The sequence below is a fragment of the Pollicipes pollicipes genome, unplaced genomic scaffold, assembly GCF_011947565.3.
Source record: "Pollicipes pollicipes isolate AB1234 unplaced genomic scaffold, Ppol_2.1 Scaffold_4740;HRSCAF=5597_pilon_pilon_pilon, whole genome shotgun sequence".
NCBI classification, from domain to species: domain Eukaryota; kingdom Metazoa; phylum Arthropoda; class Thecostraca; order Pollicipedomorpha; family Pollicipedidae; genus Pollicipes; species Pollicipes pollicipes.
Window position 1 is genome coordinate 9,140,133 of NW_023596545.1, and position 71,755 is coordinate 9,211,887.

Sequence of the window (71,755 nt, forward strand, 5' to 3'; positions counted from 1 at the left end):
TTACATATGCAATAGAAATTGTCACGATGGATCAATGCGATGAAAAGTTTATGTGAAAAGTTTTGTCGATGTCTACGAAATTTTACGATGCACTTAAGACTCTGACAAGGAAAAGGTTGTTTGCATGCAATTTCATTCGTATGCAACAGGTAAACCACATGCATTGAACTAAAAAGGAGTTTTTATATTAAACGAGACCCTTAATAGCCATGTATTCACCCCATGTCTTTAGCTCACCCAAATTCTAGGAAAATACTAGGCCTGCCAATCGGCAATGTGCATCGGTCAAGGGCGTTATGTGCTGGTTGTCCCCTCATTGCTTGGTGCTTTGTGGAGCAAGGCGAACTTTGAGGATCGCTGCATTCAACGATCGTTCAACTTGGATGATGTTATTGTATGCAAGCCCTGTAAGCTCTGCAAGCACTGTAAGGAAGCTCTGTAAGTAGTGTAAGGTCTGTAAGTTATGCATGCCTAGGGGCGGCGAAGCTACAAGGTTGTAAAAGTGATTAATAAGTTTTTGAAAGTTTCGGTAGTAAGAGATCATATCATCATATCTGTCCAGAAATGCATGATCTTGCGTACAGCCAGCTAACCAGTTTTATCAAGTTATACGTTTTTCAGACATGTTTTTAAATATCTGCGGCATCATTCCACCTGAGAATCGCTGATAAAAGGTGTGTAGTTAGAAAAGACGTTGAATAGCTCTTTTTAAAAGTTCTAGAAAGTTTTGCATCACAATCCTGCGGGAAAATGGCCGTTGCAATGCCCATTAGCGTTATGATGGAGGCTGTTACACGGCTGGGAAAAGGGGAGTTTCCAAACGATTTGAATTACGTTGCGTGTCGCCAATACGAGTATATGCGGAGTACTTCTCGGTAACGATATGCATAAATCTCCACTGCAGGCAATATTGACGAGCAATTGATTATGCGGTGACAAAGGCATGCTCAGGTTCTTCAAATGGAACGCACAGGAAATGCACCTGCCTGAAACATATGCCAACAGCATGGTATTGGAATCGATAGTGGCGAAATATATGCACATGTTAAGCTAGAGAAGGGAATAGTAAATTTTCGCACAGCTGCCCGGGACGTTCAGGGATGGGAGCAAGGAGGGCTGGTCATCTGGAACATGACGGCTTTAAAACGGTATATTTCATTCAATCTTTCACTTATATGCATCACACACGTCTAAAGGCCGTACGCTAACGGCGTGTCCAGGAATCACAAAATGGAAGACTGCAATACACGGAGACCGTGGCCTCCAACATCGGACTGACAGCTGACGAAGGCAGCAATCGACCACCCTCCAATCGCGTAACTCGACCTCCTTCGTTTGGGAAGTGGACGCGTCTATGGCACCAGACGCGTATCAATTTGTAGACAGGCGATTGCATTCAGAAACAAGCGCTAAACCTTTCACCGTTGTCTTAGTCCTGGCCATTTAGTTCCTAATGCCCATGCAATCACAGCGTTCAGCCGGAGGAACTGGAGATGGGACAGCTCTCTCCGACTCCTTAAAGTACTGACGTTCAGATCGGCACCAGGTCCCTGACTGGCCAGCTCAAAAAAAAGCGTTGTGCTTCGCAGCTGCTGGCGCGGTGCATACGGATGGGCTGGACTCTGGAGTCGTTGTAATCGTACCAGACTTCCAAAAAAGGATGCTTTCGGGAGAGAGCAGTGAAATGGCCCGAGTGCGCCACGCCAGGATGCTACGTCACGCCGTACAGCTCATTACGCCAGCCGCATGCAAAAAGTAGATTGAAAACATGCCACGTTGCTACACGGCATGCAAAAAAATCGTCCACCTGCAGACCGCACATTTTTTAGTCAAGGTTTGGACCTGCGCCCCCCCCCCCCTCGCCTCTTGTCAAATCCTGCATCCTGCCAAGTGATTGGCATATTAGCGCATTTGATTGGACGCCCGTGTGGAGCAGACCTGTGTTCGATTCATACTTTTGAGGATCGGTTCACCATTGATTCTTGGCCACTGTAGAACTGTTTTGGGAACTGATTCAAATAATAAGTTTGCCTGGCTTGGTATTAATCATATTCCCAATGTTTCATCCTCCATTGGACATTATCTGGAGCGACAGTTTTAGACAAGGACGATACAATCGTATAACTGTAAAATTCAAGGCTGTTTTCCGCAAACGTGACGTATGTGTTTTCCTGGCAAAACAGCCATCGGTTGTCAGGCAACATTTCCGTGCACAACTTTGGCTGTTTTGATAGACCATGTCGACCTCTGGAAATCAAATTCATGAAAGAAGCTTGTTTATGTACTCATTTTGTAAAAGCGAAAGTTGGAACCAATTTGTTTGTCCTTTGCGTTGGATTTTTTTTATTCAAATCGACTCTTTCCAGGAGAGGCAATGATTCGATTCATGGTTCACATTTATTTATTGTGCGGAAGAATCAATTCATCTGTGACTTTTAAAAGAATGTATGATTCATGAATCGTTAGTCGATTCATCTGAAATCGGACACAGGTCTGATTTGGGGAATATCAGATGTCACGGAACCGGTAAAATGGCCATGCACAACCATGATCATGATCACCACGCATCGTACATGGGTCTTTCGGTGCAGTCCACAGCCGTACCCTCCTTAAGACCTTAAACCCTCGAGCTTCTGGGCCACATGCCCGCGAAGGTTTGCAGGCTATTTTGTGCAGGCTATCTGAAGGCCATCTAAGCATGCCTAGCGCTAAAGCAACGCCATTCATATCGTACCACCCACAGGTCAGGTGGCGTTAAGGGCAGGAAGAATATCATCGTCCAGTCGTTTACATTTTGCGTCCGTCAACGCGATTTCCAAATATAAAGGACGCCAACTAGCTCACAAGCGATGTTGTGCGAACTTCTGTCACGAAGCATGTCCTGTCCTACATGGTATAAAAAGCTGGACCTGGTTTCTTCGCTTGCTAATTGTTACGGAAATCGGCCTTGTAATCGCATAACTTAGGAATAAAGCCATAACCGATTATATGAATGCAAGCAAATATTTCAAACTCGCATGTGGGCTCAGCGAGCACTTCCAGCCCGTGTTGCCGTCTCTCGGCAAGGCTGAAGTACTACAAGTACGTGGGAATTTCGCACGGCTACTTTGGTGGTACCTCAACGTCGTACAAACGTTCCTTGACGCAGTCAAACAATGACGTATTGGGGAGTATGTTTGCTAACTGGAGAAATCGTGATGTGAGGATCAGTCTCATCCATTTAAAAGTACACCAATAGTTATAAGTGAGATTATTTATCACACTTGATGGTTGTTCAATGTCTAAATGTGAAACATTCACTTTAAATCCTCAAAGGATGCTCGGGTATTCTTTGGTAACGGTACCGTGTCAGGCGTCTGAACGCGACATACGCAAACCAGCTCTCGAACAGAAACAGATCCGCGTGATGTCTTCGGTGGTTATCAAGTTATTCAAGACATACCTCAGGCGCTTGCCAGGCCGCTCGTCGGGGAGGCTTGGTATTTTCCTTACGATGTAGAATTAAATCACTTTATCGTGAAATTCGCTGCCAAACTTGAAGAACTTCCGACACTAATACGCTTTGCTTCCTACAAAACAGGATTTAAACATTTGGCATTCTGATGAGGTTCCACATTTTGGCTCTGGTGAGTAGCTGGGATGCATGTTCGAGGTATTTTTGAAACAGTGGTGGATACAGGATCGCGGAAATTGGGGTGAAAGCACATTTATGAGTCGGGTACTTATTGATAGCCTTGCATGTCCATTGGTTTTCCGACTATGTGGTCATAACTGCTATACACCAGCAATTACTGTGCCACATAAACACAGACCAAAATCGAATAACCGGATAGGATGAGCAGGCACATCAAGGTCAATGCATTTGTGCTATAGGCGCAGTTCGGAAGCAATGGATAGACCCCGCACAATGAACGGGGTGTTGGTGGGACAGCATGCAATGTACAGTTTCTCACCCACGGGAAAGCTGTTTTTTTCAACAGTCGAGATTGTAGCAGGAAAATAGCACTTGACCACATTACGGAATCATGTGTTTGATACCACTTAACTGGGTGGAAGACAACACATTGATAGCGATGTAGCAGATGGGTTATCGATGTGCGGAGCCTTGAAAATTCGAACATAAATGGCAACGTTTTCGCTCCCCTCATATTGTACTATCGTATCTTACTCTCGTAATACCTCCGACTAGTGGATCACTAACAGATGCAGGATATAAATATTTGGGAAATCTGTATAAATATATGTGTGGTCATAGTCACTTCATTTTAAACAGAAAGTGACGCAGACTTAACCTAATGCATCTTCCATCAATACTACTGCCTGGATCCGGCCCTACTACCTCATATAGACGACTCGGCAATATTTCAGCACTTCCATCGACATAGCGGTAGATGATGCTGGCAGGTATCTTACGAGTATACATATACTTATCACGACATATAAACGTGACTCATACATATATATATATATATATATATATATATATATATATATATATAAACGTGACTCATCGTCGTGCTGTGTTCATTGGATGCCCATTTAGCTCGCCTTTACCAATTCAGTTCTCAGTAGACGTGGTCAGTGGCTTTTTATGGCTTTAGCCTTTGGATTTTAAGATGCACTTGATGTGAAAACGTGCTTAAATCACACATCGCTTTTCTCAGCAGACTGATCTGTCATTGTTTGCCTCCGATGCCCTGTGCGACGGGATGAGCACCGGGTCCATAATTATTCGATCCATTCTGTTCAATTCCGCTTGACCATTGCATTTTGATCATTCCATCATTAATCATTCCATCCATTCATCCGAACAGTTTCACCAGTAGTTCCGCACCACTGGGTCATTGCTCATGTCGGGCGTGGACATCAACGAATCGGATAGCCGGAATCGGTGGGCAGCTAGCGTCGAGTTTTTTTAGATTTAGAAAAAACAAAGATCGAACTTTGAGAAGAAAAAAAACACAAATGTGTCATCTGCCAAGAGATGATCAGACTGAAGTGTTTGTGCACCTATGACTTCGTGGTTTGAATGCATTTTAATCAAGCAATCCCAAACATCAAACATCTGTCATAATGGTGATGATCTCCAATTGAGATGAAAATTGCAGACTGGACAATTGCAGACCAATGTTTAAGCTTTCCTCACTCGACTTGACTTTCCCACTTGCAGCTTACCTCCGACCTTACCTACTAACCCTGCTACACGCGAGCGCAAAATGGGCTCAGCAGCCGACGCGCTGCATAATACCAACCATCATCACCACAACCCTGGTACCGCTTTGGTGAAACGTGGCATACGGTTTCATTTTCAAGGCCGTCTGAATGTTTGTTTCCTGCTTGCCTTCTTCAAGCCGGATACTTACCGACTCATGGAAATGCGTGCTCGGCGAACATATCAGCGCACTTACTAACGCTAGGACACCCTATTAGTACAATTGTTTGGTCGCACCGCCAGCCAAAAAATTAAAATAAATACGACCTTGAAAAATGAGTGAAGCGATGAATTTGATACGCTACGGACGACAATGCAGGCAAAAGTTTGGCATGCTTAATTGAGGAGCTTCCGGGTGCGGAACCGACTTAGCTAGGCTATGGATAACCCTGGTCCCCGTTCCCAACAATCAGAAACGCGTGCCACCGGTGCCGGCAGACAGGCGCAGTCCTCCGCGGCCAGCTGAGCCGTGTCAGTTAATGTGGAAAGAAGCCGACGGTGGAATGTACACAGAAGCTTCAGTGATGACTACGGTCATCCAATATCTGGATAAGCCGGGTGAAACTCACCCATAATATTTGCAATGTCTACCGTATATGTTAACTATACTGGGCGCATTTGGCTGCCATGGGAGAGTAAAAATCACGCCGACGCGAAGGTTGGAAAATGGATGCTTGTGAGTTATGGCTTCATCATGCATGCATTTATGTGACCCGTCTCTAACGGTGGCCATGCATCACGCAAGCGCTCGCAGCACTCAGACCCGGTTTCAACCGTCCGTTGTCGATTCATGCAAGCTGTTGTAGAATAAGGGCTTCATTCCCACTCGACATCTACGTGCATAACACTGCAGTCATCAGGGGAAGCATGTTTTTCCCCTGGCCTTAGGTTCCCATGAAATCTGTTTTAGTTTATCCCGTACTCCTCCCCTTCACATGCATTTATTTGCCCTTGTTATCGTTTATTTACTCTCGCGTTTCCTCTCCACCTCTGCAAACTATTTCCTGTCTAGTATATTGTCACCTCTCTCCCTCCCTCTCCTCTCTCTCTCTCTCTCTCCTCTCTCTCTCTCTCTCTCTCTCTCTCTCTCTCTCTCTCTCTCTCTCTCTCTCTCTCCTCTCTCTCTCTCTCCCTCTCTCTCCTATCTCTCTCTCTCTCTCTCTCTCTCTCTCTCTCTCTCTCTCTCTCTCTCTCTCTCTCTCTCTCTCTCTCTCTCTCTCTCTCTCTCTCTCTCTCTCTCTCTCTCTCTCTCTCTCTCTCTCTCTCTCTCTCTCTCTCTCTCTCCTCTCTCTCTCCCTCTCCCTCCTCTCTCTCTTCTCTCTCTCTCTCTCTCTCTCTCTCTCTCTCTCTCTCTTCTCTCTCTTCTCTCTCTCTCTCTCTCTCTCTCTCTCTCTCTCTCTCTCTCTCTCTCTCTCTCTCTCTCTCTCTCTCTCTCTTCTCCTCTCTCTCTCTCTCTCCTCTCTCTCTCTCTCTCTCCCTCTCTCTCTTTCTCTCTCTCTCTCCTCTCTCTCTCTCTCCCTCTCTTTCTGCCCACACCACCGGCGTCTTCAGGTGTACATGACCAGAGGCAGAGCGCCGTCACCCGGCGACCAAACTGAGAGCCGGCCACGCTCACCCATTGCACGGAGCCGCCTGTGCCGCACAGCACCGCGGGACCCAGCAGCGTCGTACAGCAGTGTCGGTGCCGTGCCGTGTAGTGCAGCAGCGCCTGAACCCTGTCGTATAGCACAGCAGCGCCGGATCCAGCTGTCGCGCAGCAGCGTTGTTGGAGCCACGCCGTGCAGTGCGGCAGCGCCTGGACCTTGCCTTGTGGAACAGCAGCGCCGGGCCCAGTAGTGTTGTGCAGCAATGACCACCATCCGCCGAGGAGGAGCGTTTCGTATAGCATCCACAGGCGAGGGGGTAGCTGCTGTGCAGCAGTACTGAGGCCCGACTGTGTCGCGCAGCAGTGCTGCGGGCCGGTCGTGTTGTATCAGCGTTGGGGCTCGACCGTGTCGTACAGCAGTTTCAGGACTCAGGTGTGTTGTATAGCAGTGTCTGGTGCCGCATCGCGGCGCCGGTAGCCTGTCGACCCCACAGCGGCGCCGGCACTGCGGCGTGCCGTGCCTTCCGTCAGCGTGCGGCCCTGCGGCCTCCGATACGGCCAGCTGGGGCAGCCCGGGCCTGTCGACAGATGTCGCCGGCCTGGCTCACTCGCCCGCGCGCCGGCCGGGCGCGCGCGGGACGCGAGGAGGGCGGCCGGCCGCACCAGGCCCACCGACAATGACTCCGTAACAGCGGCAATCGAGGGCGTCCTGGTGCGGGACAAGATCCGCCACGCCGCGGCGCCGGCACGACACCGGTTCATTGGCGCTTTACGACGCACTCAGCTACTAGGGCTGTATGGCGTTGCCTGCCTCTCACCCTAATGGGAAGGGAGGGCGCCGCGGGGATGGAGACCCGCACCATTGGTTTCCGAGACGCGCAGCCGTTAATGCGTATGCGTTAACTCCTGCACTAACCCAAAAACGACTGGGGAGCTCCGGCAGAATTTCGATTTGTTAAAGCAATTCCTCCATGAGCAATCGAGGGCACAACGTTCAATTTTGATTCGGAAGTGTGTGTGTGAAGGGGGAAAGAAAGAGATTCGGAAGTGCGTGTGAAGGGGAGTGCGAAGTGAAGTGAAGTGAAGAAAGAGTGCGTGTGAAGGGGAGAGAGAGACCACCCCCCCCCCCCCCTTAAAGCTAGCGATACTGTCACGTTGGCACAGCATCGACCTGCTGGGGACGCGACACACGAGCGTGCAGCTCCTCAGCACCGTCACCAGCTGGCAGTCGGTGAGTACCGTTGACTACACATATTCAGACATTCATTTGAGTCATATGACATGTCACCAGCACTCGTTAAACGGACGATGCACTTAATTAAGCCTTTCCGGCTCCAAATACAGGAGTGCCTCCTGATCATGATGAACGGGGCCGGTCGCTAAACAATTCACATGCCAGACCTCAGTGCGAGAATGCTTACTACACAGGAGTACGGACACGAAGACACGACTTTGACCAGACAATCATCGTCCAGTTCTCACACCTCTGCTGTCATGCCCAACCAGTTTCTGAAGTCTAGAGACGCCTGCTGTCGCCCAGTATTCACATGCCGGCGCTATTTCACCGTTCGCATCTTGGTGTGTCCCCGGTGTGGTGTGGGCGAACAGGGACCCAACCCAGGCTGGCAGCCGGACGATCTTCTCATTAACGTGACACTCAAGTCCGCAGGTGTCTGACCCACCAATCAATGACGGCGTTCCCAGGCGCCACGCTTCCGTAGGGGACAGAACGCCGCACGCTCCACGTCGGCTAGACCGCCACTCGTCAGGGCCAACCTCAGCGTGCCGCCGTTCCCTGCACCGGGCCCTGCCCCGCCGCCGTCAGCGGCCGCGCCGCGACACTCGCCAGAGGCGGGCTGCTGGCGCTCGGCCCCTGACGCAACCTTCGATCGCCTCGCCAGCGGCCTCTTTCGACGGCCATCGCCAGGACCAATTTGACTTTTTGTCTCACTGGCCTGAGCGAGCACTTATTCACGCCAGGCTAATGCTCTCGCCCTCCCGAATGAGGATTGGACGGCTACGGGGGTCCGTTCGTCACGTGGACTGCCGGTGCACGGACCGTCGCAGAATGGCACGGAACGTTTGCCAGTCGCGTAGCGGCACTGGGGAGCGCCAGCGTGCTGGAGGACGGCACTCCCCGGCAGCTGTCGCCACCGCGCCGCTGCACGATTCATGACGTGCAGCGACTCGGGCCGGCAGCACTACATCACACCGACACAGCACAGGTGCGTCCCAGGCCGGCCGACTTTGCATAGATGAAAGTCAGCGGCCCAGCACACTCAAGCTCACAAACCGACGTCCGCCGCATCCGCCCGCGAACGCCAGAATTCACACGGCTCGCTTCATCACATCCTCGCTAGGGGTCATGCAGTGCGGAAGGCGCTTGTCGGTTCAGCCCGCGACTCGGTCACCGGTGCAGTCCTCTCGGGGCGATGAATGACAACCAGCTGCAGAGACAGCATTCCGCGAATCGGAGGCCGTCACCCGTGCCAGAGGCAGCGCTTGCCGGGTGCTACCAGTCGCCCTCCCGAACCGGCAGGCCGGACCGCGCCTTCCCTGGTCCGGCCGGATGTGCCGCGCTTCCGGCCGGATCGATGCGGTCGCTTCCATCCGGCCACGACACCCGCCGACGCCGCCTCAACCAAGGCCGCGCGGTCCGTTCGAAATCGAGGCCGGCCGCCGGCCGCCGATCGATGTCCGAGAAGCGCGCTGCGAGACGACTAGCCACCGAGCCGGTGTTTTGCCGGCGTCGGGAGTCACTCGGAGCCGAGGACCGCCCGGTCCCCGGGGAGCGTGCCGCCCGCCGCCGCCGTAAACACGCGTGTCGGGACCGACTGCGTCCAGCATCGGCCGCCCAGCGGCGAGGCGCGCTCCCGCCGCACCAAACGACAGAGGCGCAATCGACATGTTTATTTCACATCGCAGGCCGCTGCCGACAGTCCGCGCCGCGACCGGCGCGCTGCAGTCCGCAGGTACTCCCTCTGTTTCCGCTCGCTCGCTCGCTCGCTCGCGCGCGCTCTCCCTCTCTCTCTTTCTCAGTGCGGACGTGCTGCTCCGTCTGTGTGTCCGTGCCGCCGCCGCAGCGGGCAGCGCGGCGGCCCGAGCCGACCGCGCGCGGAATGTTCATCGCGGGGCGGCGCCGGCCCGCGAGCGGGCGACACAATGCCGCGGGCTGGGCGACGCCGGCCGCACCGCGCCCGTATCGTTCCAATCAAAAACAAGTCTGCACTATCGGCGTATCGACAATCGCGGTAAACAGTTCACAAATAAAAGCGCCCGGTGGCGGGGCGGGGCAGGGCAGGAGTGGACCGGGCGGGGCGGGCCGGGCCGCCACCGGGGCCGGCGCGAGCGCAGGCGCGCGCTCCACATGATTCAGTGCCGGCTGGCCGAGCGCCGTGACGCGCCGTGGCCGTTCGGCTCCAGCTCCGCGTCTGGCCGGCTCGCCGGCCGGCCCTGGCACATTTGATTCATCGGCTAGCTGAAACGAGACGACAGTGTCAGTCGGCACACCAGGCGAACACGGCCCGGTCGGCTTTGACGAGATAACAGCGGACGCGAAACTGGCAGCCTTCACACCAGCCGCCAACACGGCGCGGCTCCATCTCACGAAGACACAACAGTCCAACAGAGACAAGCCGGTTGGCGCAATCGCCGCGGCTGACCACTGAACCCACCGCCAGAGCCCAACCCAGCAGCGCGGGGTCAGCGGCGGTCGGCTCCGCCGCTGCGGAACGGACGCACACACGCGCACCAAACAAGGCGACGAGGCACGTGCGGAGCCGCGTCAACAACGGCGCGCCGCTCAGAATGGCCGCACTTTATCGCCGGTCGCATCGCGTCAACAGCGGCCGCCGGCTGACGGTGGCGGCGCCGTCCGCCGGCCCAGGCGTCACGCCCGTCAGGGTCGGCTCCTGCGACAGGCGGCCGGCCGGCCGGCGCGCGCTGACCGGCCCCTCTCCGCCAAACACACACATACACCCACACACACACACACACACACAAGCGGACAGCTGGAGGGAGACGGCTGGTGCAGGCCGGCTAGCATAAATCACTACGAAGCGAACCTCGCGAAACGCTGCCAAGATCATCTTGGCACCGACGCCCAGAATAATGCGCTCCGGGGGGCATTAACGGAAACAATGTTTACAGGCTTGGTTGTGCCGCCAGTGTTACGTGTGTATCTTACGGACACCGCCTACGCGCGCGATAGACGTCTGACGACAGCCAGTTCACACCAGCACCGGCATTTCAAACAATACCAAACACGCGGCCAGACGGCGGGGCCCCGACGGCTGAAGGCCGCAATACTGACGGAGGCGGCGGTGCTCTCTCGTGATAGGCCCACAACGGAACCACGGCGGAAATGCCCAGCAATCGGCGATGTAACCGCACGTACGAGAAACGCGATTTCAAACAAGGTCAGCACTAATGTTGCGTGACAGCCCGGGCAGTGGCAGCAGGCTCCTCACGGCGAACGACCATCAAAGCGGACTGGAAATGTCGCGCCTGCCGGGGAGGCGAGCCTCTGCCGGGCAGACGACGGTCCGTTGATCATGCACAACAGACGTCCGGCGGTGACGGCGCGGCTCGTGCGCCGACACGCACAACAATCGATCACGTTGTAAGCTACGTGTGGTCGGACCACACCGCCCAGCCTCCGTGAAAACGAGCCACCCCAACGCCTCCCTGCAGCGACACACGCTCCCCGCCGCAGACGCACGATAAGCCGTGTATGCAATTCCGCAGAGGATAAACCGCGTCGAGTGACATCACAGCCAGCAATGTATTAAGGCTCAAGCTCCCGTCAACAGTGAAAACCACAACAATGTGACCTGCGTGAGTGGCTTAAGCCGCCGGCCACAGGTGAGCACGCCCCCTCCCAGCCGGCCCAGAGGCGCCAGCCTACCGTCAGCGGGCTAGAAGTCCTTCTCGTGGAAGATGTAGAGCTGGTTGGTGGCCGCCACGGCGATGGTGTTCTCGTGCGGATGCCAGGCCGTGTGCAGGATCTTCTTGTTGTAGTCCAGGCAGTCGACGGCGATCTCGTCCTTTTTCCGACGCGTCTGAGAGCTCACCTGGCCGCCAGAGAGGAGCGGCTGGTCAGCAGCGGCCGGCCGGCTCGCTCGCCGGCGCGGTCACACCGCCGTCATACAGTGGCACAGCACACTCATGACACGGCCGCAACTAACCAGCGCAGCTGACCCGCCCTAAAACCACACCACACCCCGGCGGCTCCATGCGTGAAGCATGCCGGCGATGGTTAGTCCTCGCGAACTTCGCGAACATATGACTGCATTCGTCACAGGACGTTTAACACGTCTGTTTCCGTCGGCGTACTGGATGTCAAATCATCACATTTGGAGGCGGTTTCCTGCCACGAGCCGCAGGTAGCACGTGCCAGCTGGAGGGCTGATAGCCAGGCCTGCCCGGAGTCCCAGAGCGTACTGGCTATGCGCAGTCTGGGGCGGAGGTCAATTAGGGCCGTCGTCTTCTGAGCTCGCCGTTAACACGGCACTTTCGTGGAACACAGGCCAACCATACAGGAGATCATCGGACATAAGCAGTCTACCGTCACGGCCCAGGACAGAGGATACTCCGTGACGTCATGGGACACAGACGACTCTCACGTCACGTTCCGAGACACGGCGACGTCCCCGTGACGCAGGGGCGCACCAGCGGCCGAACCCCTCAGTCCCAGGCGAAGCGCGAGCGTCTGCTGGGGGCCGCCGGCGCTCCTGATCGGCCGCCGGACCAGCGGCCGAACCTCTCAGTCCCCGGCGGAGCGCGAGCGTCTGCCGGGGGGTCGCCGGCGCTCCTGATCGGCCGCCGGACCAGCGGCCGAACCTCTCAGTCCCCGGCGGAGCGCGAGCGTCTGCCGGGGGCCGCGCGTCCGGCGCACCAGCCGACCGGGCCGGGCCGGGCGGCGGACCGCAGCCTAGCACATCCGGGAGAGGCGGCCGGCCGGCTCAGGCCGCTGTCAGCGGAGTCTGCCGCCGATGGATGACGGCACGCCCGGGCCGCGCAGCTGGCCGACTCGTTCCACCGGTCCCGACCGAAACGGATGGCGGCCTCGCCCCCCCCCCCCCCCAGAACACGGAGGGCAGCCGCCCGCCCCCGGCTGCCGGGCCGCTGCTCAGCCCCCGGATCGCCTCCGCTGTGGTATGGACGTAAGGACTGGCGGGTGCCGGTGAGGATGGTAGAGTACATGAGACGGGCCTCCGTACAAACCGCTGTGTCGCGTGATACATATGAGCCTGGCCGCTCAACCGGACTGATCTTCTCCCGTGACCACTGTCCAAACAGACTGTCAAAGTGGGCCAGCTCAGGTGAGCCGAGACCAGGGTAACCACGGAAAACTGTGTTGCCGACAGTACCGGCAACCTAGCTTTCTCTTACATTTAATTTAACTTAGGAGTGAAGCAGAAACACTACCTCACATACCGTACACGATTTGACGCCTGTCTTCGGTCCCCAGCTTATTGTTAGTAATGCTCAGATTTCACGGATTCCGCCCGTCCGTACCATTTACTTCACGAACGGGCTGCGCCGATTAGTGCAGCTATGAGCTTGCATGTTAGAACTTCTCCGGTGACATGGGGCCTTCGCACGGCGCTGCGGGTTGCAAAGCGGCTCACCTATAATGATAGACTCGCAACTCCTTAATAACGAGCAAAACTATGACCCACGTTCTGAATCATACCCGCAATATTTATTGTAAGCGCATCGTAAGAACTTGGCATATCGTAGCCGATATGTTAATGCCACTCATATCCGCAACCATTCCAAAAACAAACCATTCTTTTCGTTGGTAGTTTTGCCGCATGATCGTAATGACCTGCAAGCCTTACATTTTAAATAATGTCCGATCGACTGTCTTGAGTTGCATCCGTCGCCAACCAGCGTTTTTCGCCGGATGTTGCCTCGTCCTCACTGTGACCGAGTTCATGTCTTGTCATGTCATGTCATGTCATGCGCCGCAGAATGTTTCTCAATGGAGCATGATGAAACCTTCGGGTACATGGGCGCTTCCGGCCACAGAGGTCATTTCGCCCACGACTGCCCGTGATGGCTGCATTCAGTGTGCGCTTGAGACGCACGCAGTGTGTTGTTTTATCACGAAGGTGTTCGGTTCTCCAAAGCACGGGTTACAGGTCATGAGTGTCACATGTGATAAGCCACAGTGTCACGGACCATACGACAGTGTATGCGGGATCACGAAATCAATGTCCTTCGCCACGTCTAAACCAGCCTTCATGTCAGGCAAGTCGGGTCCCCGCAAATGGGGGACCTCAGGGACAGCCCGAGCCGCCTGCGACCGCCAACGGAACCCCGACGCTCCACTGCACGGTGGTGACTCTGTACGAGCGTGTGGGCAGCTGACACGACAGCGGTCTCGACGAGCACACGTCGGCGCTCGTCCTCCGAGCACAACAAAGCCGTGTGGTGCGCACGAGACGACGGCCGACTTCTTCCGTTCCGTTGCCCCGGCGAGCGGTCGCCAACCTACCCGCCACGCCTTTGGGTCCGCAGTGAATTTCCAGTGAGGTCCCGCGGGGCGTGCCATCTACACCACAGTTAACTAGGCGTGACGTCTGATCGATCATCACGCTCCAAAGACAAATGTTTGGGATATTTATGAAAACATTCCGCAAAATGTTCGGGAGAAAGCAGCGTTTTATAAAACAAAACAAAGAAACACTATTCGCACAAAGCAACAAGGCGTGACTGACAAGACTGACATGCCTATGTATAGATTGTTGTTTGGCAACACAGTGCCATTAATAGTGCCAAAAATGCATTCACCATTCACATTATGTCAACTTTGAACGTTCCATGGGCAATTTCTCTTCGATCTGGAAAACATTGTCGTCGCTTCAAACGCTGCCCGAAACTCCGTGAATTCGACCTCATCCGCATCCAGGCGCCACGCATACGTGCTAATACATATTCTCTGAGACGTCTCTCAGGGCACAGCAGGTCCTTTCACCCTGACAGCGTTGTACGTCGCGAGTCAATGGTCGCTGCCCCCTGCCAGGCACGAGGCAGGACCTCATGCGTCACACATACCAGCTGCCGGATGCCAGTGCCGCCGGCTGCCAGCTACGAGAGCAACCATATCGGACATGCCGACGGCCGTACCCACCGCGGAAGGCGGCCACGGCTGTCCCAGCTCGAGCTGTAGCAGTGTGGCCGGTCCAGCGGCCGCCCGGCCGCGAGAGGCTCGGGGCAGGCCATCGGCCGGCGCGGCGGCGGGACAGCTGCTCCGGGTGGACCGTGCCCGCCCGGTCCGGCGGTCCACCGGTGCCCGCTGCGGCCGCGGCGCAGCCGGCATCCTGCACCGGAACTGCTCGGCCAGCCGCCCGGCAGCGGGGCTGGCCGACGGTGCACGTCACGGCGGCGTGACAGGCGTCACCGACGGCTGCCAGGGGCAGACCGGCGCGCGCTCAGCCCGGCTGATCCAGCGGATGCCGTCAGTCGGCCTCGCCTTCGTCAGACAACGGCGCGCCCAGCTACCTGGCCAGGTAAGCGAGTTAAACAGACAGCCTGTGTCGGCTCTCCCAGTAAGCAAACGATACGATCGCATTCCCGACGTCGAACAGAAGCCAGTTTCGACAGCGCGAGGCCACAGGCTGCCGTCGGCCCGCCTGGTCGTGGAACCGTCGGTCCGTCTCGACCCTGCCAGCCGACCAGAGGTCGACGTCGCACCGCTCCCGACCGACGGGCCGGCCGGCTCGGCGTCAGCTCACACAGGCGGCGCGTTGTCAGCCGCTCGGCGATGCATGCACAGCGAGAGCGAGACGGATGGTGGCTGGAGCTGGGCCGGCCGGCGGCTGTTGTCGTTGGCGGCCGGCGCGATCGTGCCGCCCTTGCGGCCCAGACCTGATCCCTGCCGGGCCTGCTCCGTCCCGCTGCGGGCGCCGGCGAAGCGGCGACTCCGCCCGTTTTGCCGCCGCACGGTCTGCGGCACCCCTGACAGCCGGGCGAGGCGGCCGTGCCGGGAGGGACGGCCGGGGCGGCCGCGGCGCCAGCGGACACCACGAGCGGTCCGGAGTGAGGCGCAGGGCCGTGCCGATGGGACAGCAGGGCCGGCGGCGCACCGCAAAGGCGGCCACTGCCGCAACGAGCAATGGGCGCGGGACGTGACTGGCGTCTGGGATCAAGAGGCTCTCAGTGGCCCGCCCACCGCCGCCGTCCGCGGGTCGGTCAGCCCTACCCGAGCCAGACGAGGCCGGCGGCGAGCGACCGGAGCCCAGACGGCGCCGGTCTGCCGGGCCGCTACTTACGGCAACACCCTCTGCCACCAGTCGACCAAAACAGGCCGCCCTGCTGAACGCCGACTTCCGACAAAAAAAAGTCGGCCGGCACGGTACAATGGCATTACCATGACGATCTTTGTCACCTCCTCGGGTGGCCGCCGGGGAGACGGGCCATGGTGTCCCGAGGGAGTCGACGAGTCGCCGTCGGCCCCCCGGCAACAAACGAGCCGCCGCCGACGTCGGGCGTGTCGACGCCCGACGCTCGGCAAACTCGCGGCCGCTGTGCAAACGCCCCGTTAAAACGGCACGCCACCGACCACTCAAAGAAAACGGAGGAAGATTTGCCAATGTCGGCGGGGACAAACTTGCGACGGGTCGGCCCGTCGCCGGCCGCAGACGGGCGGGGTCCACTCAGCGCCCCAAGTTGGAGGTGAGAGCCTGGCGCGTCTGGGCCACTGCGTGGCGGACAGGCAGCGCTGCGGCGTACCTCCGCGGCCGACCGGCCAGGCCTTGAACGGCGATCTGGAGCAGCACGGCCGAGGTCCGCGGACTACACGGCCGACACTGGCTCCCAGCTACCGATAACGGGCCGGCGACCCAGGCGACTACGAACGGCTGGCACGGCATCCACACATATGCTACCAATGACACTAGATCCCGCCGGCACAAGGGCGCGGCAGTGCCCCACGGAGGAGGGGGCGCTCCTAGGCGGCGCGGCGCGGCGCGGCGGCGGACCTCCGGACTCGACTTACCTTGCGAGGCTTGAGTATTGTCTTGGGCTTGGCGATGTCGGGCGACGCTTCCAGCGTAACGTCCTTCTTGCTTTCGCGGTCGAACACGCGGAAGAAGTTGTTGTAAGATCCCGTCATGATGTGCGTGTCGTTGCCGTTCCAGCAGCATTCGAACTTGTCGAAGATGTAGTCGTTCTCGTACAGCGAACAGAGGTTGGTGCGCAGATAGTCGTGCACCTGAAGCGGCACAAACGGCGACGATTAACGGAACCATTCCACGTTTGTTTGTGTGTGTGTGGGGAGGGGGGGGGGGGGGTTGAACTGAGATAGGCGTTTCAAAGAGCACTCCCTTGCATTCACGGCAGTGTCTTTTTATATTTGAAACCCTCTTCTTTCTGAGTTTGATGCACACGATTCATACAGCCTATTTCGCGCCGCCTACTTGGAAGTCACCCAGACTTGTATGACACTAAAGACACGTCAAGCGGATACCTTCACTTCATTGGCTGTAACATGCTCACACCCAGGAAATAGTTGGTTATTAAAATCTTCCTGTTCAATTTATTTCACGCAATGATACAGCAACCAGCGTTCCAAAGATAGAACGCAAATGGCACCTTGAGCTTCTGATGACATGCCGATCACGAACCGTGTTTTGTGATAAATAACACGGGCATTTGGGCAAACACTAGTTATGACGGATATGAGAATGAGAATTCAATCGCCTAAAAAAAGCGTCATAACCAATGCAACTGAAAGTATTAAAACATGTCATCACGGAAAGATATACGAGAAATCACGCTAAAACGTCAAAACATACGCACGACACGCTCGGAACACACATGTACCCGCATAAACCACCAGCGCCACCTTGCAGCGCGTACAAGTACAAGTGAGACACGCCGTTCGTTGGAGTGGCAACTCGGACGCTACCATGACGTAATCAAACCACGACGTATTTAACAGCGTGGCTTCCGTGATGTAATTAGACAGCTCAAGCTGGCGCACATTTTTGCCTGCTTTGACTTTACATGTCGCGTTTGAATTGGAACCCAATATCACTACTCAAATTGAGCAAATCCCACCCGTCCAATCTGGTGTGTAGTCAATTATGTTGTGGGAGTTTAATCTGTCACGTGGCTGAGACCGAGCGAACGCACCAGAGCGAACCATCCAGCCTGTCATGATACTGAGCTAAACACAATTACACATGCACCATTGGAATTACTCAACGGCACATTGCTTTTTTGAGCCAATCATCGTTTTAACGGAGATGGCTTGACGTACCTCTATCGGTAATTATGTCTGTTCTGTAGGCATTCAATAGGAAACGACATATCTGCCATTACGTAAGTATCTTTCGTGCAAACTCCAATTTCCAAGCTCTCATCGCGTCCTTCCATAAGGTCGTCTTTGTGTGAAGTAAAGATCCACACTTGCTGTGATTCCTTTCAGCTTGTTAACCAAATGACGACATCCGCAGTCAGCGTGACATTTCGTGACGTGTGATTAACGGACACGCGACACGGAACAAATAACATGCATTTTTGGCTTTCGTGTGAGCCTTTCATAATGTTGCCAAGCTGACTGGTTGCTGAGCTAGAGACTTCAGCCACTTCTGAGCTCGAATTAGCCCAGCGCAGACCGGTGCGAAGGGCGGTCGGCGCGCGCTGGCATCGCCGGCTGCGACCCGGCACGCGCGCAGTCTGACGCCACCTCCAAATGGTGCCAACTCCGCCCGCCGCCATCGACATATCAATCAAAGTCGAGTAAAAACCGGCAACGCAAACAGGACAGAGCGCATCAGATCAAACACGTCTGGGCCAACTCAAAACAGGCGCGGCAGGGTCGCGTCACCGGCCGCGTCTGCCGGTCGGTCCGTCTGCGCCCCTCATCCAGACGGTTTGGGCCGGCGACAATTGGGTAAGGTCGGCCATCTGTCACAGCCGACCGGCGGCCTGACCACCGGCCCGCAGAGCCCGGCGGGGTGGCAGTGGAGGCACCGCCACGCGCCACCCCCCAGGCGCGACTCAGCAGCCGACTGTCAGCTCGCCGGATGAGACGGGGCGGGGCGGCAGTGGAGGCACCGCCACGCGCCACCCCCCAGGCGCGACTCAGCAGCCGACTGTCAGCTCGCCGGATGAGACGGGGCGGGGTGGCAGTGGAGCCACCGCCACGCGCCACCCCCCGGCGCGACTCAGCAGCCGACCGTCAGCTCGCCGGATGAGACGGGGCGGGGTGGCAGTGGAGGCACCGCCACGCGCCACCTGTCAGGCACGGCTCAGCAGCCGACTGTCAGCTCGTGGGATGAGACGGGGCGGGGCGGCAGTGGAGGCACCGCCACGCGCCACCCCCCGGCGCGACTCAGCAGCCGACTGTCAGCTCGCCGGATGAGACGGGGCGGGGCGGCAGTGGAGCCACCGCCACGCGCCACCCCCCGGCGCGACTCAGCAGCCGACCGTCAGCTCGCCGGATGAGACGGGGCGGGGCGGCAGTGGAGGCACCGCCACGCGCCACCCCCCGGCGCGAGTCAGCAGCCGACTGTCAGCTCGCCGGATGAGACGGGGCGGGGCGGCAGTGGAGCCACCGCCACGCGCCACCCCCCGGCGCGAGTCAGCAGCCGACTGTCAGCTCGCCGGATGAGACGGGGCGGGGCGGCAGTGGAGGCACCGCCACGCGCCACCTGTCAGGCACGGCTCAGCAGCCGACTGTCAGCTCGTGGGATGAGACGGGGCGGGGCGGCAGTGGAGGCACCGCCACGCGCCACCCGTCAGGCACGGCTCAGCAGCCGACTGCTAGCTCGCCGGATGAAATGGGCACGGACGCAGCGGAACAAGTCACCGCAATGATACCGGCCTGTCCAAATCACAGGCACTGAAACCACGGGACAGTGCAGACGATACCATCGAAACGGAAGCGGCGGCAAATGGCAGGCACAGGGCGCTGAAGACTTCGTGCGTGCTTCTGTCACCGCACAGGAGCGCCAGGGTGGCAGCTGAACCAAGACCACGGCAATGAAGCCCACGATCTGCTCACACTCCCGCCAGCGGGGGCGACCTCTAACAGTCCTCCCCGACCCCTGCAAGCTGCGCTTCAGCCGCGATCAGCGACGTCCGCCGACCCGACACACCAGGTCGCAGCCGCATCTCCCACCCCCTCGAACAGACCGACCCACAGGCCGCGCGGCCGGCCACCGACCCGACACACCAGGACGCATCCCCCTCGAACAGACCCACAGACTGCCGACCCAACACACCAGGCCGCCCCCCCCCCCCCCTCTTTAACAGACCCACAGGCCGCGCGGCCGGCCGCCGACCCGTCACACCAGGCCGCCGCCGTCGCCGCCCCTCTTTAACAGGCCCACAGGCCGCGCGGCCGGCCGCCGACCAGTCACACCAGGCCGCCGCCGCCGTCGCCCCCCCCCCCCCTTTAACAGACCCACAGGCCGCGCGGCCGGCCGCCGACCCGTCACACCAGGTCGCCGCCGTCGCCGCCGTCGCCGCCCCCCTTTAACAGACCCACAGGCCGCGCGGCCGGTCACGTCCGCCGCCGTGACCCACCAAACACAGACGCCGGCAGGGCTGCATAACAATGACCACAACGTCGGCTTCATGGTTCAAAGCAGGGTTCCGCTAGATAAATAAATATGCGAACAAACGCGGCACCGCTCAGGAAACTGCCGGCGACGGCCAGTCTGAGTCGATAAGGCGACAGCCGGGGGGAGGGGGAGGGGCGGCTCGTATTCCGAGACAGGCGGCAGCTGCCGTCGGATCCGACGACGCCAGTCATGTCGCCCCACCGTCTCCCTGGCCACGAGCGTCGGCCGCGTGAACACACCGGCAGACACGTGCGCACTGGCACAGCACGACCAGGTCGCGTCTCCAGCGCTGCCATCCCACCCTGGCTCCAGTGACCGCGCCCGACAAATCTGATGACGGTCGGGGTAAGAGCCCCGCGGTGTATGACATGATATATAATATATTATAGATTAAGCAAACTGTCGGTGACAACGATAGCTATCCAGCTGCCTAAAACTACTTGCAGCGAATTTTACTTTTACCTGTTTTTACCTTAACCGGCCAACCGGCATGAATTGGAAGCCCAGAAGCCCGTTGCATGCATAGTAACGGGGCAACGGCCTTCTAGTTCAGAGAAATAATGATGTTTTCGCAACCCAGCCAAGACAAATTCCGATGCCCTAAAAATAACTTCGTACTGGTGCTGAATCTGGAAAATTGTGCTGCAAACCACCATGTTACGCCTAGCTAGTGTTTGACAAAGCATTTTGTCCATGCCGCACCGTCTCTCACCTGGTTGTAAACATAGCATTGTCAGCCACTTAATTCGCCTCGCCATTACAGTTATGGACTGCGGGTTGCATATCAAAACGAACGACTACATTGCGCTTCTGGCTGCAACACACTATTTTATGGACTAAATGGTGCACATACATGTTCTTCAATACATGTTATTCGGGGTTTTGCCAGTCGATTTTGCTAGCCGGCTTGGGTACCAGCCGATACCGATACCCACTGTTCCAGTTCGTTGCTGTCAATGGGCCGGGAATGGCTGTGCCATTCCAGCTTTGAAATTTGAAACATTATATTACGGGAACGGACGGCGAAAATATCCATCGTCTGACTCCTGTAAACAGCAGCCTACTCAATGCATTCTTGAAACATGAGTTATAATATCTTGCCATTTGTCCGCCAGCCCTGAAATCGACCACAATTTTAGCCATGCTTAACGTCGCACGCAGCGCTAACAGTGCCCAAGACGCAATTTACCACCAATTTTGCTGTTCCACTTTCCTCCACTGGCTTACATGCCCTGCATGCAATGCTCAGGTCTCTGTGCATTTCTAGCCATTGTCGCCACTAGCAGTTTCTGTTCACCAGCTTTAACCAGTAATTGAGACAACGGCTGGCCGTGGGTGTGTTGGGCTGCTGGTGCCAGCCTGCCCGAGACGCTCTCTACAGAGCGCGCCTTGGGCGACGCGAGAGCCTGGCAGCGGCCTCGCACCGACATCGCCAGTGGGAAGACGCCGCCGGCTATTGCCGCCCGCGTTGCGGCGTGGGCGGCGCATTAAAGTCTGCCAGCAGGTGGCGGCGGCTTTCTGTGGGCTTAGCGCCGCCGCCACCGGAGTGTGTGGCCGGCCGCACGGCCCGGCGCTGGTCGATAGGGCGGCGACGGGCCGACGAGCTCAGCTCGTGGTATGGCCGCTGTTGACAAGCTTTATGTTCACATACTTAACAGCGAGCACAAAAAAAAAACGTGAAAAATCTGACCAAAACATGCGTAGGATGTCGAGTTATTACATTTCAAGGCATATGGCCGCGTCTGGACACTTTTATAAACGTACTCGGCGATGAGTATGAAGGACTGGTTATCAATGAACACACCGCTAGAAAGTGCATCCAAAGCAAGCAAATCACACCATAGACAATGATTCCTTTGGATACAGTTGTAAGCACAAAAGCCTGATCGCAGCTGTTAACACATCAGTTCACTTTAGGCCTGGCGGTGGCCACACGTGAGCCGGCCGGTCGCTTTGAACGCAACAGCGAATTCGCCGCACAGCTGGCGGCGAGGCTTTGGCGCTGCTGCCGGTCCCTGACGACAACGCACCGAAGCCAAGTCCCAGACGCCGAAGCCAAGATGTTTGGCTTCCGCTGGGTTACAATGTTTTGAATACTAGCAGTGTATCGCGACCGACACAAGTCTAACATATATCGATTCGATTAATCGATAATATCGATTCCGACACAAGTCTTACAAGCAAATACTTTGACTACAGGCGGATACAAGCAACATAGGTCTCTTTCGAGAAAACTTTTACATCATTTGCCCAGGAGCGCAATGGAAGGCATCTGCGAAAATCGCTCCAAGTATTGTGTTAACGGATGTCAAGGATTAGTCGTCTTATCACTGAAGGAACCTTGCCGAAATGGGCATTCACACTCCGCAACTTGAAGCGAACCTCTCACGTGCTTACGACAGGACAATGAACAGGGGTTCTTGTGCTTTCTACAGGGCAATAAACGAAGATCCACGAGTCAACGAAGAGCTCGCCTACTAAAACACTGCAATAATCTCGATACATGCGCCAGACGTAACGGCATTAACTCAGCACCATCTCTCTTGACGCGAGGTCGCAGCCGGCCCAGCCGGTGCACAGCAGCTGCTCGGCTCGCCAGGTGGCAGTGGCGTCGCCCCGCTGGCCTCCCAGGTGCCAAAGTCGGACGGGCGCCGAGCCATGACGAGCGCTCCTCGACGCATGACCCGCGCCCGCCGCAGTCGCAGCTCGAGCAGCGTGTCTCATTAGTCCCGCGTGCTGGCAGCGCCGGCGGGCCGACCGCGCCATGGCGTCGTCTGCAGCGCCGGGGCCCCCAGCGTGCGCGGCCCATCCGCGGCCGTCGGCGAGCGTCGGCGCGGACACACACGCGTATCCGGGACGAGACCAACGGCGCCAGCGGACCAGCGAGTCGTGAGGCCGGCAGCCTGAGCAGAGCGGGCCCACTCAGCCGCCGGCGGCACCCAATCTGCCGGCGACGGCACGCCACGCCATATCGCTGGGCGTCGCACCGGCGGGACGGGCGGCGAGCGGGGGTGGTAGCCTTTGAAGCGCTCTCTGGGGAGCTGCACGGCAGCTGCCACTCGGGACGCTTCCAGTGCCTCTAATAGTTGGCAATTGGACATCCTTTTGAAGTGCTCAGATTAGGACTTGGCAAGTGCGCGGATGCCGAGAGAAATAATTGCCGGCTTTATGGCCGTCGTGGGTCTCGGTGCTTCAACAGCCCGCGCACTGTCCAGGCGGACTAGAGCGCGGCAGAGCCGGGGGCCGCGGCGCGGCCGGGCCCGGCTGACGCCCACACCGCTGTATCCAGCGGGCACGGAAAAGGCTACGACGGAGTTCATCGATGCGAGGTCCTTACCGGGATGGGGTCGCATTCAGGGGGAGATTGGGGAGGATAGCTGGCGGCAGCGGGAGCCAGAGCGACGGAGTGGCCTGGAGATGCGGTTACGGCCGCTGGGAGGGCGGGGGAGGGGGATGATGGGCTACACCGACCGTGGGGAACCGCCTAGCCGTTTGGCGCGCGCTCGCAGCACGGCATCGATGGGTAAACAAGGCTTTGTGCCGTCCGGAGCGCGGCGCGCGCGACAGGCCGGCCGCTGCGCTGATGCCGGCCGGCGTCGGTGGCCGTCAGCAGCGCCCAGCAGCGGAGAGCGCCGCCCCGGCAGCCGAGCGGTGCTGCCAGCCGGCTGATGCCGCCGACGTCCCGCTGCATTATTAACGCCGGAACGGTTGGCTTCAAACGCGCTGGCGTCGATTGCGACGTTCGACGGCAAACCGTCACCGACAGTGGCGCCGAGCGGCGACCGGGCCGGCCCACCTGTGACCAGGCCGGGCCCGCCCCGGCGGCGGCGGCGGCGGCGGCGGCGGCGGCGGCGGCGCCAGCGGGCCAGGCCGGCTCACCGATCGATCCAGCGGCGCGGCCGCCCGGCTCGGCGCCGCACGGCTGATGGCCGACTTCAGTGGCCCGCGCGCAGCCCCCTCACCCGCGCCGCCGCCCTGCAGACGAGCGGCACGCCAGATGGGACGACCGCAGACGCGTGTCAAAGGAACGCCAACTAGGTGGAAAGCCAGCCCGGGGGCAGAACCGCCGACAAAGCCAACGTGACCTGACGCCGAGAAGCGACCGACGCCGGCTGGTGCCAAGTACACAATAGTAACGAATGACCCAGTCCACCTGACACGGCAGACATGCGAGACGAGCAGCGGAACCAATGCATCACAATTCGTATCCACAGCCCAACTATGTGGCGTTTCATTTCTAAATTCTTTGAAAGTGCAAGAGATGCGCCATTTTCGCTGTCATTTAAAACCAAAATCGGAACCGGAAACCTAATGCATCTAATCACCGTTCGAATGATTTCTTTCTGCAATGCTTTACGAAGATGTGTGCGGTGTTGATATAATGACCATCAGCGTCAGCCACATTTTGGTCGCGCCTCCGGAGGCCACGGCAGTTAGTCTATATGTGGATAGATGCAATAATGACGGCCCGCTGGTACAATGCAGTGCTAATTTCGGGCGCGAGAAAAACCGTTCATGGGTCAAAGAAGACCGTCCAAACGGCTGTGCCTCAAGAACCTTCAGGAACTATTGTTGTTAAAAATAAATTTAATAGAACAAATCATTCAATACCAATACTCAGGACTTCACATACCAGCCACCATTGCTTTTGAATATGACGCCGGAGCAATAATTGTTAGCATATCATAACCAGTCAACACGTTCAGAGCGCATAATTGAGTTGATTGCATGCTGCACACTCATCACAGCCGACTACATATTAGCATTTCCTAAGCCAGCATGGTGTGACAGCACACCAATATCAGGAAAGCCTTCGCATCCGAAACGTCCTCTACTTCCCTGAAGGCATCCCATGCCCCCCCCCCCCCCCCCCCCCCACTGCACCACCGCGATTTTGGTCATAAAAACAATAGCAGCCCTCTCTTTGAAAAACGTCTTGCCTTTCAAAGTACGCATTTCATGCCTGAAGAAGGATACCATCCTATAGGCAGCATTCCATTGCCCTAAGCTGTCTTGAATTTGGTAAAATTTGAAAACTTGAAACTTGAAAATTTGAAGCTTGAAAATTTGACGTGATCACAGACATCCCTGTCGTGGGCCATACATACTCACACGTCTACTGGCATGTTTAGTGCGCCTTTTTCCTGGCAGCATTTGCCCACAAACTGCGCCTTTATCAACCGGCCATTTACCATTGGCAGTGACACATTAATGACGTCAGCCCCCCTCATCCGGGAGATAAGCCACCTTGCAACAAATTGATTAACATGTATCGCAATTTTCGGTAACCGCTGATCGATTGGAGTTGTCGCCTGCATCGTCTGAGAGCCGAGGGCTGATAGCTCTGCTGCCTGCACTGTTTGGGGCCAGCTCTGCCGTCTGCACTGCTTGGGGCCAATGGCTCATGGCTCTGCCGTCTGCATCGTCTGGGAGCCAATGGCTGATAGCTTTGCCGTCTGCATCGTCTGGGAGCCCAGGGCTGATAGCTCTGCCGTCTGCATTGCTTGGGGCCAAAGGCTGATGGCTCTGCCGTCTGCACCGTCTGGGAGCCAAAAGGCTGAAATGAGCCGTCTACTTCTAGCCGTATTACTGTCTTACTTGATCACCAAAAACAAAGAGAGCAATGAGGCATGCTGCAACAAAAAAAAAAAGAAACAGGAAACCGCCTCGACGCCCGCCACGGGACGACTCCCGAGCCACTACCTTTGGTGTTACTGCCCTGCCGTTTCGAGTACGCCGGCCGTTAAGTTGAAGGCAAACTTTCAGTCACCACGGAAACTGTAATTAGCGAGTTGTATGGCGCCGACCTAGTTCGCGCCTTGTGCAGCAGCGGCACGGACGTTACGTGTGTTTTGAGCTGTCAGGCCGTGAAGCGCGGCGCACGTTGGGCGACGATTCACATATTGTTTAATGATCCATGAAGACAAGTATTGGAGTATCTCCTCCATGTGTGATGGGAGTAAAAAAAAAACATTGCATTTGGGGCGCGACGCGCATTTGGGATTTTGAAACTTCATGCCGAGATGCTACTTCATATATTTTTGGATGTCTGGGGCCCTAGAAAGTTACCTTTTTAATGCAAGGCACTTGGTGATTACCGAAAGAATCCAAAATTTACCAAATTGCTGTTATTGCAAAATTGCTGTTTGCTGTTGTTGCCCAGAGACTTTTGGAAAACATTGACTTTGGATTGATGCACCAAACTGCCCCAATACGACAGACAACCTTCTTCCTATGTCTTGTCGAGTGGGCTCATTTTTATACCGCATGGGGTGAAAGATGATGGGCCATCCTCCCAAGGGATGGTGCGTTTGGTACGTGTGGCCAAGACGGAGCCGGCAGAGGGCAGCCCCTTCGGCACGGCGCTTCCTGCGGCCAGATGCACACTCTTTTTCTGCCGATTTAAGCTCTTTAAACCTGCTACAGTCCACTCCACCTATGTTGCCGCACCCCACGGACGTACATAGATGCCGTACACTTTAAGCCAGGCGACACTGCAAACGAAAGCTGAGATGTTGTCTTTGTCAATCATTTAGCCGCGGTGTCTGGAAAATGGTAGCCACATACATCAACATGGCTCGGTATCCCCATGATCACAAGCAGTCACCACTGGTGTCAATCGTCACCACTGGCACCAATCGTCACCGTTGGATCGTCGTCAGCTTCAGTTGCAGCCCAGGACAGACTTTCTGACAAAGCCTTCTGAAGCTGCGCTCTCAGATTTAAAGCCATCCTTTGCTTTACCGTGATCCAGAACGAGCCTCGCTATGCTGGATGGGATGACCACCTCTTCCGAGCGGAAGTCGCCTGGCTCGAACACCGCATAGGCTACCCGGGGAAGCCTATGGTTTTATCATTTCCAACATGATGCGCACGGCCAGTCGCTTGACATGCTCCGTCCAGCCAATGATCGCTGGTGATGATCCCAGACACGTACGATGCCAGAGATGCAGCGCCCTCAAAAGTTCGGAGGTCTGTTAAAAAAGCCTCACCCTGCCCGACTTGAACTCAAGCCCCCCGCCCCCCCCCCCCCCCCCCCCCCCTCCCCCTCCAATTTCTCCAACGTCGAGTAGTATTGAGCCGAATCCAGGGGAAAACCGGTTTGTTAGCGTATTTTGGGGTTGAGTTGAGTCACCATTCACTGTTCAGCTCCTCTCTCACACACATACGCATTTTGCGGAAATACGCCCCTATGCCACTCCCATAAGCGGGACGAGGTTCAGTATTGAATTCCACTCATCAATTGGAGCTGCCGCCCGCATCGCCTCGGAGCCGAGCGCTGATGAAAGCGACTGTTCGGGTCCAGCTTTTGTACTGTTTAATTTGTACAACGAAAACAAGCTCAGCGATAACGTGTTTTCCAAAACAATACAGAAAAACAAGGGACCCCAGCATGTGCGCAATGAGACGACGCAACAGCCTCTATATTCCGTGTTGTCGCCATATCCCCGCAAGATCGCCCGTTGCGCAGTTCAACGTTCATGCTTTGGCCTCGGTTTGACGAAGGCTTTTCTTTCAGCGGTTTAGCTTATCACGGCTACCACATTGAAGGAAGTGTTCCACCTTTGGAACATATTTTTAAAAGATGACCTGGTTCACTCTGAGAAACTATCATCAATACTGTCAACACCAGGGAGCGGAACTGCGTCGCAAACAAGATATTGCGTGCATTTTTTTCATTTCGTAGTCCAAATCACGCGGTTAACCTTTCAGGCCAACACTGGACTGCTTTCTTACTTGTTTATCCCTGTCATGCCGTGCATGGACGATACGTGAGCCTTGGTCCATTCTGGCGCACTCCAACATGGCGCTCGCCGATGTTGAGGTCAAGGTCCTTTTGGATGGCTGGTGGATTTTTCACACCGTATGTAAATTGCGAATGACAGCCTTCAAGACGGCAAAATAGCCCTGGTCAACATGTGACTGCTAGTTTTCCCAAAATATTGCATCTTAATTATGTGAGAACGGCATTACAGCTCGCGTCAAATCATCCGATCAAAGACAACAACTAGAAGTTGTGTTTCTTTATTAATATGTGCCATTGGTACAAACAAAATATGTCATGCCTTCTTCAACACATTTTTGTAGCCTTCAGGTTTTTTTCTCTCAAAAGCTCCAGTTTTTAGAAACCAAAACTCCCTCTCCATTTTATCAAACCGGTAAGATGAAGCCAAGGTCATGCACGGCTAAGGTCGTAAATCGTGATAAGAGGAATTAAAAAAAACATCATGTAGTTACGTGTCATTGTAGCAAACCAAAAAAGGGTTTGCTGAATTGATCATGTGCACTAAGGTTGTTAAATGATCCATTTTTTGCGAAGACGGTGAATATTGCAAGAAATGTGCTGGTTGACTACAAATGCACCTGAGGAAAAAGCTAGGACTACAATGGTGAGGGAGGTTTACCATGGCGCTCGCAGTGTTCCACCCAACATGCGATGGGTGCTTCTCAAAATATGTCATACTGCAGAACATCAGTATCGCAGGTAGAAACAGCTAATCAGACGGCAGCCGGGGAGGGGAAGGCGGGTTATTCCACGTCAACACCAACCATTGATGACCTCACAGCAATGAATAAACAATGAACACATCGAGGTGAGAAGGAAGTCCTATGAGGTTTCTCCCGTCGAAGCGGCCACTTCAAATCAAATTGCTGGGCTCTACAGAAGGATTTTCAGAAAACTGGTATTACCAATCAAATCTGACTACGTGATCTACCCCGGTACAAAAAGTACAAAAAGGTGGGATAATGCAACACCGCGAACCTTTCTGTAAGATTATCCACAAACCCTGGAATGCACCGCAAAGATGCGTATTCAGACACCAAAAGCCTTTTTTCAAAAACTTTAATGTCACTGTGCAGATGTTTATACAGTTGTTTGAACGCTCTTGACCGCAAATCTTTCATTTCAATGGGAAACGACTACGGAAACTGGCCAACAGTCTTGTATTTTCACAACCTGGGTTTTAAAAAAAACGGGAAGGTGTAATGTTCATGGACATCTGCCGCCACCGACCAGATGCGCATTTTGTGAAATGAACTATCTGTATTCAATGACACTTCCTGGAGTCCATACTTGAAACGGCTAGGGCAGAACCTAAAGCCCAAATCTGAATATTTTCCACAGCCAGATGCTATTTTACACCTCGTCTGTAATTAAGGGCATCGTTTTAATCTTAAGCGTGATGCTGTAAAAGGCTGTTCGCATTTTTCGCGGTAAAGAGAGGCACCGACACCGTACAGGCCCCTGAAAGAGCACCGAATCCACCAATGAGAAGTCAGTGGGTGGAGCTAGCTCCCTCTACCTTGCGAAGTTTGTGCGAAAATCACCGTCCATCCCTTTCACGGAGCCCAATTTACGAAGGCACCCAGTGTATAGGACGTGCTCATTCCCCAACACTTACGACGGGCGCTTTTGAAAAACTGACACTAAGCCTAAAACGCCTGTCCCAAAACAGGCAATAACATCAAGTGACCACTTCAGGCGCTGTCTCATAACAGTGAGCCGACATGCTTAAACAAAGAGAACTTGATGGCCGCCTCCCAACGCCCGACGAGCAGCTGCACTGCCATCGCCCTCAGATACGGCCCGGGCGCCGGGGACGGCCCCGCCACCAATCACCAACTCGCGCGCCAAGTTTGCCCTAGCCTCCTTTACCGACAGCAGGTCGAAACTTTCCCGGCTTGGGACGCCGCCGTGTCGACCGAGGGGCCTCCATTGTCACACTCGGCACATTTTGATTCGGCTCGGAGGCGTCATCGCCCGGCCGCCGCGCTGCCTCCGCGACGGCGGCGGCGCGGCCCGCCGTCCCGCCAAATGGCTGACGGCCTGCTGCCGGCGCCGACTTCGGAGCCGCCAATTAGTAATCGGACTGGAGCAAAAACAGGCCGCCGAGGCCGGCGCGCGACCCTCTAGCGCCGCCCGACCGAAATCGCAGCACGTGCCAGTAGTCCCGGCGGCACACCAGGCGGCACGACTTCTCAGTCTGAGCGGCCGCCGGAAATAATTGGTCCGGGGAGCTCTCGCGGAGCGAGATGGGCGTCACGGCGCCGGGAGGAAACTGCTGGAACCGGCAGTCGAGGGCGACCTACAAGTCAAACGGGCGTGTCATACAGCTGGTTGGCCCACTGTCAGGACGCTGAACACGTCAGACAGCCAACGGTGACCACTGATTTCGCACATGCCACCACCGACGAGCGAGCCAGCGGCCCACATGCTGCACTGGAGTGGTGCGTCGCATTTCTTGTGACATACCTCGACACGCGCTGGCTGTGGTTAATGTTCGCGCATATTTACACCAGTCCTTTACTGCAATCAAAACGAGTCATTCGCCCAGTTTTATAGTTATTCAGACCCACAGCGGTATCGCCAGCTAAACACTCGACGAAGTTAACTGACGAACTTTCGAAAACCAACATTCTCTCAAGTCTTAAAGAAAGAATGAATGCCTGAATGTTCGTTTTCAGAAACTGGTTTCGCAATCGACATCACCTAATTTTCCTGGGACAAGGGAACAGTATGGAAAGAAAACTACATCGCAAATTATTTTTGTCAAGTCTGAAGGCAAAATATCGCTTCCCTACACCGGTAAAGACGACCAACCTGGTGGCACCATGATGCCCTTAAATATATACATTTTGAGATGACTAGGATCTTTCCCAAAATAATTAACACAAAAATATAACCTACAAATAACACAGCTGCACACCAACGACTTCGGACGGCCACACGGGCGAGTACAATATGGCGGCTCCCGATCCGTCGCCCTTCCATACGCATTTACGTTCAGTACGACGAACGCGAGAAAAGCCGACGTCTAAATGGGATCACAGGCAATACCAGAGGCGTGGTTTCCAATGCAGTTGGGGAGGAATTCAGCCCGTAACTTGGGTTGTAGCCTTCCTCAACCCCTCAAACAAGAAAATTGTGAGAAAAATGGTCCAAAACTGGCGAGAAATCTGTTTGTTGACCAGCTTTGGGGTAGGTTTCATAATTTGTCATGGTGCAGCCCTTAAACTTACTTTGTGAAGCTACGCTAATAGCAAACACAATATACCATATGTACAAATGGACCAGCAGTAGCGTACGTGGACGAGTCCACAGGGCCACGCGGCCGAGTACAATATGGCGAATCTTGTCATCGATCGATGGTGCGTAAATCGTGGGGCCGCAATAGCAGCCGCTATAACTTACCAGCCACGCAGAGCGAAGAACCCGATAGCACCAAAACAACGTCGTCCCTGGCGCCGGGTAGAGGCGGAACAGCACCGAACCGGGTAAAGGTGGGACAGCACCGAACCGGGCACAGGCGGAACAGCACCCAACCGGGTAGAAGTTGAGCAGCGTCAAATCCGGCGGAGGTACGACACAAAATTAGAGAGGCAGAGCAACACTAACTTGGGCAGAGGTGGAGCAGCACAAAACGCATTCCAAATTGGACAGACGGGAACTGCATTACCAGCAGCCATAGTATTGTGATTAGCACTGGCGAATGGTACGAGACTTACGGAGGAGTCTGTTGTTTGGGTTATCGTCCCAGTCTGGTGCGTTACTGACACACCCGACGAAAACAACAGCTTGAATAATATCACCTCCAAATACCAATACCCGTCACTCCTAAAGCAAGCGCACGGCTGAGGACCTCCGACGCCGTTTACCGCAAGAAAGCTGGGGCACGCCGGACAAAACTCCAGGGTCGATCCCCTCATTACCAGTATGTCTATACCGGCGATGACGTGTTCTGGGCATTCCATCCTGCACGTCCGATGGCAAAAGAGCGTGCGATTATGATGCAGCGCGGGCTCTCCGGTCGTTCCCACAAAGATCAATGACACGGCTGGGCTCGGATTTGACCACCGTTCGGCCGCGCTCAGGTGCTGCCCTCCCAGAGCCGAAAGGCAGCCGCCAGCACCGCCGGCTCGCCACACGCCGGGGATATGGGCCTGGTCTCCCAAGAGCCCGGGGCGCGGACAGAGCGAGTCGCCCAGACTCAGCACCCTTGCAGACTCTCCCGCCAGCGCTCAACCAGGAAACGCAAACGTCCAGAGGGTAAGCCGGGCCATTCCAATGCTGCGAAACTGCGTGCCAGTCCCACTCATTGCTTCTGTGCCACATGACTGATCGAGACGTCCGCCGCCAGGCAGCTGGGCAGCGTCCACATGGTGTACACGGCCGGCTCACAGCCACACCGCTGACACGCTGGGAACGATCACTCACCTCTCCTTAGCTCGGGTCGCGCCCTTGCCTTTCCTGAGCGCTTAGCTCCTCCCCCTCCCGCTTTGTCATGATCACCCCTGCGGTGACCCCGGGGCGCTGCTCGCCCGACTCCCAGCGCTGAGCCCAGACCCGGGGCAGGATGAGCCAGGTGTGTTCAGTGCACCGGCTAGCCGGGCGGCGGCACACGCCAGCGGTGCCCAATCGATGCCGGCCGCGGCAGATGAGAGCTGAAATCCCCGGGCCCCAGATGTCCGGGCCCGGCCGCCGAGCCACTGCGCGCGCACCGGTCCCACCGCGTTGCACCAGCACACGCTTTAATTTGTCCGCAGTTGGCGCGCCTCTACAAAACATGTTTGCGATAACAGCGGCAAAGTGGAGCGGGCGGCCAGCTATGCGAATTTACCCGCGGCGGCTCTGCACGTCATAAAATCAGCGGCCGCCGCCGGGACTGTCAACAGCCGCCGAGCGGCGCGCTCCGCACCGGCTTCCGTTCTCGGCAGAGACGCTACCACGGACCGGCGCGCCACCCACCGCCCTCGTCCCGTATGCACACGTCGCGTTTCCAGCCCGAGACCTCTTAATGCTATCGGACAACACTGAAAGGACGACCGCCGCCGCATTACGCCGCCCGAGGAGCGGCGCCCCGGCGGCATCGGGAGCACACGTAACGATTCGAGGAACACGGCTGGAGACCTCGCGCGGCGACGAGTGGCGCCACTCCGGAATGGTGCACCGCTGAGGGCAGGTTGCCGCCCGACGGCGGAGCTAACAGCGCGAGCCGGACACGGCGGCATGGCCGGCCGACGAGGCCGCCAGCTGCGGGACGCGGCCGCAACGCGCCACCGGGCCGACGAGTGCGACGCGGCAGGACGGACCCGGCGATGGGCAGGTCGCCGCCGTACACCTGACCACCGACGACTGACAGGGGCGGCTTGTCATGGGCAGCACCCATCAGACACACCGTGTGCCTGAAGTACTGCGCGTCGCCCGATGAACTGACGGTCTCGGCTTCGGACAAGGCCACCAGTCACACACACACACACGGAGACCGACCCGGGCTCGACGACGCCCGCCAGGATGAACGCACCGACTCCGGTTTGCGCGTGCCCATTGGCGCTCTAAAATCTCAGACCTGCATGCTGTTGTCACAGCGTCACACTATGACAACATTATGCAGATTCAACATCCTCACACGGGAAGATCCCTTGACGATTTAATTTACCTATTACCCATTCAAGACATTAATGGATACAGTGCCTGAACACGTGCGAGGGCGTTCCACGGGACATAACAAACCTTTCCGATTATTCACACTGTCTAAGCACGCGGCTTTCCTTATGCAGCGTAAAACGAAAACGTGTCGAGAAAATAAAACATACGACGCCCATACATCATCATGGTCGGGAAGTCGACCCGAGGCAAAGACAGCCACGGACCATTTCCCACCGCTGCGCCGCAATTTCGCAGCCGTCGCGCCTTTCGTGTCTGAACTGGCAGGCCGTTTCCGTCGCAGCTCTTCTGGATGGGGACGGACCAGCTGCGCTGGCGCCGGCCGTTTCGCCGGCACCACACTCGACACGAAAAACGCCGACGAAGAAAGCCGACAGCAGAAAAGGACGGGCGGTGCAGACCTCCGCTCAAGAGACGCTCGGAGCCCGGCCGGTGCGGGGGAGCACGTCCAATGGACTAGACGGCACTGACTGCTACTGGACCCGGACGGGCGGGGGAGGGTCGTGGGGAGCTGGAGCAGGATCCAGCGTTCCGTCACACCGCTGAGACCGACAGGCTGGGGCGTGCTGCTCGGCCGCTTCGCCCGCTCGGGCGGACGGCGGGTGGCAGGCGGTGGGACCCGGCACCGGCCGTCATCACGGCCTGTGCCGGCGCCTGTTGCCCGGCGGTTGGCCAGAGGTCGCCGGGAGGGCCGGGCGGACCCCGGCACTCACCTGGTACGTCTCGATCGGCCGCGACTCCATGTTCATGTCCCACACGTTGACGGACAGATAGTCGCGCGAGATCATGTAGCGGCCCGAGTTGGAGAACTTGACATCGGAGATGCTAGAGATGATCTCGGAGAAGAAGCTTCGGGACGGGTCTTCGGGGCCCTCGAACACTGAAACGCCGAGTCGGACGCGTCACCGACGCTCAGACACACAGCACGCCTGCCACAAAATCTCGACGCTCAGCGCTCGAATGGAGCCATCGCCAGAACGCCTCTACGAGCGTCGCCGGTCGCCACGGCCAGCGCATGCTACCGGCGGCTCCGATTCAAAGAGGGCTGGAGTGGCTGCGATAACACACATGCATCTCCCAAACTAGCCGTGGAAGTGACCCCGCTGACAGCCGCGCCCGTAAACATGCGACGGATGTGTGCGCGACACGAACGCCTTTGCCGGGAACGCGAAAACATATTTGAGCATCGAGGATTCCAGCTACCGCGGCTTTACTCCAGAACATGCCTTCCTGTCTGCCAATAAAGCAAACCCCGGAGGCCTCGTTGCACGCTATCGTCCATTGTATTACCGGCCTTGGTAGCGTATCCAACAGGTGTTTCGGGAGTGCAGCAGCACAGTAGTGCAATAACGGTTTTCGCCGACAAGAGCCTATCGCACTGAAGATTAATGATGAATCCTAGTGGAGTGCGCGGCACCGGCCAGCGATAGCACTCTACGACGCAACTGCTGTCCGCGACCGCCCATGCTCGGGTCGCCCGGCTACCAGCTAGCGCCCTTGGGAGCGGCGGTCGGTCCGCGACACCATCCGCCGCCGGCTCCGTAAGGAGCACCGGCCGCTGGCTGACCAGCAGACGGTCCCAGGCCGGCGGCGGAGGCGCTTTAGAGCCGCATACAGCCGCCCTGCTGGAGCCGACCTGACCTCGTCAGGAGCACCGGCCGCTACCTGGCCAGCGCACGGTCTCAGACCGGCGGCGAAGGCGCTTTAGAGCCGCGCACAGCCGCCCCGCTGGAGCCGACCTGACCTGGTCAGGAGCACCGGCCGCTGGCTGACCAGCAGACGGTCCCAGACCGGCGGCGAAGGCGCTTTAGAGCCGCGCACAGGCGCCTCGCTGGAGCCGACCTGACCTCGTCAGGAGCACTGGCCGCTACCTGGCCAGCGCACGGTCCCAGACCGGCGGCGAAGGCGCTTTAGATCCGCGCACAGCCGCCCCGCTGGAGCCGACCTGACCTGGTCAGCAGCACCGGCCACTGGCTGACCAGCAGACGGTCCCAGACCGGCGGCGGAGGCGCTTTAGAGTCGCGCGCAGCCGCCCCGCTGGAGCCGACCTGGCCTCGTCAGGAGCACCGGCCGCTGGCTGACCAGCAGACGGTCCCAGACCGGCGGCGAAGGCGCTTTAGAGCCGCGCACAAGCGCCCCGCTGGAGCCGACCTGACCTCGTCAGGCGTACCGGCCGCTAACCGACCAGCCGTCGGCCCCAGACCAGCAGCGACGCGTCTCAGACCCGCCCCCAGCCGTCCCACGGGAGCCGGCTCGACGGCAGGGCGACACGACTGATCCGGCCGGCACTCAGCACGCCTGAGCACCACTCGGATCAGACACGTACCCGCTGCTCGCCGGCGGCACATCGCACACAAGGCGGAAAACTTCCGGAGCCCTGCACCCTAAAATCGGAGTGCACGCAACGCTTAGCATTGACAAATTGGACAGGGAAAAACTTTCGCGTTAGTCAACAACAAGTTGCAAAAAGCAGCCGGCCAGAAAATAACAACGCGATTCGGGAACTTTTGTCGAGTGCCACTTTTATCAACGTTTTCGAGCTTAAGATTTATATTCCACGTACGTTATAAGCTGCACGCCACAACCCTTTTTAAAACCGACTGAATTGCTATCCTTATTCAACAAATAAAAACGAGCAAGACAGAGGTCAGTCGCACTGTCTTGAAAGAAATGGCAGCCGGAGCCCAACACATCGATGACGTATTGTTATCCTTTTTCACAAAAAAGTAGAAAAGACAGAGGCCAGTCGCAGCCTAAAAATAAATGGCACGAAGGGTCTCCACGCATCAATGACGAAGTAATTGTCATCCTTTTTTTAAGTAGAAAAGGCAGAGGCCAGTCGCACTGTCTAAACATAAATGGCACCAGAAGTCCCCGCACATCAATGACCACACGCGACCGGCTGGCCGGGGCCAGGGAGCGTCAAATTAATGCATACACGATCCCCGTTCAGTACTCACTTTTTGCATGGTTATCACAGAGGGCCGCCTGTCGCATATCACATAACCGAATGGTGCCCTTGCTACTGCTGTACACGAATAGGTTGCATTCGGAGGGGTGAAACTCGGCCGCGGTGATCACCTCCGTCAGCTCCTCCATATTGCTCGGCTTGATATCTACAATGTCTGCGGCCGCGGTCAAGGCAAACGACAGTGCAGCACGGAAGCTGTTCAGTGCATTAGCGAGGAACATTATTGACATAGATAAGACAGCAGTATTTTTTTTTATAAATTTGGTCCGAATCCTTTGAATGGATGGATTTCTGGGATCAGCGCTCACGCTAAGCAGTGCTTGTTGTGTGAGCCCTGACCCCCACCATCCGATCGCGCAGTTCCAGGCAACGGCAGAATTTAGTGGCGAAAGCTTAACGTGCCGCAATGCTCGGCACGGTCCGCCCTGCCCTCTGACGTCAACTGACCTTTAGCGCGACCGCTGCCACCGGCCGCAGGCCATACCTGCCAAGGGCAAATAGCGAGCGCCCTAAAGCGACTCGAACCCATCCCGCCACGGATGGGTGGGTCGGAATGCAGGCGCTCTAACCAACTGAGCCACCGGGACGGACAAAGTATTGCCCTTATTCCTCGGAGGAAAACCAGGAGAATGGAGATGTAGTTCGGTTAATATTTCGGCAACATGGCTTTATCGAAACAATAGCAGAAGAGGCATTGGGTATTGGTAAGCGGTATTAACAAAATCTGCTGCTTTTGTTTCGATAAAGGCATACTGCCGAAATATCAACCCAACTATACCTCCATTCCCCTGGTTTTTCTCCGAGGAATAAGGTTAATATTACTGTCTAACAGCGCAGCACGTAGCACGGACGGCAAGGTACACTTTTGTCTGGGCATTCTACGTGGGCAACAGCAATTGACCAGGGTCAATTACTGTTGTAGAATTGTTCCGTGATACAGTTGCAGAAGCTTGAAATGCTGCACTGAAATGCGCGGTTCAGGACAATTGCAGCGTTGCTGAGGTATGTCTGTTCATGCGTGTGCAACGTTGCGTTCGGAACCTTCATTGTCCTTAGGAGATGAGCTGTGGAAAAGGCGTGCGAAGATACAACACTGGCAGTGTATGCTGTTTTAGCCGGAGACAACCGGCTATTCAGGTGCTGGTGACGGAATACGGGTCTGGAATGAAGAGGACATTTCCGAATATATCGGACGTGCCCGCCATCGCAGCGAATTTAGACCAAGCTTGCGATTATCGTGCCATTCGTGCAGGTTTTCAAAAAATATTAACCCTTTCACCATTGCCACCACCATTGCCAATGCTGCCCAACTGCCCACCATCGCCGTCGCGGACGTCATGTTGGAAAATGGCACATTCCATTTCCCAAATGCCGTTTCCACTTTGGGAACCGTCATTCCCCAATCCCATGCACACAGTTCGGGCCGGCGGCAGCTACCTGCATATACCCGACCAGCTGCATCTGACAAGTGAGCAAGTGAAAGCATCCCCCTCCTCACGTCACGAACGACATCCAGCGACGGAAAAGGATACTGAAGCTTTTGTCGTTGACCTCCAGGTGCCAGAGGTTTATCCGGAGATCGTCAGCGGAGAGGAACGTCTCTTGGTCCGAGTTGACGCTGATGGAGTTGATGTGGTACACGTGAGCGTTGCGGAACTTCCGCCGCGGGCAAGCATTCACCGTCAGTCGCATCGGCGCCCACCGCGGAACCTGGCGGCACGTGAGCGCACGGCGTGAGGTGGCGCACCGCCAGGCCACCCCTCCCACGCCGAGCTGGCCGGAGGCCGGACAGGTCTCGGGGCTAGCTTTGCAGCGGCAGGAACTACAACGGATTGGCCGTGTTACCCGGGGGCGCGTCTGCAATGCACCAAATGTACCGTCACATGCGTTCACGCGGGGCAGGGCACTCGACAACGCACCAACGGCATGGCCTGCGTAGCGCAACACCGTTTTCGTCAAGCGCAAAGCTTAACAGCATAGGAAGTCCGCGACTGCAGGCCGCAGATGCGTTCCCAGTCATGGCACCAGGTCACTCAGCGCCCAGTCCACTCGGCCCTTAGCCCAGCAGGCCCCACCGAACGGGTGAAGGTCGCTGCCAATGATATGGCAGTGGCGGCAGCTTCGCCCACCTTGAGCGAAGTGATGCTGGAGTAGTCGCGGAGCACACCGCTGTCCTCGCGCGTGTTGAAGCCCACTTCCCGCTTGTCCCGCTCCGAAACCTTCCATAGCTTCACCGTTTTGTCTGCAACAGACAGCCACTACGGTCAGCAAGGCGGCGCCAGCGGCCCAGGACCGACCCCGCTCGGCCGCGGATGTCACTCTAACGCCCGATCCCCGGCATACACTGCAACAGGCTACCCACAGCCACAGCTCACATTACTCAACACTTGTTCAGAGCCGACAGACTAAATGCTGGCCACGTTTATCTGGAGGACATCGCAAGGAATCAAAGTTCGCCCCAATAAAACAGCACATGCAAAAATATTACAGAATGATTGTGACGAGGTGTTGTCAATACTTAGGCACACATTGTTTAAAGTACATAGGCATAACCACCATTCCGGACCAGAATATCATTCTTCTGTGCATTGAATTTGTATCACTTTCATAACAGTTTTGAACCTACCTTGAGAAAAGGACATAGCAAAGACAACAAATACCAACACATAGATCAGTGTGCAAGGCACTCGTTTTAAGCCACCGTTTAATTTTACGTCCGACCGCTAGAGCACGCTAACCATCATGTGCGCCGTTATTCGCCGGCGGTGACCGGTTCACCCACCGTTCGTCGAGAGTAGAAAGTGCGCGGCGTTCTTGCGCTTCAACCACCGGATCTTGTTGATCTTGGCCTCGATGTCGAGCGACTTGAGCGAGTCGAAGCGCGCCGTGTGTGACTGGAACGTGCTGTAGACGTTGTACTCGCCGCGCGGCGGCTTGTGCGTCTTGGACTGCGGGTCGCGCTGGAAGATCACCACGCGGCCGCTCTTGTCGCCCGTCGCCAGCAGCTCGCCGTCATGGTCGAACTCCATGCAGGAGATGATGTCCTCTGTCAAGCAGGTGCAGCGGTGGTTCAGCACGGTTTCACTCCCTTACGTGCCAAAGGTGGTGAATCGCGACTTGTACGCGAACTAGCGAACAAGATTGCTTTTCATTCAGTCTTTTATCACTTCCTCTTCCGAATCCGCATTTAAAGAAAATCCCCAAAACAAAGAGGCAGTCTGCACCTCATGCTTGACACTTGACTCTTGAGGAGCGCGAACGCGGCACCCAGCTGGTAATATTCACTAACCAGTCTGCAATGATGTATGTTACACAGCACGGCGGCAGACAGGTCATGGGAATCACAGCTTTTATCATCAGCCCAGTTTGGCTGCATATACGGCGCCCACAGTCTATTTCAGTACGATCCACAGGTATGAACACTCGGCGAGTTCTGTGAGATCTCACGAGAGACAGCGGGTTAGAGCGAGCTCTAACGCGACAGAGCGAGCTCCCCGCACCACACCTGTGCAGTCCACAAATCCGGACACTCGGCGCGCTCTCTGAGCTCTTACGTGGGATAGCGGGTTAGCGCGGCAACAGAGCAAGCTCTCCACACCACACCTGTACAGTCCATAGGTACGGACACTCGGCACGCCCTCTGAGCTCTCACGTGGGACAGCGAGTCAGTGCGGCGACAGAGCAAGCTTCCCGACACCGCACCTGATATAGAAATGTGCCCAACACAAACTGTATTCAAAGTACCATTGGATTGGATGCCAGTAGCTGCTACAGCATTTCCTTACAGTCAGAACATAAGACAAAAACCTGGCAGAGCCTCCTATTTATATTTACCTCATGCAGGATATTGATCAGTCACTACAAATTAGCTTTTTTGCAACACAGAATAATGTGGTTGTATAGTCTGAGCAAAAGGAAAATGTCTGACTTTTCTGTCATAAAAATAAACATTATATCCACTTATGAGATAATGATTTAGGCACCACTTTCAACTGACAAATCAACAAGACAAAAATGGGCTTGCGCAGTCTGCACCTTTCTCCACTCCGATCTTTCTCTGATGTGACTCCAAAACAAACACAAAGCTCCCTCATGCATTGGTTAGTCACATAAACTTCCTGAGTTTGACATGAAACAGCAAGCCTTTACATGTGCATCACGCAAACACACACAGCTCATCACAGTACTTACCATCATGAATTTCATCTTCAAGGGTTCCTTTCACTTGGGAGAAACACCATTGAGGAATTCCAACACACCCTGCAATTAAACAAAATGTCATTACACAGAGGTATCTTGATGCTGCAACAGCATGTGAAGTGAAAACCCTCCAATCCAGCTGGGCAATGATGACTGGAAAATATATGCCTGCTAACCAAAGGAAGAGGCCATTTTTTGGTGCTATCACAAAAATGTCATGCAGTGCATCCATGACACTACTTATGACCACATGTCACTGGAAAATGCAACTAGGTCACCCCAAGGACATCATAAACAATGAGTTTAGAGTAATCTCTAGCCCACAAAGTGAGATTAAGACTGAGGTAGCAGTATTTCATGTGCATAGAGTGGTAGCCCATGCCTGCTGTCAGATATTCAATCTGAACAGGGCAATGTCACTGCACATTTGGTACTGATGATAGCCACCAATGTTTATGTCACTGGGTTTCTGCCTGATGGCAATGTTTCAAACAATGCATGACTAAGGGAATAATGTCTTCAAGCCTTCTTTTGAACCTATCACCAAAAGCAACAAAGCAATGCACACTGTATCATTCAATGATGCCTAACTCACTTTTATAGCTTCACTATTTTCTATCATGCTGATTTTTTCATGTCATACCTGCATACCTAGGACACAGATAACAGCTAACAACGTCATACACTAGAAAAACCCTGGTGCAAAGGCGTAAGACATAGGGGCAATAACCAACCATGAGGACATTAGGGTGTTTCTGACATTGGTTCTGGATTCTGGGTGACATCCAAATTTTTAAATCTGCTGCATCCTTACATATATGATATGGATACTTTGAATGAATAATGACATGCTGACAGTGGCATGTATGAGTGACACATCCCCTCCAAGTAGTGTCAAATGTTTCTTTTTTAGCATTCTGGGGATGCAGTTTCTCTGGAGTTGCAGTCGCTGTTTATTTGTGTGCTGCTCTGGAGTTGCTCCTGGCATTCATTCCTGAGTGGCTTTCAAATGCTCATTAAAATGCTTCATGTGCCCACCTATTTTGAATGACACAAAGCTTGGTCAGTGTAACACACCCTCCAGAAATTGTGTACACACAGCCTTAAAATGGGGAGGCAATAAGCAATTTAAACCAGTAACCCTTACTAACCACCACACCTCACTGATCACTGACACATCTTTTTGGTTGCTCTAGTGTAAGCTACTGGCACTGGTCATTTGTCAAATATTATTGCTTCACATTACTTTGTGATGAATATTTTTTATAATATTTATATATATATATAATATATATATATATATATATATATATATATATATAATATAAAATAATATATATAATATTCTATATATATAATATATATTTTTTAATATTTGTGAACAATATTTGCTCACTTTTTCATGCAGCATTGTGAAGAATTACTTCCATGCCAAAAAATAAGTTAGTCAGTTTTTGTCCCCACTCATAGCAAAGAGGAACCAGGTACATATTTAGCATTCATTTAGGTTTCTTAAGATATGCCATGAGATCAAGATTAACTCTCTACATGCATATTCTCATGACCCTGAGAAATGCACTTCAAATAATAAAATCAACACAAGTTACTGTTTTCACTAGAACCTGGATTGAATATATCACAAAAATGTAGTGTGCTATATTTGTTCCCTGTGATCTTCAACATTTCATAATGCATGCAAGCACATGCATAGATACTAAATAGTGCATGATTAGCACATGGTAACACAGCACACATCACACACATAAAGTTAATATTCAGTATGCCTGGGATACAAGTCAGAGAAATTTAATATATAGGCTTGAACCAAGCATGGAGATGAAGCAAAACTCCTGGGCTTCCATTTAAATCAATGCCCAGACAAAGAGACAAAGCCATAGTTAAAGCCAATGGCTTTGAAGCTTGGAGCTGTGAATCTGTAGCTGAAGCAAATGGTATTATACCCTCAAAACCTGAATACCAATTTGGAGCTAGTGGCTTCAACATTCACATTCATATATGGGAAGACCTTTGCAGCTTCAAATTTAGAAAACAATAAACCAACACTGAACCAAGTCAATTAAAAAACAAGGTTCAAGCTCAACATAGTGTGTAACATTGTTTCCCAAACCCCAAACAACTTGTATGGATGCTTTACCTGTGGCACTGGAGGATATCTCCAGGTTTTACAAGGTGACTGGACAGGTCAATGAACAGTTGGATATTTGGTTATGTTATCTTAATGTTGGGTTTTAGGATGTCCAGACATTTTGGACATTTTACCAGCCATTGTCACCTGGCATTAAGAATGATCAGTAGTTGTGGCTTGCAGCCATGTATGCTTCACAGCACATAAAAGATGTGTGGTATACTGCAGTGATAGGATGGGCAGGAGTTCCTGTAGTTCACCATCATGACATGACCCAAGCCATCTGGCTGTTTAAGATCATGTGAAACAGAAGCAGCAGTCAAAAATGCCAAAACTCAATACTAAAGCCAGCCAGTTATTAAAGACGGCTAAACATTGTAGTTTAAGACCATGCTAATGACTTCACGAGACATATAACTCAAAGTGGACCCAGAAGTGATGACAGAACTGTTCCTAGACAAAACTAAAGCTGAATTTCCCTATCCTGATTACAGTGTGTTAGATGCATAATAATGTTTAACACAATATGGTATATAAGAATACTGTACATAGCTATTTTGTTAGTGGTTATTTTATAAATATAAACATTTTCATGAAATCAGGACCCCTATGCTTTTTTACCCCATTGCCTATTTTTCCATCTTTTGTAGAGTGTAAGAAATAACAATATAAGTTGAACAAGATAAGACTTCCATGATTGAGTGCAGAAATGAGTGCAAAAGTTCATGTCGATCCAGACTTTCTCCACCTTGCTGATGTGGCAGGCTGGAAACAGCAATTTTCTTTAATAAAGGATACAGTTATCACTGGGGGGAGAACAGTACAACCTATGTTAAACATGAAATATTCTTTCACATTGCTATTCCTAACCTAACCTATCCAGGCCTAGCCCCTGAAATATCTAACTACAAATCCAACCATCACAAACCTTATCTAACAATCCCCTAATCCAACTGTACTCCAAATGATATCCTACTTTCTACTTTGCAAAAACACAAAATACATCCATTACACTGAATGCCTACATGATGTAGTCAAACTGAGAAAATCACAACCTGTGTTTATACATCTTCATTTTCTGCTCAATTTTGCCAGGCTTACACATAAACATAACCCAGCCAGTCTTCTACCATCATCACAACCTTCTCACAAACTTCTAATCCTAACTATACTCCTCATTATACCCTTACTTATAACATTGCCAAAATCCATCCACTTCTCTAGGCACTAACTGGAGCACCAGCAAGGTGTCAGCACGCTGAACATGGAGCTGAACACCATCAAGCCCAAAGTACACCTCAACACTGACACAGCCTGCTGAAATCCAGAACAACCAGAACTAGGCATCTAATGCACACCAACCATCCTTCAGAAATATGAATAAAAACTTCCATCCACAATGCCTGAAGTCTGTGACATCCACGCACTGGACCTCACACTAGCATTTGCTGAATCTTGGACTCATACACAACAAAGACAGGTCAGCCTAACTTGTTCTAAGTTCCTCAATAAATTTCTACTAATTTTGCCTGAAATTAACTTTAGGCATAATTTGATGGCTGCCTAAGCTCTACAATTGGAAGTGCCTATGCACCAAACTCTAATCAATCTTTTAAAAGCCAAAATGCAATAAAACTTTTACTGAGCTGTCGCTGCTACGCCGGAAATGCGGTGTAACATGATTTCAGTCCGGCACGCCCGACCACTGGACCAGACATTCCACAGAGCCATTCCTATGCATTGAAACTGCCTCCCATGAATTAATCCCCCCAAAACTTCCAGCAAAGATCTTTAACACCAAATATCATAAAATATGAACATTTCCTACTGCGTTCAACCAGTAACCAATCCGAACTTCCCTCAACTAATCCGGTTCCCACGTACTAATGCGCTTTTGTCGCAAAACAATCCACGCCGGAATATTGGGATCATCTCCAGGATGGAACAGCAACTCACCCGCCATATCAGGAGTGATGAACTTCTAGAAATAAGGGAAATCAAATGAACATAAATCACTAAATCGGTGAAGAACCACATTCAACCACTCTACTCCCATGCACCACACATCCTGCGGCGAGAAAGGGAGAGAGTATGGCGGCAATGTAGGGATGGAAGAACACAATCCAACTGCATCGGCTCATCGAAGGTCTTTCAAAAAACACCCACTTTACGCCACAAAAGCTATATTTTACTTATGAAAATCATCTCAAAATATTTTTGAAAGACCCAAAAAATATTTTAGGCGATAGAATTGCATAAAGATACACCATGATGGGGGTACAGTTTTACTCAGCACTATCTCGTTAAACTCCCTTGCGAGCAGCCATAACAGCTTCCCATGGGGAAATGAGGGGTGTATGCCCATGTTCCCCGGAAAATACCGCCCATTCGCCACTTTGGAAAATCAAAACAACGCCTGTAGTGATGCATGGCTTGTAACGGCGCTAAATTTCGTCGACTTAGTTGGGGGAGGGGACTGGGGTGTAGTTTCTTATTCGTTTTGGGGTGCTCCTGTGATTCAGTACGCCCTTAACATAGGAGAAAAAAGTGGGCAGAATTCCTGGGCGAGAAACCTGTTTGAAGACATATTTAGGAGTCTGTTAAGCCTTTTTCACTACTCAGCCCTCCCTCACACCCTCACCCCAACGCATTTTGCAAAACTACGCCCCTGAGGATACTCTACCCTAAATCCCGCACAATACAGCGTGCCTGGCCGCTAAGCGTCGCGCTGGGTGCATATGTAAATGCTCCTAAGACAGCCGGTCTCAAGAATATCAGCAGAGATCCGTCATAGAGATCTAGGCGATAACAGGGATCAACGAGAAGTTCAACGCCATGGGGGCGATCGGGCCCGCCGAATCTCAAAATCAAGAGGACCCAGGGGCACGTGATATCGAGACTCCTTTATTGCAAGGGTTTGACAACTGGGATGCATCTGCAACTCCCCAACAATGTCAAGACATCCGAAGCCCCGGGACGCGGTTGTTTACACCGTTAGTGTAAGTGCACCCATCCCCTTACATCTTTATTGGCGTTAAACGATCCAGTTCCGGCACTACTGTGGTCATCAAGACAGTTATCTGGCAAATCCATTCGTTCCGTCGATAGCGATAGTCTTTAGGTCAGTCTGTTAGAGCCTTCGACGCGAGGGCACGCCGCCACCGTGCACAACAGCTGCACGCGGTCCCAGGGTGCCCACATGCTACAATCCGCTCACCGCTCTATAACGGCATGTCAAGATCATTCTGGGCCGCGGTGCGAAGAACCAGAGCATACGGCGGTCCAGCGGCTGTCGGGCAGTGGACTTTGAAGGCGGTGCAAGACTCTGGAGACGGCTGAGTTGGCCGCCGCTGGTTCGCCGCCATCTTCCCATCGAACGCGGTAGTCGGTGTATTGACGCACTACTGGGACCGTGGTATTTTTTTGCTAACGGCAGAGATGGCTGGACGGCGTGCAGGGCTGTTCGCCGCACCAGCCGGACGCCGGCTGGCGTGCAGGCTGACCGACGCCCTCCATCGGCAAGGGGAGACAACAGGCCGTCAGTCACCCGACAAGCGTTTGGGAGACGACGTCGAACTCCACGCGCCCCGCTGGTACGCTCCAATCGTGTGGGCCACAGACGGACACCCGACTGTCCAGGCGGGATGCTCGTGCTGTCTGCTGCCGGGTGCCTATGCGGTGCGTGACGACACACGTCTACTGCGCACGAACAGGTTGTGATGCACATCCGATGTATTGGTGCTGCAGCTTGATTAATGTAATATTCAGTCTCGTTCAGCCGAACAACGCATCAGGCCACCAGAAACAACTACATCATGCCGGAACTGTGTCGATTTGCTAGGCAAGGAAGCAATATAAAGCGACAGACACACGCCATTTCCCAAGAGCGTAGTCGCGGCCACATCTCTGAACGAGCGACAGGAACCATCCAACACGCATCACCCACATGCAGGCCCTCCCGAATTTCGTCGGAGTAATTCACCCATCTTCCAGACAGGCAGAGAATAAAGACGCGCGCCGAGCCTGCCGCCCCAACACGAACGCATTGCACGGCACGCCGAGAGCATGCCCGCAAGGGGCCAACAGCGTAGTTCGAGAAGACGTGACTAGGTCCTCCCCTCGATAGAGGGCCGGCCATTGCACGTGAGTTTGTCGGGACCCGCAGCCCGACACTAATCACGCCTCACTTCGTTGCGTGCGGTTCGAAAACGGACCGGTCGAAGTCGAAAGAGAGGCAGCAGGTGCCTCTTCGTGAATCGGTCACCAAGTCGACACGGTGAAGCCGTCGACGCCCCGCAAATCGATACCCAACTGATGTCGAACGCGGTGGTCGCCGCCGGCATTACGGAATCGGTTACAGCTTCAGTTCCGGTCGGACGTCCAAACTCGATCTCGCACAAACGCAGCTGAACGTGGCGACGCGGCGCACCCGCCCTCCCGACCTTCGGACATTGTCACTTCCGTCCACCCTGTGAGCAGCAGGCGGCATCGCGGCCGCCACAGCAGCGAGCCGGCCGGCCGCCACAGCAGCGAGCCGGCCGGCCGCCCGGAGGCGCGACGGCCGCCGACGTGAGACGAGTCGGGGCCCGCGCCTGCTGCGTTCGGCTCACGCGCCGCCTGACGGTGCGATCCAGCACAGGGTCGAGAGGGGCGGGGCGCCGCGGCCGCAGCCGTCCGCCAGTGCCGGGCCAGATCTCGCCGGGAGTCGATAGCGGCGCTCCGCCCGTACCGCCGGCTAACTAAAGCTACAGTACTCGGCTAACGAAACAAACACTTCTCGAACGCACACCAACGCCCCCACGCAAACGAACATAAATAAACACAATGTGATTGTTCCAGAATGCAAAACAGTCAAAAATAGGTTCTTTCGTCGCAATAGGCTTTGGTATAAATAGCGCGTGGGCCGGGCGCCGCTTGGCCGAGCGCCGGAGGTCATCACCGGATGCTGGTAAACAGGTTCAGCGCCGACTTGGATTCCTTCTGGCTGCGCGCCTTGCTGAAAATGTTCCAGAAGCGGAGCGTCTCGTCGCCGGCGCCTGTGACGATGGCCTCGCCGTCCGGCGACATGGCCAGGTACAGCACGCGGTACGTGTGGCCGGTCAGCTTGGCCACCTGGCTCAGGCCCGGGTACTTCCACACCAGGATCTGGTTCTGGGAGTAGCCGTGCGTGCTCACCAGCTCGGAGGCGTGCTTGGACCACGACAGGTTGCACACCTGCCGGGACACGTTCACGGCAAGTGGTCAGGAGGGGCGGTACAGCCCGGGCGCGACACGTACACAGACGGTGCCGATCCAAGTTCCGTTGATAAGTTTGGCGTGGGGAAAGGGTAAGCACGCCACGAGCTGGTCAAATAAGACGGTGGCCAATTTGGAGATTTGGCTCACAAACGGCACTGGATCACAAGCTCAGTGATGTGACAGAGGGGCTGAGTGGAAGAGACCGCGAGCCAGCGGACGCAGGGCTGGCCGGCTGGAAGGAGGGCCACTGTTACCTGCGAGCCGGTGTCCACACACTGCATGGACTGCTCTGTGAGCGTGTTCCAGAAGCGGATGCACTTGTCGGCCGTGCCGCCGCCGCTGGCCAGTAGGCCGTGCTGATGAGGCGACCAGGCGATAGCTGCGGACCATGACCACCCAGTCAGCGCGACACAGGGCGGACCGATCACCAGTCCATTCACGGACCACGTCATCTAGTCCGCACGACACGGGGCGCACCGATTACCCACTCAGCCCATTGACGGACCATGAACTCCAATCACCCAAACATGGGTGTCATAAAACGACCAAGTCGATAGGAAGTTTTCACATTCCAATCTAAAATGATAAGGGCGGCACCTGCATGCCAGTTACTATGAGGTCACGTATTGCGCAACCTCGGGACGGCAAAGTGGCGTGTTGTGTAGGTCCAGGCTCCCAAGCGGGGCTGAAATGTCGCTGCGTACCATTGCCAGGGCCGAGATGTTACAACGGGACGGGAGCAGGAGGTTGGGTCTGTACACCCAGATTGTGGCGACGCCTTTTGTAGGAGGACCAGCGCCGGACTATTTATAACGCCGCTGAAGGTAGCCGAACCGTCAGCAAAGGGCGTGTGTCCGGATATGGTCTCACAATGTTTGCCGCGGAATTGCGGACGACGCAAGCAGACATGCCGCGGTCGGCGCGTGCCTCCCAGCGGGTGTCGTCGCGCAGAGATGGGCGCGCGGCTCACCTTTGACGGCGGCGACGTGGTCCGTGTAGGTCTGCACCGGGGTAGTCGAGTGCATGTTCCACACGTACAGCTTGTTATCGTTGCCTCCGGAGGCCAGGCACTGGTTGTCAGGAGACCACTTCAGGCCGCACACCTACCGAAGCGGAAGACAATGGCGGCGTCCGTCACAATCGGCTGCTACGCTTCGCAGCGAGCACCCAGAGGTACTCTTGCAGAACCGGCATCCATCCACGACATTTATCCAGAAGACCACATTATGCAGGGCTGTTTTTCAAAACACTACCCACACGCTCCTCAATGCATACATGTGTTTCTTGGTGTGGGAACAAAACATTAGCCGTGTATTTCACGTTCTGACAACAACGCCTACAGCCTCTCCAGTCTTGGTCGATATAATCTGTTCCATGGCACGCAATTTGTGAAATGTTCCCACGACAGAGATGACGTATACCCGAAGATCGACGGCCGAAGCCAAAAGTCACACCACATACAAAGCCTTTCCTCCATCGGGACCCCCCACCTGAGGTCCCCCACATTGGGATTCCCCCCCCCCCCCCCACACACACACGACCTCGCTGAGGTCGTGCACGAGCATTTTAAACCAAGAGCTAAATCACCAGCCGCACCCTCGACATCTACCCGAAGCGCGCCGCGGTGGATCCTGCCGCTGCGGGCGGCGGGCGGGCCGAGCCCGCGTGACCCACCTCCTGGCGGTGACCGGTCATCTTGCGCTCCGGCACGGCGCTGGGCAGACGCACGTCCCGCTGCAGGATGACCCGGTCCCGGCTGCCCGAGCACAGCGTGTCGCCGTTCCAAGCCAGCGCGCCCACGCGCGCCGTGTGCCCGGCCAGCTGGTTCAGCCGCTTGGCCTGCGACACGTCCCACACCTGGACGTAGCCCTTGTTGGTGCCCACCGACACCAGGTTACCCTGGCGAAGTAGCCGCCGGTCAGTGGCGTCGTCGGCCGGGGCATGGGCCACGGTGACAGCGAACGACACCAGACGTTACTAGGGGCCAAAGTTATGTGTGTGTGTTTATGGTGGGAAACATGCAACAGTGAGGACATGGTGCATAGAAGGTCGTGTGCTTATGATATAAATTATAAACCACCACAAACTTTTCGCTCGATGCTTGATTCACGCTCACATGTCCAAAAAAGCAACGCGGCGCGCGTCGTCACGCACCATTTGATGTAATGCCAGCAGCTACACTGGCCATACTAGGCCCATGGCATAACCAGGACCCGAACCACTATCTATTACATTTCTGGTATGCTGCAGGTGGTATCCCCCGTCACAAAACTACGACTCCAGAGGCCCCCACCCTCCCCTTCCTAACAAAACAAGCCCTCACGTCTCCCGGTTGAAGGAAGCCTCGACAGCCGCCTCAGGACCGTCATGTCCACAGGCTGAGGGACACCCTAGGCAGCCGCCTGAGGACCGTCCCGTCCCCAGGCTGAGGGACCGCCTCGGCAGCCGCCTGAGGACTGTCACGTCCCCAGGCTGAGGGACACCCTAGGCAGCCGCCTGAGAACCGTCACGTCCCCAGGCTGAGGGACAGCCTCGGCAGCAGCCTGGTGACCGTCCCGTCCCCAGGCTGAGGGACAGCCTCGGCAGCAGCCTGGTGACCGTCACGTCCCCAGGCTGAGGGACAGCCTCGGCAGCAGCCTGGTGACCGTCACGTCCCCAGGCTGAGGGACAGCCTCGGCAGCCGCCTGAGGACCGTCACGTCCCCAGGCTGAGGGACCGCCTCGACAGCCGCCTGAGGACCGTCACGTCCCCAGACCGCCTCGGCAGCCGCCTGAGGACCGTCACGTCCCCAGGCTGAGGGACAGCCTCGGCAGCCGCCTGAGGACCGTCACGTCCCCAGGCTGAGGGACCGCCTCGGCAGCCGCCTGAGGACCGTCACGTCTCCAGGCTGAGGGACAGCCTCGGCAGCCGCCTGAGGATCGTCACGTCCCCAGACTGAGGGACCGCCTCGACAGCCGCCTGAGGATCGTCCCGTCTCCAGGCTGAGAGACAGCCTCGGCAGCCGCCTGAGGACCGTCACGTCCCCAGACTGCCTCGGCAGCCGCTTGCGGACCGTCACGTCCCCAGGCTGAGTGCTCCGCGCCCCGGTTGCCCTCACCCGTTCGTTCCAGGAGACGGAGGTGACCGAGTCGCCATCGACGGCCAGGTCGCAGAGCCGGGTCACCTGGGAGGTGTGGGCCGACCACAGGTACACGCAGTGGTTCAGACCGACACACACCACGTTCAGCGCCGACCAGTCCACCAGGTTCAGGTAGAAGTCGTCCTGTAGGTCCGGCGCGTCCAGCACCTGCGGCACCGCGGGCCCGGTCAGCGCGCGGGTCCAGCGTCAGGTCACGGACAGCGGGGCGTCGGCCGCGCCGCGCAGCCGACGCCGCCAGCCAGCGAACTCGGCACGCCACCATTAGTGGATCTTTCGACGCTAGATACATCACTACAAAAAGCTACCCTGGTGTCCAGCAAACTACCGAACGGACATACTATCAACACCATAGTGATCAGCACTTCAGCAGCTGATGGGCCTGCACAACTTTCATCTCACAACAGCATGCTGGATTTGTAAAAAGGGCATCCATACCTACAGCACATTCATTGAAGACGCCTAACACAACGTGCAGCTTAACAACAGCGAGTTGGATTTGTAAAAAGGGCATCCAAACATCCAGCGCATTTCCTGAACACGTCTAGCACGATGTGCAGCCGCTCCATGCACTCGCCTTAAACGGTGCCTTGGAGATTTTGCGGACGGCCTTGCGCGGTGAGCGCAGCAGGGCCTGGCTGGGGCTGCTGACCGGCGAGAGCGAGTAGGGCGAGCAGGGCTCGCAGAGCTGCGTCCGGCGGGACCGGTACTGGGCACACGTAAACACACATACTTGGCGGCGGATCAGGGGGTCACCGATGTATGGTACCCGACAGACATCAGCGTCAGCAAGGGTATGAAAGCCCTCGCAAACAATTGGCCTCACAATGCTGACTGGCACGGGCACGTTGTAACTGAAACCCTTCACACGAGCAATGCCGTTACGGCAGTGGTCACTCCTGACGGATCATCCATGGCGTTCTCAGCATTGTCATTGCATCAGACACGGGCAATATGCACCCATAAGCGGCCATCCCGACAGAAATGCAGCGATACCGTACGCCGCGCCAGCATAACACAGCGATGCCGCTAAACATGAGGCGGAGGGCAAACGTCGCATCGGGCCTGGGCCATACTCACGTGGAACATGTTCTGCGACTGGGCGGGCGAGAGCACGCGCCGGCTGCTGTCGTCCTCCTGCAGGCGCAAGTCGTCGATGCCCGCGTCCAGCAGTTCATTCTTCAGCAGGCAGGTGTAAGCGAGGCCATCTTTGCCCGACTCGTTGTCACGCGCCTTTCGCGCCGCATAAATGGATCGGGCGTTTTCCTACAGGGAGAGCGCGGTGCGGTAAGACGGTCGAAGGTATCGGTCACAATTTGGCCGTGAGCTTACTGCTAGACAAGCAGTGTCCAATGAGTAATGTAGTGTTTCAATATTTGGTCACTTGGGTGGCAGGGACATTTAAATTTGTGATGCTTTTAGACCACCGGCTTGGGGTTGCGGCTTTTGCTTGCTGCCCCCCCCCCCCCCCCCTGTCTGCCCCCGCTCAAATACGGTCCATTAGCATTGCGCCGGGCGGCGGTCAGGTCAGCATCAAGTGCCTCAGGCTTGATGCAATGGGCCGGACAGGCCGGATGTCTACGTTCGGAATCTAATGGCATGCACTCACGTTTTTATCCTGCCCACCCTTATGGATGAATTTGGGAACACCGGCAATGCATACATCACGGAAGCCACATATCGTGGGGCCGGGGTCGTACAGTCGTGGCATCCCGGGAGACGCATCTGGCGGGGGCCGTCGCACCTGGACGTTGTTGAAGTTGATGTGCCAGCGGGCGCCCGCGCGCGCCGGGATGAAGCGGTCGCCGTAGCGCTCCTTGTGCGGCGAGCTGGTCGGCGACTTGACCGGCGAGGCGGCCGGGCTGGTTAGCTTGGCCGGCGAGGCCAGCGACGGCCGGTTCGGCGTACGGGTCAGGCGCCGCTCGTACTCCTGGTCCATCTGTGACGCGGAGCACCGCCAGCCGATCTGATGCTAAGTGTGGTTCTCGCGTGCCGCACAGCACGAACATTTTAATTTATTGTGCGTTCTAACACATCTGATGTGGTCAAAGCACAGTCAGACAATGCAATCATGAGGCACCTACAATAATTTTGTCAAATAGCCATGCCAAATGGAAAACCTGTCTTTCAAGAGAATGCCTCCTACATTTTGAGCTATTAAAAAATATCACCTTATGGTGTTATTCCATACTAGTCCGTCATTTCACTTTCTTTACTTGCATTCAGATGCTTGGTTATGGCACTTTTCTGAAGCTATTTGATTTCCAGTATGATCTCCTTCATAACTATTAACACTGTCCAGCACCATGTATGTAGAACAAAACGTGATTCGCGGTCGAAACTTGAACTGAACGCGCAGCGTTGCTCGACAGCAAGTGGAGCGGGTTGGTGCTCGAGATCGTGTCGATGTACACCAGACACGAAATACTCGGAATTTTATGTATCTTGGTCTTGAGCATCGCACGACCCACACAGTGGTAGTAGTTGCATGACATTTCTGGCATTATGCGTACCTCAATGGCCTTGAAAGCCTGTAGAAAATACTCTGTAGGGGTTTGCAAACATCTGGCTCAGAAACCAAGGTAAGAATGCCTTTAACAAGGGCAGGGTTGCAAACTGCATTAAATGATCTTTAAAGTGTCCATCTCAGTTCAAAACCCCATAAAATGAGGAAAATTTCCTTTAAAGGATATAGAATGTCATGGGAAGGCCCCTTGCATGAAATGAAGTCCCTGGGACTATGACAGTTACTAGGCACGTCAGAAATAAACAAGAACAGTTGACCCTGTGCTGGCTTGGGAGCCCATTCCCAAGCTGAAACAAAACCAGGACCTGAAAGCATCTTTCAGAGGACCCCTTCATTGGCTCGGGTCATTTACATCATAAGCAAGGGCCATTTGGATATATCTGATTTTCTAGAGGGCTTGTCAGCAGTAGAAGAGCTTGGGTCACTTAGATGGTTCTTTTTGTACCAGAATAACACCATCTGATGTTTTTTTTATTTAATCCAAACATTTTTAATGAAAAGATTTATTTGCCTGGAGTTCATTCTAAGCAGCCTTTGTTGTATGAGCAAACTCCCACCATATGATCATGCAATTACAGGTCAACAGCAGAACTTGGTAGCAAAAGATAAGTTTTGAACATTTTTACATACATTAACAAATTGCAATACTTGCCACTGGCCATATTGCCATCTGCAATCACCTAAATTTCAGTGTGGCCACTGCCAACAGCTATACCCATCATGAACAAACAGTGATGACCTAAAGCAACATGAACCCACCCCATTGTGGGTGGATTCACTGGAATACATGTGCTCTACCTAACTACCCACTATGGGTGGACAGATAAGTATGCAGGTGATTTACCCAACTGAGCTAGGGTGGACAAATGTGTGTGGCGTGGCATATTGATTTTCAAGGCAGCAATACATTAACAAATATGCTATATTCACTGGTACTTTTAGCTCCAGCAAAACAGTTTTTACAGAAAGTTAAAATTCCCAGTCACCTATATAAAGCAATCATGATAATCAATAACAAATGACAAATTCATTAATTTATCTTAAATTCAGTCCACAGTGATACCCTAACCAGGAATTCCTCCAATGACAGTGGGCAGGATGTGAAAATAATCTTTATGTCCTTGATAGCAATTTCAGACAAATATGGCTTATCTTTATGTTGGTTCAAATCAATATCTGGTCTGCATTTAACTTCCATGCATGTATAAGCTAGGCAAAGCATTATCTGAAAGGTGGTGCTCTCTTCTAAAGGTGCCTTACCAGAAAGACTGGAAGGCTGGCTGTGAAAATACTGAACACCAAAATCTGGAAATCATTCCGCTCTAGACGCTGATGTCTGAGAAACAGCCTAACTGCTGCTGGAACGTCCATTGGCAAAAATTTCAATCACTATGCTTGATGACTATGCAACACCATTCAGCTAAAATTTGAGTCCATCAAGCTCAAGCCATGAAAAACTGTGCTGGGTTTCATGTATTCCTCTGGTTTTAACTCTCTAGCATTTTTTGGCCCAAAATTGATTTTGCAACACCAATATTCCTTGAAACATTGGCTTTCTATCCACTGGACTTGATGCTGACTGCAAGCCAACTCGGAATGTACATGCACTGAAATTATTGGCATGTCACTGCTACACCTGACACATTTGGCACCTGTTGTTGTCTATTGGAATTTTAGGGCATGCTGAACACTGTGACCATTTTGCACCCTTGGCATAACATGTATTTCTTGTGGTTTGGTTGGACGTTGCTGCAAGGCAACATATTCAAAGTGGAACAGCTAAGAAGAACCCATGATTTTTGGCCCATATTTGGCATAACCCATGTTAGAATCCATGGCGAGAGACATTTTGGCAACATACCCATACTAAAGCACTTTGATTTGTGACCCCAGGAGCAAAAGTAACCACGTCTACCAAATTCAGCACAAGTTATTTTCACAAAAAATGCTCCACGTGAATTCAAAACAGACATGACCTGTATACACTGTAACAAACTTTGTGAGCAATTATCAAAGCTTACGACTTACGACCTTCGAAGATGCAGGCTCTGTGGCAGTTTTGAGCAAAACAGAAGGTTAACAGCAAACTTGGTCATTAATTTCACTACCAGGCAGTTGTCATTATCTCGTTCGGGCACTGTCAGTATTCATTTCGTCGGCGCAAGTCCAAAGACAACCTTCAGCCAGCTATCGATGCGACAAAACCAACGCACTCGATTTATTTCAGACGAACTCAACGGCGCATGCGTGGTGGTCGGAAATCAAACATGCGCCATTTCAAAAACACAATTGTGTTTTAGGAGATCGTCGGCCGGGGTTATCCCCCTTTTTGGCATCTATTAATAAAAACCTACCGAATCTGCCATCAAGAACCCATTTTGAGGGCGCGAAGGGCCCGAAAAGCCGTTTGGAGGTCCCATTAAGGGGCCCGGCCCGCAGGGCCGTGCACTCTAGTGCCAGCCAGAGGGCCCTGCGCGCTGATCAGGGGCCCCCTGAGTCGATAAGGGCCTATATGTCGGTTAGACACCACCGGACACACACAGCCAACTCCGTGGCGGCATGGGCCTGAGGGCTCATTTCCCAAGCAAGGACAAAGCCGGAGCTAGCGATTTACATTGGTCGGTGCCGCAGCGTCTCAGCGCCCAACAGCGCCTAACCCTATGATGGCAAGGGGTCGAGTCGGCAGGAGGCATTGTTCGAGAAGGCCCAAAGAGCCTAGGGTGCTCACCGGTTCCGACAACCAAGGAACCGATTGGGGAGTCTAAGGCCACGAAGGGCTGGTCGGAGTCTTATCCAGGGGGCCGCGGCATGCGGAAACAGGCCCTCAAATTAGTCAGATGGCCCTTTTGTTCGATCGGTGACGGCCTGAGTTGATATGGTTCTATATGTTGGTCGGGTACCGCCAGTACCGCATAGTCGGCTCCGTGTCGGTATGGGCCTGAGGACCAACTTCCTAACCAGCTATAAAACCTGGGCCAGTGGTTTACACTGGTCGGGGGCTTTGTATCTGTCAGGGGCTCACATCTCCTAACAGAGAGTACTGTACTCGCAAGAGCCCCAAGCCGACTAAGGGACGTGTTGGATGGGGCCCGAAGCGGGGCCCGGGCGGCCCTGCCCGGGGCGGGAACTGATGATCAAAGGCCCTGTTGGAGGGCATAAGTGCCTGAAGGACTAGCTGTAGGTCACATCAAGAACTGCGACCCGTGGGGTCGTGACCTGAGATATCAGTCAGAAGTTCCTTTGCACCGTTTGAGGAACCCTTGCGACAATGCGAGTGTCTAAGTCGGCCAAAGATCACGAACGCCGTACAGTCGGCTTTATGCCCGCCTGAGCCCTTAAGACCCATTTCTCAAGCAGGGACGAGGCCGGGGCTCGCGATTTGCATTGTTCGGGATTCTTGCCACAATGAGGGCTCCTGTGTCGGTCAGGGGTCATAGTGCCTAGCAGGGGCCCTGTGACGGCAAGTGGTCCCGAGTCGGAACGGTGTTTGGAGACTCGAAGAGAGGCCGAAGGGTGTCTCGAGACCAAAGGTTAACGACCCGATTGGAAGGCTGAAGGATCCGAAGGTCTGTTGGTCACATAAAGGATCCCCACTCATACGGCACTTATCTCGAATGTCAGTAAAAGGGCCTCTTGCACCGATAGGGACCCCTGAAACATGAAATCCTCTATTTCGTCCAGAGATCTCCAACAACGAACTGTCGGCTCCGTGTTGCACCGAGCTCTTGGAGCCCATTTCCCGAGCAGGATCAAGACCGGACCTGCCATTTACATCTGTCGGGCTCCTTTATTGTTCAGGGGCCCACAGTGCCTGACAGGGTATTCTGTGTCAACAAGAGGTCTCGAATTGATCAGGGGGATACTTGCTCAACAGGGACTGGGACGGCAGTCCAAATGACAGAAGGCCTATTGCGTTGGTCGGGGCTCTCTAAGGCAATGCAAGAGTCTTGTGCCAGTCAGGGCCCAGCGTGCCAAATGGTGGGCCCTCCAGCCCAGTTCCAGCACGGGCCCGTTGAATCTTACTGGAAATTACCAATTATTTGACTACCTGCAGTAGGGTGTGTCATCCAGGGGGTGAATCTCTTGGAATCAGCTGAGACAAAGTTTTTGCTTGGCACACTGATTTATTATTAAATTTCATTCTGTTGCACCGTACCAATGTTGATATTCGTGAGGCGAACAGTTTTTCTTTGATCGGTCAAGAAAAGCGCATTCCATACTGGCGCCACCTATTTTACGCACTGAGATCATCCTCCAACAAGCCTCAAATCTGCCACTTTGCACACTACTGGTACTTGGGAGATTAAGTGTGAAATAGATATGATGAAGAGCACCAGCAAAGCATTGCCAAACAGCTTTGAAGCCGACTTTTTAGTAAAGGCATTGGTTTTTGGTAAACCCCAAAGCTGTAGAGTTATGAGAATGTCCCAACAGACCGGGTTAGGTTCAAGTTTGTTATTGATAACACATCATTGTGATGTTGATTTGTAATTTATTTACTTTTTGCGCAGGAGATATGGGCTTATAAGTTTAGTTTTGCCGGTACTGAAACATTTCATTCGAACAATTGCATAAACATGCCGAAGGCTACACGGTCGTGCACAAAACATTTTGTAATAGGCCACCCAGCTCGTCTGTCCCACCACCAACTGCCGACTATGGGAAAGCCTTCAGCTACATCAAGTGGCTGAGCGAATCGAAGAGGAATCTCACTAATATTATCTTCAAGACCGCGACGGTAGAAATCAGCGCACTGTACACCAACGAAGCGATTTGTGTTCGTGATCTAAAATACGTGACAAAATTTATGGAGAGGGATTGATATCATCCCAATAGAGCCATCAGCGAGAAATCAAAGAAAGAAAGAGGGTGACACAGAAACGCCACCACCATGAAATTCAACAAGCTTCTTAATGTCGCGAAATACCAGTGCAAGCCTCAGTGCAGCTTTCCATGCCTAGTTGCCTGCGCAGTGTATCAGGAGGAGGTTACCATGAAGGACCAGTGCAGGTACCGGAAGCTTACTCCGGGGTCATATGACCGCGATACGATTGTGACTAGGGAGGCTTGCGAAGTGCGCAGGATGGCCAGACAACTCCAGGGGCGTCGTGGCTCGGCCGCCAGTGAGGCGGTGTCTGCCGCTGAGTCTGAGTCGTCTCCCCCGCCGACTGCTGAGCCCGCGCCACCTGCTGAGCCAGCACTGGCTGCTAGCGTTGACCCCGAGCCTGCTTCGGGACCAAGTGGTTTCAGCGCTGGCGAGTCAGCCGAGAGCATGGATTCTTACACGGTTCCGTAGATGGTACAAGGTGACGTCGCCGCCGATTGTTCGTCCCGGTTGAGACCACTGTCACTGTAGATTATAGCGTCAGGGGTCTGCCCAACCCCGCTCTGACGGTTGGCAGATACGGTGGCTCGAGCCGGGCCGCTGCTGCCATCATCAACGCCTTTCAACAAGACAGCAGAGGCGGACTGGCTACTTGAAATCAAATATTGTAGATCCTAAGATCTGCTGCGCAAGATACAGAGCAAGGAAAAAGACGGCTCGTTAAAATTTTGAAGCAATCCACGAGTCAGGTTTGACCATCCTCTACTCTGACGGCCAGGAAGGCACGACCTGCATGAGCCACACGGAGCCAGGACGAATGCCGCCGAAAAACACGTGGTTGTTATCACTGAGCCTAAGCAGCCGCTACGACTCGTTTTACGTCCGTGCTCGGCCGCGCACTGCACTTGTTCAACGAGCTACTCTCCGTGAGCCCGCAGTGCGACGGTCAACTCAATGTGCTCGGCTGCGATGACACGGCTTTCAATACCGAAACGATAGGCGACGTGTTCCGGCCGTTTAAGCTGGCCAACGAGTCCACCCATACACTAGTTCGTCTGCCAGCTGTACGGCAACTAGCTGAACCTCCTCCATCTGCTGCTGAGCTTAGACGGCACGACCACAGGATCGATTTTTTTCTGGACCCATCGGCAGGACCTGTGCGGAGAGGTCTAGACGTTGTGGCATTCAAGCCTAGATCGGGGCACTTGCCAAACCTGCCGGTCGACCTGATTCAGCAGCTGAGCACCAACTACCAGCTACTGTACCTCCTATCCTCCGGCGTTCAGGACGGCTCTGTCCGAAACGTGACAGCCCAGCGCCAAATCGGGCCATGGAAACATGCCACGTAAATATAAAAACGCATTATTCTCAAATTCATAGCAATGAGTGTTTAAACTTCATCAAGTATCAATGGATATTCCATTTGTTCACTGTTGAGTATTGACTCATTATCATACCTTGTGCCGTAATATCTCGCTTCATGTGCTCGTTTGGTTCATGGTTACTAGAAAATTTGCTGATATGTGTTCCGTCACATTTAAGGGCTCTGGATATCGGCATAATTGCATACACTGAAAGGCGCAACAATTTTTGTATGATCTAGTGCTCAGTTCGTAACGAATTGTTCTAGCATATTCGCTTGTGTTTTCAGATGGTTGAACTGGCCGCTTGCCTGCTCCTAGTTCACATCTCTACCGAGACCTCCAGCAGCGCTCTCAAGGACCTCGTCCAGTGCGTGGTCGGCCGCTATCTGTCGGCATGGTCCGCCATCCGGCAAAGCAGCAGCTGCTACTTTGGTTTACGCAACTTGTTCCGGAGCGTCGCGCTGCTCCGCGAGCTGCCACGGCATACAAAGGTCACGATGCAGCCAGACCTACAGCGTAACGGGTACTGGATTCGTCCGGAACAGCTACTGCTGGACATGGTGTGGGATGAGAATCGCATGATACGCGAACAGGCGGTTCCGATCGTCGCGCCGCTCGTGAGCAGCAAACCGAGGGTCTTCTTCAGCCCATGGTCTTCGCCATCTCAACGATAAGCTTTAATGCCCGTGAGGCCCACCGAACTGATCCCTGGCACGGATCAGTCACACAGTCTCCACTGCGAGACCTCAGCGACTGCGAGCTGCGGAACAAAGTGCAGGCTCCGCTGGCCATCTCGCCCTATCTGGTTTACCCAAGGAGTGCAATCAGCCCCGCACTGCCGAGGACGTCTTGGGCTGGAGCTGGAGCTTCGGCAGCATGTGTGGGGCCTAGCTGCGACGGTATTTCTGCTACTGTGCGATCTCTGCCAACACGCGTTTTGGGTTTCCAGACTGTGAGCAGCTGCTGTTTGGGTCGGTGCATCGAATACGCAGGGTCGGCAGGGGGCAAGATGTGCATGGGATTGTCCTTCACGCCCCCCCCCCCCCCCCCGCTCCTCTGCGCCCGTGGTGCAGGCTGTCGAACTTGCTAAATGTATTACATTGTACACCAGACAATATATTCTAAGTCATATGTTATGCATAGTTATATTTGCATCACGTGCATTGTCTTAGAGAAATGAGTCTAAAGCGATTTTAACCAGCATACTCGTACAATGAGTTCATGCTCAACGGCACATAAAGTTCCCGCCAAATGGCAATCAATCGGGCAATGTCTGATCCGCACATTAGACCTTAGACCGGGATATTCTCGTACGGCAGGTTAAAGGGCATCGGTAGCATCGTTTCTATACGCAAAGGTATTTTGTGTCGTTTGCCGCCCACAGCTTGGTATTGCCTGCGGCGGCGGACGTCGCCCAGCGTTGGGTGACTGCAACGCCGGGCGTCTGCTTGCGGCGATATTTCGATCAACTCGCGCTTCATGAATTTGAGTTTTTGGGAAGACATTTTGCTATGCCGTGTACTTTTAGGCTCCTGTGCCAAAGAATTTCTTTGTCTCGCTTGGTTTTGCTACTGATGACACATCCTAACCTGCAGTGATCAGAGATACTGTTGCGTCAATGAGGGTTTCTGCGTTGATCCAGGGTCAACTGCGCAGGTCAGGAGGCCTCCCGCGTCGGGGAGTGGACCAATGTGATATGACGCATTCCTCTAAGGGCCTCCGGATTGGTCCGGGGATCCCGCCCGTGTCACCAGAATGACGGTCGGAAGGAACACACGGTGGGACAGAATGACCCTTCGGCCCTTGACCGGGAAGAATAATATACCCCTTAGTGTTCTACTTAAGGGGCCCCTTTCGCGGAAATAAATAAGGGTATCGTTAGTGTTGAATGGAGTTGGGCGACAATACTTCAAAAACGCATAAGGCCATCCCATGTTTGCCTGGAAACGTTCATTCTTTCGCAGCATCGACTAGTGAAACAAATAACATCAGACGGCTTGAGCCAGCGCGCCAGTTGCCGAGTGCAGCATGCGTTAACCACTGCGCGACTGGGAAACCAGGGATAAATGGTTCGATTCCTCGCGCCTGCCTTCCCTGCCAGGGTGAAAGGTAGGCAACACTATAGAGCCTAAGCAGCTGAGTGCGTCGTATAGCCCCAATGACACGCCCGCAAACTTGGGGAACAAGGATAGTGATGGCATGAGATGCGGTTTCCGTAAAACCGACCGGCAATTGCAAGCAATGCCCATTGGCGCGCGATGTGCCCGCAACAGTGACCATCGTAAAATCATGTTTCTGAATGTCTTTCAAAATCGTTTCACACAGGTTAAAGATTAGACTGTTTGATGTATTTTATGACTTCGAGGCTGTCCTTCGGACAGATTAACAGTTATAGCTACACGAAAGACAGATATTCTATCTTTACTCTTCCAATTCCACCACCAGACTCCAGCACCACTTCGCGGTGCCGTAGATGCCAATCCTTAATCATCACCAATCTAAAAACCGCACAAGTGAAATTGACGCCTGGAATATCTCTAAGTGTGCAATACTTTGTCCTAAAGCGTTCAAATGTGCCTTTTTAAATGCGGTTTCATTTTCATCCGTTTGTTGGCCACGGCATAATATGGACTGTAAGGCCAACGCTGCACAGTCTTTGGAGACTGCAACGCCTGGCGTCGAGGTTTTTGTTGCTAGGACATGCGGACGTGCATGCTCAAAACCGCCTTACAGTTCCAGTTGGTCTCCAGATCGGCATCCAAAGTATCCCCAGACCTCCCCATGCACCCGCCTTAACCCTAGATGACTGCTTTAAACAAAATTTCACTGGTGTTCATTTCTGATGGCACCGATCAGAATGGCTGCGCCGTACCGGCGAAAAAAAGCGCTTGGTATGCGTCATTTTAGCTCAGTGACCTCCTCTGACCTGCAAAAGCTTCAGATAAGATGTCTGTTAACGTTCCTGTGGCCAACAAATTCGAAAGAGGCATTAAAAGATACCACCCCACTCGACACGTTTTTCGGTGAAGAAAAAGTTTGTTTTTTACTTCGGTCCGACCTTCGTACTCGCCCAAGTGAAATGGAATTAGTTGTAATCCTTACTTCAGTTGGCTGATTGCCTAAAAAAACAAGCTCAAAGCTTAATGGTTTCGTTCAAAGGGAGCGTCCCATCTTTGGGGCATAGTTCAAACAAATACTCTGGTGAAACCTGAAGACAAGTTATGTCTGACAGATTCGATGCGTCAACCCGAAAAATCCGTCGCTTTGAGACGATCTGGGTACCAATGAACAAACAAGTTAGACGGAAATGGAAGGATTGGGAGAAGTCAATTAAATTTTGAAACCTGGACGCCCTGTGCCTTGGACAACCCGTAAAAGCTGCCGCATATTTCAGTCTATTTTGTTTTTGTCCCTGTCTACTTTATCTGTGCTTTCTTGTAGACAACCTGACAACATTCGCAGGCTGGCAGAACATATGAGGAAGCCGGTATGACAAAAACATGACTTGCGTTCAAGATACCACTTGGTGCGAAATGACTATGGTACTAATAATGATGTGTTAAGGCACCTCGTCGAGAAATAGTTAGGGGAAGTTTGCTGTCTTTTTGCCCATTGATTCTATTTTTGCTCACATGCATTAGGGGGGGGGGGGGGCTGGCTCTGGCTCAGAGGAGCATGGGAGCGGAAGGCCCAAGTGTCCATTAGGGGGGGGGGGGGCTGGGAGTGCTCAGGCCTCTCGAAAGTATATAAAGCAACGACCATTGAATGAAACACCACGCTCCGGAATTTAAACGCAGATTGAGGGTGACAAATACAACAGTAATCCTCAGCATCTCCTTGAATACTGAAGTTCAGCGCTTGCTATGGTGCACTTGTAGTGACATTACCTGTGACAAAATGGCTGAAAATTAGGAGCTCAACGAAGCCAATCAAGAGGGCCGATCGTTTGGAACTGCCGCACCCACACTGCCAAGTGTTATCGGTGTTATGTATAACGGCTGCGAAAACGTGAGACCTTCGCTCATACGCCTAACACGTGTCCTACCGCAGGAACAATGACATGCAGTCAATCTCGCGGCGCGGCTGCGCTCAAATGAGACTCTATGTCACGCGAATGACTAAGGCTATTCGTCCTATGAGCTCCCTAAGGGCTCGGCGATGTGGTGGCATTCGGGGGTTTCGGAGAGCTACCGTCGCCAGTCGGTTGCGCTGGAGCGAGCTGTCACAGGCGGTGACGATCGGATCGGACCGTCACAGGCGGTCACGGTCGCATCGGACCGTCAAAGGCGGTCACGGTCAGATCGGACGGCGCGTGCGTGAGCCCCGAGAGGGGGTCTCTCTCGGATGGCGGTGCGCGCGGGCACGTCCATCGCATGAGAGAACGGTCCACGGAATGTGATCGCGTTTGGATTTGTGGCTTCACATCGGGCTGGTACCTGGGACACACTGGTAGCACCGGTCACATTGGTAGCACCGGTCTGGTAGCTGTGAGCCATCGGCGAGCGTGGCGCAAGTATGCCTTCGAGTGCGGCCGGTATTACTAAACACCCGGTTCTGGTCTGCTTGGTGTGAAGCACAGTGAATTTTCGTCTGGAGCCATCGCCGCGCCGAGATTTGAAACCTGTGTTGCGATTTTGGGAGCATGAGGGCACCACAGTCAGTTACAACTAGCAGTGCCATGATATCACTCGAAGGATGACATCGTTTCGTGGTAGAAATGACGTCATGAACACATTATTAGTTTGACTGGGATTCGAACATGTCTGGCGAACATATTTTATTCAACGTCATATACACACGCACACCCACCCACCCACACACCCACACACCCACACACACACCCACACACACCCACACACACACACACACACACACACACACACACACACACACACACACACACACACACACACACACACACACACACACACACAATGATTCGATGATATACTCGGTGTTCATTACAGTATTATAGGCTACCAGCAAACTAGCAGTCGGCTGCTGTAAGTGCTGTGTGGTACCCACCATCTGCCGTTGTCTTCGCATGTTATTGTCGTGGATGATAACTGATTGCTGTGACCTTTTTCTTTGTTTTGTTTTGTTCTGTGCTTCGCTTATGCAGTGTATGCAAGATATGTCTGCAATTTTGTTGCCCTATAACGATGAATTGTTGTCATATATAGATTCAACTATTTGTTTTGATCTCCCTCCCCACAAGTATGCATACAAGGTATCAGACAATTAACGGTATTTCCCCATTTCCCGACCTCTGTTACGATATATGCAAGCCGAATATCTAGACACTAATGCAACAAAGAGTAGTACTACGGAGTGCTTTGTGAGGATACCCAACTGCAACTGAAAGGAAAACTAGCAATTGAGTACGTCACTTGTGCATGCTCAACTATAATCGATGCGGCGTGCGATAATGTCCTGGTCGCAAAAGCAGGTGAAATATCGCCGGGCTAGGACCCGCTCGATATTTCTTTGAGTCACCTCGCTCTTTGCGGAATGCGGCGTCCGCGGAGGTGTAATTTCCATGAATGCACGAGGTCGCTTACCGACAATGCAACGTTGTTTATAGCCCTGTTCACCGTCTTGCAGGCCGCCCTGTGGCTGTTGAAAGGCAAACGCCATCAGTAGGAGACCTCTGTGCCTCAGAAAGTGAGGCTCGTAGCGGTCAATCGATATGGCGAGTGAGCTCGATGGTGGCGCGGTACCGGCAGCTCGTCCGCCAGTCTCGCAGCACCCGCCGAGATGCAGGCCGGGCCGGCGGAGAGTAGCCAGCAGCGGCCGGCGGGCCCCGTCCGTGTCGTGCTGCGCAGCACCGCCCGAGCGGCGCTGCTGCTGCTGCTGCTGGCGCTGCTGGGCCAGCAGATGCTGGAGTACCGCTCGCAGCCGCTCAGCTCGACTGTGGTGCGGCGGCAGGCGGCGTTCCCCCGGCTCACGCTCTGCCCCGGCGGCGACTTGGAGGACGGTGTGCTGCTGCACGAGTACCGCCGATTGGCAGCCGGCGAGCTCAGCGTCGCCGAGCTCTACAACCGGATCACGCTGGAGATGCTGGACGTCAGATTCAACCAGCTGATAGTCAGCGGCGCGAGGTATCTCACCAGTTACCTGCCCGGTTCGGGGCAGCTGGGATCATGGCGGCAGCGCTACCACCTCTCGCTGGGAGGCAGCGCCGCCAGGCCGATGCGCTGTCTCACATTCGAGCCCAGCGCGTACCTGCACGCGCGCGGCGGCAGCGAGATCATTGCCGAGCTGAACCTGGGCGTCCCGAGCCCTCTTCGCCAGGGGGAACGTCTCCTTCAGGCTGCACGTGCACGGGCCTGATGAGCCGAACGTGGGCGACCTCTCGGCACCGGAGCTGCACGTGCACGTGCCGACCACCACGTCCGTGGAGCTGCGGTCGGGCCGCGTCGACGGGTACCGTGTGACGGCGCGGCTGCGGCGGCTGGTCAGCGTGCGCCGCCGGCCCTGCCGCGACGAGCCTCACTACTCGGAGACGCACTGCCTGAAGGAGTGCCTGTGGCGGCGGCTGGCGGCGCACACCGGCTGCCGGCTGCCGCACATGGTGTCGGCCGGCGTCTATCTGCCCGATCTGCGCGGCCCGCTGGACCATCTGCCGGTCTGCACGCGGCTCGTGCAATATGACAAGCTGCAAAACACCACAATGTATCCGACGCCGCCGCCAGACACGTGGTGCCTGAGAGCGAGTTTCAGCTGGAGCCGGCCGCGGTACCCGCGCGACCTGGCGGCCCCGGCGGCCACGACGGCGGCCTTCGCGCATGATACGGACAAGATGGCAGCGGTTTCGTCCCATGCCCTGGGTAATGTCTCTGTTTCTCGTGTGCGGCGCGCCCCGGAGCTGTCACTACCAAGGTCAAGATCAAAGTCACTGCCACTGGGTCCGCCCACTTGGTTTCCCCGGCCGGAGGGAGCCGAAATGTTTCTGCCTGAGAATGTGCTGAAGGACTTGCGAGGCTGCGGGTGCCTGCCAGCCTGCCGAAAGGTTGTCTACGACCTGCGCCAGGAGCGCGTATCGGCGGTGTCTAACGATCGTGTCTCCGCCTGTCGGACCGCGGCCATTCTCCGGCTGGACCTCGCAGCTGAACAGATCCAGGAGGCGGTCGCGTTCACACAGAGCACACTGCTCGCCAACTTCGGAGGTTTTGTCGGCCTGGTAACGGGATTTTCACTCTTCACCGTGGTGGACCTCACGGACGCCCTACTTTGCAAAGCGGCCGAAAGATGGCTGGCCTATCGCAAGGCCAAGGCTGATTGCCCGCGTCTGGGATGAGTACAGGCGGGCGACCATCTGAGAAGTTGTAAGCGCGAAGGCATTGTATGCGTGGATTCCTCCCGCGTCGCGTCAGACCATTAACGCAAAGTTGTGTCCGAGATGTGTGGAGGGGGAGGGGGGGGGGGGGCTTGCATCCCCTCATGCATTCGACGCCACTAAGCTTTGGCACCCTGACAACTTGGGCAGGTTAACGACAGGCTTACATCCGCCGAATTATCCTCTGTCTTGCTTAATCGTGAATCCTTGCGACAGCCCGCTTGTGCAGGGGGCAGGCCGCATGCACCAGCCATGAGTGGGCCGAAGAGCCTCTCGTGGGGGCTTGTCCGAGCACCTGCTATTCTAACCAAGCAGGGACAAATGCGATTTCGCTGATCAGCTGCGAAGTCCACTCATCACTGCAGAGTGTTTCTTAGGGAGAAACGACATGTGTTATTTGGGAGGGCAGGTGATGAGCGCAGTTCCTATATATGACGCTCTCAGAATCGAGTTGTATTTTGTGATTGCGTGCTATCCTAGCCTGCGGATCATGAGTATTGCAGTTCAACTCGGACCCATCTGCAGACCTCAATGTACGACAGCTCTCGACCTTCGACATGATGGAGATATCCATTTGAATGCCGGACACAAGCGTCGATCGGAATTCAATGTTTAAGAACATAACTTTCCTAGCGACTTGCGTACAGCTGTTGAACTGCTTGCTCGTGGTGCGCCTTCCCAGCAGGAAACCACTGCTGGGTGCGATCGTGGACTTTTCCAAAGACGGCTGAGGAAGGGCGCGCTGGGCTTTCAGAGCCGTTTGTTCCACATGCCACCTATAGATACAGGGTTAAAGATTACGCGCAGAGATTGGGACGACCTGGCTTTTCAACATGTGCCGCAATTTTCACCCAAGACCGTGGCTGTCACTCGCCGGCCCTCTGGTCATTTTCGCACCGTGTGGGCCGCAGCAGCCAGCACGCGGCTAATTCTGACCGGCTCTCGATGTATCCGGCTGGTTCCCTACGCTTAGTATGCAGTCACCACAATAGCAACAAGCAAGTGCCCATTTACCCGTGGATCACAATATCCGTACCGTCTAAGCGACGACCTTGCTTTCGTCAAAGTTACAGTGCAGGTAAACGTCACATTTATCACATGGCTAATTTGATTAAATGAATCACGTGACATCGTCCTCAGCCCACAACCTTTCACGGCTGTGTGTGTCCCTCTCGATCCCCTGCATGTCTTTGTTCGATCAGTGTATTAAACCCATGGCTGGTTGCTACGGAGCTTGTTTTGGACGAGGTGAATATCGCCTTAGGCAAAGCTGTCAGCGGCCTTGTTTGATGTAGACTAAAGACATGACGGCAGCAGGAAGTGGTTCTTTTGGAAGAGGACGCTGCATCATTGTCCTACCGAGGATGTGAGGTCATCCCCATCGCCGTTTGAGTTTAGCGGACGCATATCAACATGCATTACGCAAGAAAGGACGTGGTTTTATGTTAAGCACTCTTACCAATAAAAGGTTTCGCCTGAAGCGGTTTGGCGTTTGCTGCGTTTAAGCCAAGCAGTCACAGTAAAAGTGACGGATAACACCGAGCTCCTAATCAGCTAACGCTCACGCGCACGTGCGCGACACACATGTTCAAAACATTCAGACGTATGCATCAGACACACAAACTGGGGGGGGGGGGGGGGGGACCCAGCGTAATGTCACATAAGACATCACCTAGTCAGTCATAGCCATAGCTGTTGGATGCTCGAAAAAGATGTGTTGCCAAGCAATTTGGAATCCATTGTGTTTTTATTGGGATATTATGACGCACTAAGGGTGTCTCCAGGCTCGGTACTGGAGGTTCTTCAAGTGTAATTTGGTAATCATGCCAGGACGGTGATCACGTGATATCATGCTTTCTAATATTCCCTATTTTTACAAGAGTAACTGATTGTTCCGATGAATGGGATGGATGTTACATCAGTATGGCTACCGTTATACAGGAAATAAGAACGCGGGAGGTCGTTCCCGAAGAAGGGTGTCTCCGACAAGTTTGGAGTACATCACCTGATTATTCGGGGTGTAGTTTTATTGTTGAGGCTCGAGGGGATAATTTATCGTGATGTCAAAAGAGACAAGTGATAAACAACTCCCTTGTTCGAGACCATTTCGCCAGCGTGGATAATATATGGTGGGGCGACACCGTACCTGAAAAGGCTGTGGATCAATAAGACAATCTATCATGCAATGTGCCTAATGGTCCTTGAAAGCTAGCTTGTGTGGTTTGAATATGGGCGTCGACTTGAAATTTGTGTCGTATACAATGACTGATCTCTTGCTAACGACTATTTCAGTCCTTTATGAATATACGTCTCAAGTCGGACTAAGTGATATATAGCGTTCTGTTTTTTATGAAACTGCAATGAAATGTCGAAAAAAATCTTTTTCTTGAAAAGACAAGATCAAGCGCTTAACCACCATTCGTCCAGAAAGATTCCTGAGGCAGTTAAAGGGCGCTATTGGGCGATGGTTCGGTGGATTTCTATGGTCGTTTCCTGGTTTTAGTGAGAACGATTGAACCACTCCTCACAGGAAAAATATATTTAAGGAAAAACAGAAAAAGGATAAATGTTCCAAAAAAACACCGCAACTTTCTTAAGATTTAGGATTGCCCCTAGGGCGTTCACCTGTCCTTGCACCTGTGCTTGTACTGCAACGTGCACGAAGTACACGTTGCAATCTGTGGGTCCACATCATATCGGCTTTTGAGTGGTCGTGGCAAACAAGCTACGCTTAGGGGTGAATGAGATGTAATCAATGGAGCGCATATGCACTCTTGTGAGACGCACAGAGATTCAGCAGAAATACAGTTAGCGTTTTTCCGGCTGAAAATAACGGCATCACAGATACATGTTGTACTCTGCATTCCGGTTTGGCTATCTGCAGTTTCATCCGCACGCCACTTTGGCGTTGAACACAGCAACGCACATAAACATTTCAAGCACGCAACATGGATAGCTGATCACTTACAGTGGCAATGCAGACTTACAGAATACTGAGCACTGTCGGCCCCGCGCGCAGGTACGGACCGAGCACGGCCGGCCTCGTCCACAGGTAGAGACCGAGGTCGGCGGAATGTAGACAGGCACGGACCGAGCTCGAGTATCTGGTGCGTATCTAGCGCATCTAGTGCAACAAAAATAAGCGCAGCGGACAGCAGACTCGCCACGCTCTCCGCTCGCACCACCGGAGGCGGCGCGGCCACGGGATACAAGGCCGTATAAGATCGAGGTGCATTGTGATGGCTTGCCGCTTAATATTGCCACATACATAATCAAATTCGTCGTTAAATTCTACGTAATCAGCACGCTGGGCACACGCATCTGTCACCAACAGCTTGTTCGTTACAGCCACGAAGGCAGCCTGATGTTCCTGACGCCTTATTGCGAGAACAGGTCTCGTGTTTACGTCTTCACTTTTCATGTCATTGCGTTAAAATGGGCAGTCACATGGGGCTGCGAACAACACCATGATATTCGCCATAAGCTTATGTGCAATCGCTTCGCTTGTCATATGCATCTTCCGCCGACGGTTACTTCATACCTGTAGGGATGTCTCGGCATTCCTGTTGTCTCTCAGCATCACGCCCGTCGGAGCGGACGTAATGCTGAGGACGTCTAACGGTCCGCTGGCTAGACGGGGCTAGTGGCCTGCCGCGTATTGGAGCATCGGCACCAGTGACGTCACGCTGACGTTGCGCGGATATGAAACGAAAATCGCTGGACGATTCACCCCTCGTAGACGACTTTGGAGTAAAGTACAGAATGTCATGTAGGACGATAAACGCACTCGGCACAGCCGTGGGCGCGGGTAGTTCTCTTCAAGCTGGTGGCTGATATCCAATTTGCATTATTACTTACCAGTCACCGCCCACAGTGCCAAATGAAACTTTTCAAAAAGTCGTAAGCTCAGCCCAGCTCCCCCATGGCCCCTTGGTTCCCCATATCTCTCGTCGGTGTGCCTGTTTGGAGCCGTTGAGTGACAGCAAAGGGCGGGCTTCATCGGTGTGTCTGAACGCAGAATTTCCGACACCACTTTCACAATGCCGTGAATATAGCGAGCCGAACACACTACCCGCGAATCCTATCAGCAGAAAGCCCTCGCGCTGCAAACGCCCGAGCGCTCGCGCACCACTTCGCTGGTTCAGTGCCTTTCGCATGCTCCTCAGTTGCTATTCCGAGCGG

General features: G+C 54.2%; 2 protein-coding genes across 4 annotated transcripts; both read right to left on the minus strand.

Annotated features, from left to right (window-relative positions):
- Positions 1-9,688: 9,688 nt before the first annotated feature.
- Positions 9,689-45,235, minus strand: tws (protein phosphatase 2 regulatory subunit tws). Its single transcript, XM_037221476.1, has 10 exons — positions 45,101-45,235; positions 40,990-41,058; positions 39,581-39,844; positions 38,928-39,040; positions 38,331-38,508; positions 36,788-36,952; positions 34,541-34,707; positions 16,804-17,019; positions 11,704-11,869; positions 9,689-10,275 (listed from the first exon to the last, which is right to left on the minus strand). Exons 1-9 carry the CDS (start codon positions 45,105-45,107, stop codon positions 11,714-11,716), a joined length of 1,335 nt encoding a protein of 444 aa, XP_037077371.1. The 5' UTR covers positions 45,108-45,235; the 3' UTR covers positions 9,689-10,275; positions 11,704-11,713.
- A 2,493-nt stretch (positions 45,236-47,728) lies between these two features.
- fzr (fizzy and cell division cycle 20 related) lies at positions 47,729-56,235 on the minus strand. 3 transcript variants are annotated; one of them, XM_037222135.1, is made up of 9 exons: positions 56,077-56,235; positions 53,263-53,457; positions 52,599-52,784; positions 52,096-52,227; positions 51,480-51,668; positions 50,057-50,281; positions 49,353-49,485; positions 48,637-48,761; positions 47,729-48,358 (listed from the first exon to the last, which is right to left on the minus strand). In XM_037222135.1, exons 2-9 carry the CDS (start codon positions 53,455-53,457, stop codon positions 48,080-48,082), a joined length of 1,464 nt encoding a protein of 487 aa, XP_037078030.1. In that variant the 5' UTR covers positions 56,077-56,235; the 3' UTR covers positions 47,729-48,079. The 3 variants fall into 3 exon arrangements, with proteins under 3 accessions (XP_037078030.1, XP_037078029.1, XP_037078031.1); XM_037222134.1 differs by having other exon boundaries at positions 56,074-56,235; XM_037222136.1 differs by having other exon boundaries at positions 56,067-56,235.
- Between the last annotated feature and the right edge of the window lie 15,520 nt (positions 56,236-71,755).

Excerpts from the sequence above, each read along its gene's own strand:
- tws (XM_037221476.1), bottom strand. Across the intron at positions 39,041-39,580 it reads CTTTCTACTCTCGACGAACG|ACAAAACGGTGAAGCTATGG; the intron begins GTGGGTGAACCG and ends TGTCTGTTGCAG. Across the intron at positions 38,509-38,927 it reads CCAGCATCACTTCGCTCAAG|GTTCCGCGGTGGGCGCCGAT; the intron begins GTGGGCGAAGCT and ends ACGTGCCGCCAG.
- fzr (XM_037222135.1), bottom strand. The coding sequence starts at position 53,457 with ATGGACCAGGAGTACGAGCGGCGCCTGACCCGTACGCCGAACCGGCCG. Across the intron at positions 52,785-53,262 it reads TCAACTTCAACAACGTCCAG|GAAAACGCCCGATCCATTTA; the intron begins GTGCGACGGCCC and ends CTCTCCCTGTAG. Across the intron at positions 48,762-49,352 it reads CCACGTCGCCGCCGTCAAAG|CTATCGCCTGGTCGCCTCAT; the intron begins GTGAGCCGCGCG and ends CATGGTCCGCAG.